General features: G+C 49.1%; 2 protein-coding genes and 1 long non-coding RNA gene across 5 annotated transcripts in view; all 3 read left to right on the forward strand.

The window, feature by feature from the left end:
* The first annotated feature begins 2,444 nt into the window (after positions 1–2,444).
* On the forward strand, positions 2,445–19,812 carry SLC22A4 (solute carrier family 22 member 4). Its single transcript, XM_062638141.1, has 10 exons — positions 2,445–2,914; positions 8,343–8,446; positions 9,358–9,512; positions 11,482–11,653; positions 12,873–12,999; positions 14,891–14,991; positions 15,953–16,167; positions 16,879–17,061; positions 18,652–18,787; positions 19,594–19,812. Exons 1-10 carry the CDS (start codon positions 2,522–2,524, stop codon positions 19,667–19,669), a joined length of 1,662 nt encoding a protein of 553 aa, XP_062494125.1. The 5' UTR covers positions 2,445–2,521; the 3' UTR covers positions 19,670–19,812.
* Positions 19,813–23,066: 3,254 nt separating this feature from the next.
* LOC134173764 (organic cation/carnitine transporter 2-like) lies at positions 23,067–46,190 on the forward strand. 2 transcript variants are annotated; one of them, XM_062638144.1, is made up of 10 exons: positions 23,067–23,587; positions 29,857–29,960; positions 32,166–32,320; positions 33,159–33,330; positions 34,248–34,374; positions 39,435–39,535; positions 42,141–42,355; positions 43,560–43,742; positions 44,103–44,238; positions 44,769–46,190. In XM_062638144.1, the coding sequence occupies exons 1-10, from the start codon at positions 23,195–23,197 to the stop codon at positions 44,785–44,787; spliced, it is 1,605 nt and encodes a 534-aa protein (XP_062494128.1). In that variant the 5' UTR covers positions 23,067–23,194; the 3' UTR covers positions 44,788–46,190. The 2 variants fall into 2 exon arrangements, with proteins under 2 accessions (XP_062494128.1, XP_062494127.1); XM_062638143.1 differs by having other exon boundaries at positions 23,069–23,587; positions 44,764–46,190.
* A 4,929-nt stretch (positions 46,191–51,119) lies between these two features.
* LOC134173765 (uncharacterized) overlaps positions 51,120–55,739 on the forward strand; it is a 15,216-nt gene continuing 10,596 nt past the window's right edge. The window contains exon 1 of one of the 2 annotated variants that reach the window (XR_009968393.1): positions 51,120–51,139. This is a non-coding gene — a long non-coding RNA (uncharacterized LOC134173765). The other variant, XR_009968392.1, reaches the window with a different exon arrangement.

Here is a 55,739-nt window from a genome sequence, read left to right on the forward strand (position 1 = left end):
CCCAGCTCCTGAGATGGCTACTGGGAGGGTGGCATATCAGTCCCACCAAGGCAGAGGGTCCCTTGAGAGGGGCCTTGCCCAGGCAGAAGAGAAAGAGCCACTGCAGGCAGCAGCCCAGGAGCCCTGGTGATGGCCGTGCTGTGTGGCAGTGGCACACAGGGTGAGGTGATGCGCCTGCACACACACAGGATGGGGCTGCTCCTCCATGGCTGGGCAGCCTGCAGCAGCGCAGCATCCCGTCGGTGCTGCTTCCTCCTCCAGCCCCTCCTGCCTGGTTTGGGCCAGGTTAGACAATGTGTTTGCAGAAGAACAAGACACTTGCACAAGAGGAGCCTCCTCAGCTCTTCAAGGTCCTCTCCATCCCCCCTGTGACAGAGCTGCTCCTCCTCAGCATCTGATTTCACTTTACAGGAATCTCTCTGACCTCGCTTCCCGCACACTGCTCGTCATCTAACAGCCAAAGCATGGCTTAGGAGGCTGCACTGAAATGCACCGACTGCTTTCAGAGGGGTCACTGGGGAGAACCGGGACCAGCCCTTCCTCCACAGTGAATTTGCTCCTCGCCTGCCCCAGCCAGCTCCCGGATGCTAACTCCATGTGGTCTTCACAATCTCCATGCCTGGGCTGAAGCATCCCTGAGGTTGAATCCCCCCTCTGGGTCTGAAATGATGGTCTGCAGGAGCTGGTGGTGCTGTGGCAGAGCTGGCTGGAGCACGAGGTGTTGATAGGGCTGCTAATTCATGTAGATTCACAATGTAAGAGAAAACCTCACAGTGTTTTCATTTTAAAGACATGAAAGATTCATCCGCAAACCAGCTAATCCTGAGCACGCCCTGCTCACGAAATGTGCAGTCTAACCACAGTCACTTAGGACTGCAAATTATTCCTCTGTAAACTCTTACTGTTGACTGAATAATTATTAAGATTGCATTAGCATTAATACTTAAGACAATACCCTCCCGATTCCTTATTTCCTGGTGGAGCAGGCATGCATTGCCTGGTGTTAGGTGGTTCCTGCATAGCCTCAGGGCAGGGCAGGCTGAGAGCTGCTGCCTGCGAGGCCCTGATCACCCAAATCAGCCCCTGCCTTGCTCTTATCACTGGGGCCAGCTTCAGCTCTGGGCTGGAGCGGCTGGGCTGGAAAAGACCTTTAGTTTCATCCAGTCCAACCGTTCCCCAGCACTGCCGAGGCCACCACTAACCACGGCACTGAGGCCTCATCTACACAGTTTGTGAGCACTTCCAGGGATGGTGATGCCTGGGCAGCCTGTTCCAATGCCTGAGCACCCTCTGGGGAAGGAATTGCTCCTCAGCTCCATCTAAATCTCCCCTGGTGCAGCTTGAGGCCGTTTCCTCTTGTCCCATCCCTTGTTCCTTGGGAGCAGAGCCCAGCCCCTCCTGGCTCCCTCTTCCTGTCAGGCACTTGTAGGGAGCAATCAGGTCCCCCCTGAGCCTTCTCCAGACTGAACCCCCAGGTCCCTCAGCCCTTCCCCATCACGCTTGGGCTCCAGGCCCTGCACCAGTTCCATTGCCCTTCTCTGGCCCCGCTCCAGCACCTCTAGTGAGGGGCCAGAGCTGAACACAGGATTCGAGGTCCCCAGCACGGGTGAGCATCTGCCACTTCCGGCCTCTCTCCAAGTTGGAGGTATCCAGACCTTCCCCATTTACTGCATGACGTGGTCTCTCCATCCCTTATCCCAAGCAGCAGCAGATCTCCGCATGGCTCGGATAAATGCTGCCATCTGCTTCTGCTTCCCAGGCATTGCCGCAGCCACCGCTTCACGGTCTGCTCCTCCACCTTCCATACACACACACAGCCCTGCATCACCTCTGCTGCAGAGACGCTTCCCGGCCTGCCCTCATCCTCAGCTCTGCACACCCGAACTACCCCATTCCCGAGCAGGCACCGTGGGCAATGACACTGCTCCACGGAGCCGCACCTTCCAAGTAATTGAGGACCAGCGTGCGTTTGGAACAGCCGCGCGTGTCTGAGTGCCCCTTGAGTTATTTCAGAAGATGACAGCGTTGTCTCATGTCTGAGATGTCTCCGAGTCCGTGCAAAGCCCGGAGTCATGTGCAAAGCAGTAACCGTTAACAGACAGGGAACCGGAACAGAAAAAGCTCCTCTCCCGAGGCCGGCGCTGCCGCAGCCGCCGCTGACCTTGTCTGCAGTGTAAACACGGCTGGGAAACACCGGGCGAGGATAACGCCGGCTTCCAACGCTGTGCCCGGTGCTCCCCGTGCCCGCGGGCGCTCATCTCCCACCGCCCGCAGCACCGCGGGGCCGGGCACGGTGCGGAGCTTCCGGTACCGGCCGCGGGTCCTGGAGCCGCCGGCAATAAATCTGTGCAACGTTCTCACGGCCCGAGCAGCCGCGGGGTAACCGGGGACCTGCGGGGCCGGGGCCGGGGCTCCCCCACAGCACAAGCGGGACGCCCCGCCCCGCGGGGCCGGTCCGGGGCGGAGCAAGGAGCGGGGGTGTCCGTGGGCGCGCAGAGCCGCGGAGGGTCCGCGCTGTGCCATGCGTGACTACGACGCGGCCACCGCCTTCCTGGGCGAATGGGGCCGCTTCCAGCGCCTCGTCTTCTTCCTGCTCAGCGCCAGCACCATTCCCAATGGCTTCAATGGGATGTCGGTCGTGTTCCTGGCCGGCACCCCCGAGCACCGCTGCGTCGTGCCCAGCGGGGCCAACCTGAGCGCGGAGTGGCTGAACGCCAGCATCCCGCTGGAGCTGCGGGGCGGGCGGGCCGTGCCGAGCCGCTGCCGCCGCTACCGCCTGGCCGCGCTCACCAACTTGTCTGCGCTGGGGCTGCGGCCCGGCTCCGACGTGGAGCTGGGGTCGCTGGAGCAGGAGCCGTGCCGGGACGGCTGGGAGTACAGCCGAGACGTCTACCGCTCCACCATCGTCACCGAGGTGCGCGGCCGCGGACACCCCCAAACCCCGGTACCCCCCGCCCCAACCCCCGGTGCTCGCCACCCTTATCCCGGTACCCTCCGTCCACCCCCTGTTGCCCCCGGCTATGCCCTGCCGAGCACTGCCGGGGCTTTTGGGGGGGAAGTCGTTCTGCCTTGGGAGGGGTCCAGCGGGTGAAGTGCCTGTGGGAGAGGGTCCGGGTGGACGCGATGCAGCGGCGTGAAGGGGGGGACATGGGGTGCAGGGCCCCAGGAGGAGCCACCGGTCTCTACTCTCGTGCTGTACTGTCCATTGAAACCGCAGCTTGTTTGTCTGGGGAGGGCTTTTTTTGCATAGAGGGAGGCCAAGGCTTTAAATAGAAGCCCAGTCATTTCCTTTGCTGGCATGCTGACTGCCCCGGTAAACTTTCCACCTGATGGAATCCCTGGTTCCCAGCGGCACTTTGCAAGGGGACATCCAGGCTTTTCCATCATCACAGCAGCAGCCTGGCTGGGTCCGGGGCAGCAATGGGCTCTTGCTGGCCCCAGCACCCTGTGCCAGCGCTGCCAGCCCTGGTGACACAGTCACCAGGAGCTGGGTGAGACGAGATGTGCAAGGCAGGCGCTGTGGTCGCTGTCTGCAGCACACGTGGCTTGTTGTGAGCCTGGTCCTGGCTGTGGCCAAGCCATCAGCTTGGTGTGCAAGTCTGTGCGGTGGCCTCAATTGTACCGAGCATCTATGGGATGGTGATGGGTCAGGTTTGGCTTGTTTGGGTTTCCTGGCTGTGCAGCAGCAGGGATGTGTGTGTGTCTCTGCCTGTGCTGGTGAGGAGCCTGGAGCTCTGGTAGAGAAGGAAAACAGGGCTCCAGTAAAGCTGCTGCTCCTTAGTGTTGTGTGAAAGGGTTTAAAAATAAAGCAGCTCATCCTCATGCCGGCCAGCGTTTGGGTTTGGTGGCTGACAGGCACGAGCAGCGTGCTGCAGGTAGCTGATGGACGTGCTGATGGCTCGCTCTTGGGGAGCAGTTGTGTGGCTTCTCTGGGATCCCTGTAAATCAGCACCAACATCTGCCACCAGAACACATTGCATAGGGGCACAGGTCCTGGCTGGGGGGTGTGTGGCTGCAGGTGTGTGCCCTGGGGACGTGGTCAGGGTCTCTACTGCGGTGTGTGGACATGGACTGGGCTGCATTGAAGCTTGCAGGGAAGGGAGGCAGCAGGGGACAGCTGCAGGGTAGGGGAGGGCAGGGATGCAGCCTCCTCTCACGTGCCCAAAGCGATGCCACAGGCATGTGTGACACTTAGGTGTGCCTATCTCCTGACATTTGTGCTGGCCACCGGGGAGCCCTCACAACACCAAATCAAGGCTTGGGAAGCTCACCGTGCTCCTGGCCTTGGGTGAACCATAGCACCAGCGCACTGCTGCACATGGACATGCCCGGCTGTATCCAGGCAGTGCCGTGGTGCTCGGTGCCAGAGCGCAGCCAGGTTATCCCATGGTGGCTGTGAACTCGGAATCTCTGGTTTGGAGTCAGTTGCTCTGAGGGAGGCTGCAAATGAAGGAAAGGAGGAGAAACGCTTTTCCTTCTTACCAAGCAGCAAACAGTTCAGTTGGCAGATGCCAAACAAGAGCCGTTCACGCCAGGCTGATGGGATGCAGCAGTGAGGTTTGCCATGGGACCTGGGGCATGCCGTAGAGCAAATAGGGATGGAAACCAAGTGCCAGGTTCCCATCTGTGAGCCAGATGGAAAAGAAGGGTACTTGTTTTGTTTTCAGATCGTCATGGACGTTTGGAAAACATGCAGAATTTGGTTTCAATAGCAGGAAAAAAAGGCGCCAATGAAACCCTGTGGAGAAGCAGTTCAGTAAAACTTGAGCTGATTATTTCTGTAGCCAACATTTTTCTCTGCATTAGGGCAAACAGGCCAGGACATGCTGTCAGAAAAGCTCAGTGAAAAAGCATCTTCAGTTGAAGAACTCAATGGAGGGGCAAAACCTGATGGCACAAGATTAAGCTCTGGCAGTTTTGATCTGTGCAGTTGTGTCAAATCCTGTTATTACGGCTGCTTGAGGGGAACAGGCTGGGAGATGCCAGATCCATGGTGTTTGGTGTGCAGGGACCCTGGGAACGAAGGATCCCAGACTCAGTCATCTGCTTGGTCTTAAAAATGCAGATGGGGGCTGAAAAGAGCTATGGCAGAAGGTGACAGAGCTGCTGCGAGGGCTGGAGCAGCTCTGCTCTGGAGCCAGGCTGAGAGAGCTGGGCTGGGTCAGCCTGGAGAAGAGGAGGCTCCTGAAGGGGAGACCTGAGAGCAGCTCCAGTGCCTAAAGGGGCTGCAGGAAACCTGGAGAGGGGCTTGGGACAAGGGCCTGTAGGGACAGGCCAAGGGGAATGGCTTTAACCTGCCCGAGGGGAGACTGAGATGAGCTCTTAGGCAGAAGCTCTTCCCTGGGAGGGTGCTGAGGCGCTGGCACAGGGTGCCCAGAGAAGCTGTGGCTGCCCCATCCCTGGCAGTGCTCAAGGCCAGGTTGGCCACAGGGGCTTGGAGCAAGCTGCTCTAGTGGAAGGGGTCCCTGCCCGTGGCAGGAGTTGAAGCTGGAGGAGCTTTAAGGTTGAGCAGGTCCACATCCCTCTTGTGGTGGTGGCCCCAGAGCTGAGCATGGAACTGCAGGGCGTACAAGTCTCACAATGCCTTAATAGTGCTGCTCTTGAGCAGCTCTTATTCCTGGTGTTCAGAGCACTTCCTTGGAAGCTTACACTGCACTTTGCTCCCCTGTATGCTTAGCCAGGGACATGACAGAATTACTTATTTTCTGGTTAATGAGTAATTAGTCCAGTACAGACAGTTTGGAGGTTGTAGCTATAGATGGTGTAGCTGTGGCTGGGCTGCAGCTCCGGGGCCATGGTGTGCTCAGCACCGGCTGTGATGGATACAGCTCTAAGGGAGAGAGAAGTTAAATATCTCTTTCCCCCACGTACTGCTGGCAAGGAGTCAGCGTGCAATGAGTAACTGAAAGCCCTGTACATGGAAGCGCAAGTGAAGTCTTCGCATGTTGACACATGCTCCATCGCCGTGCAGTGCTAGGGCATGAGCCTTCGTGACAGCAAGTGCCTCTGGAGTGGGAGGCTGGTACTTTGGGAGAAGACAAGGTGTACCTATGCAGTAGGGCTGGATATGTCCCTGTGTGCTGTGTGTAGCATTGGATCTAACACAGGAGGTGTGGTTTCTTCGCTCAGCAGATTTAGGTATATGTGGAATCAGCTGGATTTGATGTGTTTGTGTGTTTTCTGGTCAAAGACAGCGAGTTCCTGCACACAGCTCTTCCTTTGTCCTGGGAAAAGACAAAGGGAACGGCTGGGTGGGAGGCATTTGGCACCAAGGGAGCACAGAGCAGTTATTATTTAGCTGGGTTTACTTTGCAGCCAAAGTGCCTTTGGCACAGTGGAGGCATTTTAAAATGCTGACCCTTCACCATGAGCGACTGAAGCCTGAGGGTCCAGACGCAGGCACTGCGCTGGCAGCCCTAGAGCAAGGTGCTCAGCGCCCCAATAATGGTCTGTATTGGTTCCAAATTCTGCCACCACCTTGTCACCAGCTTTCCCAGAGCAGGGAAAGGGAAGTGCAGCGGGATGGGTTTTCTTTGCCATGTGAAGCGGATCCCTGTGTGTGTTTTTCACTGTGAGCATCCTTGACCATATCGAATGTTCCTGACACGTGCTCCCATCCATCCAAGCAAATACAGTGGAGATGAGCGCTGGTGTGCACCCAGGCGGGCTCATGGCAGCATCTCTTCCTTCCCAGCAGGGATGAGAAACCATCTTCCAGAAACGGCTGCCATAGGTCTTAATGATGATGTTATTATTAACACTATATCAATAATGTTTTGTTATTGATAGAATCACAGAATGGTTTGGGTCGGAAGGGAGCTTCCTAAGCTCTCATCTGTATCTCCCGTGCGGCAGCTTAAAGCCATGATTAATCAGATTTAATTCTTGGAGGCACATTTTAGTCCTCAAATCTCCATGTTCCCAAATTAAAGCCCCTGTGTGTGTTTCCCAGGAGGAGGCATGGGCTATGTGCTTAAACCCGGTTCATCTCTCTGTCATGTAGCTGGTGCTACTCTGCAAGCCGGGCACAGGTACCCAGCTTCCCTCCGCTGTCAGGGTACATTCATTCTGCCCGAAAACAGGCACTGATTGCAGCTCGTTCCTGAATTATAGCCCAGAGCAAACTGGAGGAGCGACCGCATCCCTCCCTGCTTGGGGGTTTCCTTCTCCTTGTTCTGCAGCAGAAGCAAAGCCCAGCCATCACCCCATTGATGGTTTGGTTCTGGCAGGACCCACAGTGCTGTCAGATGGCACCTGGATCTCTTTGGAGCCCAAAAGCTTCTCATTCTTGATGCCTGTTGCTGAGCTAAGGATCCTGAGCAGCCCTGAGGGGAGGTTTCTGCTCCATTGCCCCTGCCTTACCCAGGCTTGCTGCGATGGCTCAGCCCATCCATGCCCCCAGCACTGGTGCGTGCTATGTCCCGCTCTCTGATAGCATGGCTAATTATTAAAATGATGCTATACTTTGGTCTGTGATCTGATTAGCTTCCTTCTGTGGTAGAACTATCTAATCCCCCACTAACATGTTTGAAGTCTATCCATGCGTGCTCCCGGCAGGCATGCCTTGGCTGGCAGATTAGTCACTGGGATGGAGCAAGCCACAGCTCCAGCTTCAGCGGGCAGAGACTCATGATGCTGCTTTTATTCGTCTTGTCTGGGGTTAGGAGCAGCCTGGGGTGGAAGTTTCCATGTTGGCTCCTGTCCTAAACCTCCAGCCGCAGCCAGGGCCAGTCGTGAGGCTGTGAGGGAGCCCTGCGGTTTATGGGGATGGGGATGGAAAGGAAGTTGGAAACACGTTAGTGCAGGAAGAGAAATTTCATTCTGTGCATTGTCTGCGTATGGTTTGTCGACCCCTGAAGTTACAGGATTGCAGCAGGTGATCTGTAAACTGTCCCTAGCCAGGGATAGGGCAGTCCTTCACCCCTTTCCATCTCTCTGCTTTCCTGAGGGGGAGCATCTCGGGACATGAGGAGCTATGTCCTAGGTGTTGGGGGTCTGATGTGGCAGTTGGGGTGTGTGGTGGGGAGATGGTGCTGGAAATGGGGCCAGGACAGCCCCCGGGCTGCAACCACCAACTGCCCATTGGGTTTGGCATTAAGAGGTGGTGGGGTCCCATCAGATGGCTGCCAGCGTTTTGGCCTGATGGGGCTTGCCTGTGCTTTAACAGGGCATTGGGCAGTGACCTTCACTGTGGAAATGAATGCTGGTGCCAGGGATGGGCGGAAATGTGGGTGTGGAGAAATGGAATTAAATTATGTGGAAAAATGCCTGTCTCCAGCCCGTAACCCCTGTGCCTGGATGAGCATTATGGCTGTGTCTGAACACAGCCTCTTCTCTTGCAGTGGAACCTGGTGTGTGAGGATGACTGGAAAGCCCCGCTGACCACGTCCCTCTTCTTCGTGGGAGTCCTCATCGGCTCCTTCATCTCAGGGCAGCTCTCAGACAGGTAACACCGCAGCTGCCTGTCGGTGAGGAAGCCGTAAAAGCCACTGTGCTCCCCTGGGTATTCAGCAAAGAGGCTTCCAAACTCGATGGGAATCTTAATCCTAAAGCCACCAGCATTAAGTTCCATGTGATCTGAATTTAGTCTCCTGACTCCTGCCCCGGTGCCGAAGTCAGTCGGTGTTACTGTTTGAAAGGGAGACGAGATAATCACTAAATCCCACTGGTGCCATGTGCCCGCTGGGAGCATCAGACAAGGCTGTGTGCCCCGTCGGCCTCCCCCAGAGCCCAGCACCTTCTCTGCGAGCTATTCACTGAGTTGCTTTGGAAGTGTTTTGTCAGTGAAGGGGATGCTCTGAGCCTGCAGCTGAGGGGTTCCCTCTGTTGCTGCAGAAACCTCTGCTAAGTCAAGGGCTGCTGCTGGTGGGGTGGCCTGGGCAGCATCCATGCACAGGATGGATGTGCCAACCTGAACATAACCCTGCTTTTGCTCTTACCTTCCCATAAGGCAATGCTATGGAATCCTAATGCAGAGGGGCAGGTGAGAGAAAGGGTACAATGACTACTCAGACCGAAACCCATTGGTAAAGCCATTTAATACATCCAGAGCATAATGGTGTTGCAATGTATAGATGCCAGTAGCCTAAAAGCCTTCGCTTCCTAACTTTCAGCTGTGTGGCTTGACATCTTCACTGAAGTTTCCTTTTTCTTCTGGTGAATTTCCTGCATCTTGGAAGTGAAAACATTTTTAGTGCTTATGAAACTAATAACCAGACTTCTTCAAGAGGAACCAAACCTCAGGTTGTGCCGAGCTGCATTGCTTGAGGTTGGCTGTTTGTGCTCCCTCCTGCTCTCTTACGCAGCCCCTCTCCACCAATGCATGCTGTTTCAGTAGCAATCTCTCTTTTGCAACAGGTTTGGCAGGAAGAACATCCTCTTTTTGACCATGGCCGTGCAGACTGCCTTCAGCTTCCTGCAGATGTTCTCCATCAGCTGGGAGATGTTCACAGTGCTCTTTCTCATAGTGGGAATGGGGCAGATCTCAAACTACGTGGTGGCCTTCATACTGGGTATGAACATGTCTGCATTGGATTCAGTACTTGTTTCATGTACTGCTATTTTCTTTTCCCCTCTGAGCATTTATTTAGACAGCAGTGAAGCCTCACTGGTACAATTCCTAGTTTAGACCAGTGTAAATTTTTTCCTCTTGGCTACATCAAGCCTATATTTCCTTTAGGTTTAGAGGAAAGGAAGAGAGCAAGAAGACTCTAAAGATGTATTTCCTTCTTCTTTGGAGAAGAAGTTCAAGGCAGTGTTCAGGGTTTGTTATCAGCAGAAGCAGGTCTGAGATAGAGAAGGCATTCAGGTTCCTCCCTGTCGGAGGGAATTATGGGGATGCCTGATGCAGGCCTTGGGTGGGAGCTGCGATTTGCAAGAGCTCTCTTGTGTGTACATATGTGTTTATGTCAGGTTTTGATATCACAGAACCCCAGCCTGGTTTGGGTTGGAAGGGACCTTAAAGCTCCTCCAGCTCCAACCCCTGCCACGGGCAGGGACCCCTTCCACTGGAGCAGCTTGCTCCAAGCCCCTGTGTCCAACCAGGCCTTGAGCACTGCCAGGGATGGGGCAGCCACAGCTTCTCTGGGCACCCTGTGCCAGCGCCTCAGCACCCTCACAGGGAAGAGCTTCTGCCTAAGAGCTCATCTCAGTCTCCCCTCGGGCAGGTTAAAGCCATTCCCCTTGGCCTGTCCCTACAGGCCCTTGTCCAAAGCCCCTCTCCAGGTTTCTTGTTGGCCCCTTTACATATTGGTAACCAATTTAGGTATTTTAAATGTAGGTATTTTAAACCAGTTGCATTAGTATTACAATTTGTACTTCTTAATATGAGCTAGTCTAAATTAAAACCTAATAGTTAATGCTGTTCTTTCCTACCCCATGAGGCTTTAATGCTGGGGGAGGGAAACAGAGCAGAAGAACATGATGTGAAATCAGTGCTGTGGAGGGGATGCACCGTCATGTCCCCGGGCAGCAGTGAGTCACCGCTGCCGGTGGTGGAGGGAGGATTAAGTAGGTCAGGCTGTCAGCAGGGAGATCGCTTGCCATTGCTGTTGCCATCCCAGTGCCACTGCTCCCCCTGTCCTGGGAGTTAACTCCTGTGTGGAGCTGATGGAGCCAGAGCGAGTGCCTGCCATGGGAAAGCAGTGACATGGGCACATACAAAGCCCCCATTGATGCTGGCTGTGCTGCAGCCCTGGCACCCCCCCATCCCCAAGTGTTTGTCTTTTCAAGGGGCCACCTTAACACAGGTTTCTCCTGTCGTTCCAGCTTCCAACGTCCAAACCTGCCTTGCTGCCCTATGCATAACACAGACCCTGCTCCAGCCTCCGGGGCTCTTCCTGCCCTTAGCACTATTGCTTCCATCTTCATGAGAATAGTTTCCTCCCAGAGATGGTGGCAAAAGTCTATAGAGATGTTTTTTAACCACATCCTGTACATGACACAGTGGCTGTAGGATGCTTTCATGGGCTGCTACCCGGCTACTGCAGCAGTAGCATTGTTAGATGATGGCATCTTCCCTGGTGGTATCCTACAGCCTGTGATGTGCTGGTCCACCATTCAGCCTTCTGTTCCAAATAAACATTGTTTGTTTCCACCTCACTGTAATTCACATCCTTTCATCCCATGTCAGACCTGAAGTGCTCAGCAGTGAACTTAACATCTTAGATCCCAATGGGTTCAGTGCAGGAGCAGGTTACATCCTAGACAAGCATGCAGGAAAGGCTCCCGAAAGGCTGCTGGCCATTCCCTGCCTGCTCCTGTCCATCTCTGACAATGCCTTAACCAAAGCAAACAGAAGTCACTCCTTCATCTGAAGGTCCCCAATACTCCCAAGCAGCTTTTCTGTACTGGGTGGGTTGTGTTGTGCTGCTCCTTCCTAAGACTGTTTAGCTTAACCTTCTCCTAAACGCAGTAAAGTATTGAGTGATGCTTGGAAAGAAAGCGTTGAGATGCTAATCCACCCTCCCTTGTTTTGAACAGGAACAGAAATCCTGGGCAAATCAGTTCGTATTATATTCTCTACATTAGGAATTTGCATATTTTTTGCAATTGGCTACATGTTGCTGCCACTGTTTGCTTACTTCATCAGAGACTGGCGGATGCTGCTGCTGGCACTCACGATCCCGGGGCTGTTCTGCATCCCGCTCTGGTGGTGAGTACCACTTTTCAGTCACGTTAACTACCCACAGAGCCCTGCTGGTGCTGGCCCTGTGCTTGAAGCCACTTGTGCATTGGTTTTCCAGAGCACTTGGGAATGCTGGATTTGATTTGTAGCTCTGGACACTGTTAACCACCTTTAGGTTTACCCCTGTAGTACCACTGCGTGATTCGTTCTAACTTTGCTTCCTTCCTTGTTTAATTTAAGCTGTTTTTTGATGTGGATTCACTTGCTGATTGGTACTAAAATCCCAGACTGGTTTGGGTTGAAGGGACCTTAAAGCTCATCCAGTCCCAACCCCTGCCACGGGCAGGGACCCCTTCCACTAGAGCAGCTTGCTCCAAGCCCCTGTGTCCAACCCGGCCTTGGCATCCACAGCTTCTCAGGTACCCCAGTGCCAGGCTGAGCCCATTCTCTCGCACGCAGCAGTTTATTGCACTTCCTATCATTAAGCAGTTCATTGCTCTCCATGTCATTAAGTTGCAGGCAAGCCCCCTCCCAGAGGCTCCGTGTGCCAGGAGCCCTGCGTCCTCCCAGCCTTGGCTTTGGCTGCTGGAGCAGGACCTTGCTTTGTGAGCTCTTTCAGCGTGTATAAGCGTCTGGTAAAGCCAAAGGTTGGCTCTTCCTTCCCCTGCTCCTCTCAGCCACCCCACTCTGTCCTCTTGGTAGCTGAGTCCATGTTTTCTTTCCTCTTCCCACTGCACACACCCATCCCAGCTCTGGAGCACTGGTGACGTGTAGGTGCACCCTCACTCAGCCATCGCTGCTATGTGAGGTTTGTATAGAAGGTTCCTATGACACAGAGCCTTTAAATGTACCCTGTGCATAGCTCGAGCATTTCCACGTTGTGTGTGGTTCCCTAACAACATTTTTGCTCACCACTGCCTAAGTCACCCCCACCTTTGCTCTCTGTCTGGTGACATCTGGGGTTTGTCCGCTGGGCATCAATTACCCCTTAAAAACCAACCACCCAGGACAAGGGTAAGCTTGCATCTACTTCAGCGTGGGGATAAACACCTCCCATAGACTGGAATTCTCCTATTGATCCCGGTGGGACAAATCCATGGATTACATTGCCCACGTGCTTCTGTGCTGGCTGCCTTCTGCTGCAAGCAATCTGTCAGCTGAGAGTGGAACTCGTAGAGACGATACATGTGGTTTTAATAACTGTATGTGAGAAACGTTGAGCTGTTTATTGTGAAACCCATTGCAGGATCATTCCTGAATCCCCTCGGTGGCTCATCTCCCAGGGAAGGTACAAGGAGGCAGAAGTTATTATCCGAAAGGCTGCGAAGATAAATGGTGTGCCAGCCCCAGAGGTGCTTTTTGACACCGCAGAGGTATGTTGCATGTGTCCTGGTGCTTTACCTCACCAGAACGCTCCCCCTTTGGCCAGTTGACTTGTGGGGAAATGCCAGCACAGAACTGGTTCGCACCAGCAGCTCTTCAGGTGACTGTTGGTGCGAGGTAAGTGCTGGGTTAGGGAGTTCAAAATGAGAAGCCAGAGGGGCTTTCATGTGTTTGGTTTTCACAGTGGAATTCTCCTCCTCAGCAGTGCTTGGTTGTGGTTTTCAGAGCAAGGCTGACCCAGATTGCTTCAGCCCTTGCCGCTGAGAAGGCCCGAGGAGGATGTGGTTGTTCCCCTTTCAGCTTGGTTGTGGTGTTAGGGATTTGCAGCTTGACAGCCACCCTTTGTAGGCTGCGCAGGGGACCCTAAATCGGCAGCCGCATGTGCTGGGGCTGGGTGGCACAAACCAAAGCACCCCAGTGCTACACGGGCACACGAAAACCACAAGCAGCGATGGTGGTGAAGAATATCAAGCTCTTCAGGTCTGTTTTTCTGCTGTGTTTCACATGTATTGGTTAAGAGGAGAAAGCCCAGCACAACCCCAGCAAGCCAGGGAGCTCCTCAGCAGCAGCACGATGGCTGGTTCTTGGGCTCATCTCCCCCTCTAGTGGCTCTGCCCTGGCTGGAGCTCCTGAAGAAGCACAAACCGTTCTCCTGTGCAAAGAAACCAGCCACGCATCAGTAATACCCGTGTGTCTGTATGTGAGATCTCACTTCACTGCATTTTGGGCCTCCTGATGTCACCCGATGGAGCAGAAAACAAAGCACTGTGTGCTCCTTTGCAAGGAAGATGCTGCGTGCTGCACCTCCCATGGGCTGGATCCATCCCTTTGATGTCATGTTCACACTTTGGATGAGCTGCTGAAGATCTCTTTTCCAAGTGTATGTTCTAGTGTAAACCGAAGTGCATGTTGCAGTGATGGGAAGCTCATCCTACAGAAACCATGGGAAAGCATTTTCCTTACTTCACAGCCAGAGGGTCAGATGTCTTTCGTGCTGGACATGACTTTTCAGGCTCCAGTAAGTGTTTTGCTTTCCATCACTCCTGTGTATTTGTGAGACCAAGCAGCAGCTTCGCTGTCCGTTACTGCATGGGAATCTTGTGTGCCAAAGCATCTGTCCACCAAAGCCTGAGGATGATGTTTGCACATGAAGTCCTCCATTGGAAGTATTTCTCAAACATTGCTATAAAGCCATTCCTTGGAAACCATCCTCTCTTCCTGGGAAAGGAAATCCACTGGGTAGCCCCATAGGGAGGACCATGGTGGTTCCCTCTTTGGGCTCGGGGGGAAGCCTGGCCACGGGCGCTGGCTTTGTCCCAGCAAGGACTCTCCATGCAGGCAGAAGAGCTCCCTAATGCCAGCCAGAAGATTCCAGCTTCAAGCCTTAAACTGGACCCTCTGTCTCCAATGATGCCACCATGCTGAGCTCTGGCATCCGTCCTGCCCACAGCCAGCAGAGCTGGGTGGGTTTCTGCATTGATTTCCCATTGTTTGTGAAGGTTGAATGGAAGAGTCGAGTGGACAGTGCACAGACAGTGCCTTTGGTACTGAGGTGACTCCTGGAAGCTCTATGTTAGATCCGTAAGGAAATGTTGATGTGTCTGCCTTGTCAGCTGGCACCCTTTTCCTTAGTCAGCAGGAGCAGTGGTCTCAGTGCTACCTTTCTTATAACAAAACCCTGGAAACTACCACGAGTACAGTGGGTGCACACAAGCTTTACCTAAGGACTGCCCTCCCTGGTGCAGAAGCGGCCCTTGGGCTCACTGGTTATCCCCTGATAGAGTCATAACATCGTAACTGCCCAGACCTGTTGGGGGGCAGAGGTTGCTTTGCTCGCAGGTGTGTGGGAATGTTTTGGTTTTGTTTTCCTCTTTCCTTCAGATGCAGGATTGGAAGCCTCAGCAGCAGCAGAAGGCTATCCTTCTGGACCTATTTCGAACCCGAAACATTGCAACTATTACTATTATGTCATTACTTTTGTGGTAAGGAAATGTGTATTCCTACAGTACCCAGGCAATAGAACGGTTTCTGATCTGAGGGCACATGCCACAGGTTTAGATAATAAGTCTAAGCCTCAGAGCCCATCCACATGGTCCTTGGCCCTCTGTGTCCTTGCACCCACACTGCACTAATCCACAAGAGCATGGAGAGAACAGCATCGACTTAGATGTAAAATAGTTAGGAAATTATAGGTAACAGCTCGTGTATTGCAAATTCTGTTGCTTTGGTTTCTTTAAAGAAGCTCCCAACTCTGTAATCACTGTTTGAAGAGAAATGTCCTCCTTGAAGCAAAGGCAGCAACTCAGTAGCATAACAAGAAGCAGACCCATGGCCGGTGGTTTTGTTTGGTTTCTGTACACTGCCCATCTCAGTGAGATCCTGGTCCCTGTCTGGGCAGCCACAAGGAATGAGGACCCAATAATACCATATAGACAAACGAGGACCCTTTCCTGTACATACTTCCCCCAGCAGAAAGGAACTGGCTAGCACACTTGGCATGCCAGAGTAAGGCATTCCTGAGATTTGAAACCCGAACATCCAGCTCTCTCATGAAGATTAAATAAGATGTAACGGAACTGCTGAGGGTGGGAGATCCTGTCACTGGAGTTGGCTACAAGTAGGAATGTAGTTGGCATGGGAAGCTTTCCAGAGTTTCTTCACTGTGCCATTAATGACTCCATTGTAGTGAAAAGCCTTTGTGAGCGACCTACACAAAGCCTTTTACTTGATATAGTGTATGCAGGAAGGACAGAGAAATCAGAGGTCTCTTCCAGCCGCTGTGGACATGGTCACTGGAAGGGATGACAGAATTAGAAAGATGGGGATGCCACGATGCCCATGGCTTAATGGCACATCCTTTTTTTGTCACAACATCTGAGGCAACACTGGAGGCATTCAGAGACTGATGTTTCTGGAATCATTTGGGTTTACTGCTTTCCTCAGGTTCTTCACGTCAGTTGGTTACTTTGGCCTGTCCCTCAGCACTCCAAACTGGCATGGAAATGCCTACATCAACTGTTTCCTCTCGGCTGTGATCGAAGTTCCAGCTTATGTGATTGCCTGGCTCCTCCTCCGCTGCCTCCCCCGGCGCTACTCCTTAGCTGGCATCTTCTTTTTAGGGGGAGGCGTTGTCCTCTTCATTCAGCTGGTTCCTGCAGGTACAAGGTTCAATACACAACTTGAGCATTTAAAATGCTAGAAATAGTTTATGGTCCTAATAGTTCTGTGAAATTGCTGGAAACCGTGATCACATTTAGGATTTGAAGCCAAGTTTGTGCTCATCACTTGCAGCCATGATGTGGTTTTATGAAGATGCTGAGTCATGCACGGCTGTCATTTATTGTGTCAAGTTACTGAGCTTTTTATAGCCCAGGGGAACCTGGAATTGTAAAATGAGAGCCAAAAGTGTCCTGTGATTTATCTGGTTGTGCATAGAGGCTAAAAAACCCTGCAAGTCTTCCAGATTTCACTGTGTGTAAATCTCTGCAGGATTTGATGAAAAAAGGGTGGATTTAAGCTTGTCTTTTATTGCTGTGTAATCCAGTTTTGTTCCATTTCAAGAATGCTGTTTTACTTGGAAACAACCAAAATCTGAACAGTACAAAATAACCTGAGCATCTACATTGTGTTCAGTGGGAAGTTTGCAGCCAAGTCATCTAGGGATGGGGCTAATACAGTGTATAATTTTATATATACACACATATATATACATATGTATATATATGCAAAATGTATCATGCATTCTATAATTAAACAAAAAACACAACCACTAGGAAAAACCAGTGATCTGATCTTTGGGATATAGAAGAAATACAAGTAGTAAGTGCAGGATGTTGTTATTCACCTTGGTTTTATTTTATCTCCTCCAGATTTTAATGTCCTGTCTGTGGGCCTCGTGATGCTTGGGAAATTTGGCATCACAGCTGCGTTTTCAATGCTTTATGTCTACAACGTGGAGCTGTACCCAACGCTAGTGCGAAACATGGCAGTCGGAGCTACTTCCACCGCTTCCAGGCTGGGCAGCATCATTGCTCCTTACTTTGTTTACCTGGGTGAGACATTTTGTGTTCCTTGCTTTGTGCTGCACAACTGCCCAGAGAAATTATCTGAGCTTCTTTAGTGCAGGTTCAGCTTTAAGTCCCTTCACTTGTTGTCTCTTAAGTCCCTTCTCTCACCTTGGGTCTGTACATGGAAACGATCCGCATGTTGCAGGCAGGAAAAGGTAACAGAGATTAGGGGATTAAGGGTGGAAGTATCTGCTGACTCTAGCAGAACATTGCTGGTGTCCTGCTAGGGGGGCTTTGCTGGTTCACCATGGCAGGAAAGGGAAGAGAAGACTACTTCTTTTTGCTGTCTGTAACTCACCTATGTTGTCGCACATCCACATCCCAGTATGAGTGTAACAAACTGCACCAAAAATAATGAAAATACGCAGTCTTTATTTCATACTTGTACAGTGCAAATACAAAGCAAAAGGGACAGCAGGACTGTGATGCGCCTTAGGGTCTTCAGTCTCTATTGCAGCACAGGTAACGATAACAGTTTTTAAACCAAACTGTTGGTTGGGTTTTTGAGGTTATTTTTATCCCAGGTTTCCATAGGCTCAGCCTTTCAAAGAACTCTTGTTCCAAAGCCCTCTTGTTCCAGTCATCAGAATAGTTTCCTAAACCTCAGGAGGTTTTAGGAGAAATTCGTCAGCTGCTGATCTTTGCTACAGCTAAATTAGGACCTTGCAGTTCATCCAGCTCATGAACACAGAAGAGATCAAATCACAAACTTTGACTCTGTGTGCGATACCCAGAGGTCTTCACTTTACTGCTAGTTTATTCCATACATCATAAAGCATGTTGCTCTAAACCAACTTAAAGCTGGCAAGTCCAGTTTGGTATTTTCTGCACCATAAATACTTTAACTCCTAGCAAATCCTTTTTCCTTGCTGTGCTATTGTGACGTGAAGATCTTGCATCCTGCCCAAACACTTGTGCGCTGGCTTCAGGCTGCTGGCAGGGGCCGCTGCCTTCTAGTCCAAAATAATATTCTGGGTAGAGCAAGGTCAGAGCCTCTTGTCTGTCATGGGAGGCCTGATGCTCTCTCCGTGTGCGGTCAGGAAGGTAACTAAGGATTCCCCTGTTAGCTGCCTGTTAGTCTGTAATTGGCCTGTTCTTTTGCACAAGCCCAGCAGGAAGCACAATCCCAGGCAGCTGATGAGTGCTGGGCTGTTTGAGCACTTCTCCTCCCTCATGTTGAATTATTTAACAGAGGATTTGGTTCCTGATGACAGAGTAGGATTGAAGGCTCCAGCAAGGATCCCAGCAGAGCTGTTACCTTGCAGAGATGTTGGCTATCCCAGCTGGAAGTATACAAAAATCCTATTAGCTGCTACACAGACATGGGGGATGGCATGAAACCAATGGTAGGTGTTGACTATCCTCGAGTGCACACTGTAGTTTTAAAACTGAAAACACCTCCGGATAGATAACAGAAGTATATTGGTTTTGGATTTGCCTTTGATATTTATGAAGAGTTCAGCTAACAATTCTCAATTAATTCTGCATTCCAGCAATATTTGGAATATAAATTTTACCCATGGGGTAGTTGGTTGGGCACGTTAAGTACTACTGTTGTGTCCTATGTTCTTACAGATGCCTACGACAAACACCTCCCATATATCCTGATGGGAAGCCTGACTGTGCTGATTGGAATTCTTACCCTGTTTCTCCCGGAGAGCTATGGCAATTCCCTGCCTGAGAGCTTTGAGCAGATGCTGAAGGTGAAGTGGTAAGGTGGTTTTCCTTCATCCCATCATCACAAGAATTCAGCACCTCTTTCTACATAGTCCCTCTTCACAATCAGTAAAGATGTAAATCGGTAAAGAAGGCCAGGTTGGGCACAGGGGCTTGGAGCAAGCTACTCTAGTGGAAGGTGTCCCTGCCCGTGGCAGGGGGTTGGAACTGGATGAGCTTTAAGGTCCCTTCTAACCTGAAGCATTCCATGAGTCTATGATTCCATTTCATCAGATCCACTGCAAATACATCAGATCTTTCAAAGTGAACCTGAGAGCTGCTGTGCTTGAAAGTGGGCACCCAGAAAGCAAGGCTGACCCTCACATCACCTTCAGGCTGCTGCTTTCTATCATCTCCCAACACTTTCAATCCTTTTCTAGCACTCGCTCTCCTTTTCATTTAAGCTTCATTTAGTGGGATGTCATACATTCCAAAGCACTTCACTCTTTCAGCGTAAGTTCATTAGGTACCACTCCAAATTAAACACAGGATTGCAGTTCTCTAGCCTCTTTCATTTGGGAGGCTACCAGTTCACCAGTTACCATCGGGGAGGGAAATACTTGGGAGCAGCAGGCTTCTTGCATAAACAGATGGAAGCAGCTGAATGACAGTGAATTATGTTCAAGTTCCCAGTGTTGTTTTGCTGCACTACTTCTGCCATCCGTAAAGGATGGCATTTTCCCTAACACTTCTGTTGGTGGTGTAACATGGTTATTTTAGTGGTGGTAATCAGGAGGGGGAAGTGTCTGATGACACCCTGTAAAATGTTCCCTGGCTTCTCAGTCTTTTACTTGATTTCAGTTTCAGAAATGGGCAACAAACCAATGGCATTAGGAATGGAAAGGAGAGTCCTAAGGTTCTGGTAACGCCCTTGTGAAGGACACACGCTCAGAGGGGCTGAAAGAAGAACAACATCTCGGAATGCATCTTCTGCCAGAGGAAAACCCAACAGTCAATGCTACTGCACCATAGTTGTTATCCCTTGTGCTACTCTGCCCAAATACATAGTTTACTAACAGATGCTGTCTAGCCCTGTAGGACTCTCAGTCTGTAATTCAGTGTCCTGACACCTGGGGCTTCTCCCTTGCTGAGAAATGGGGGCCTGCCTGTGCTAAACACAATTCAAGGAATAAGCTAGAAATGAGTGTTAGGAATAGTACAGCAATGACTCCAGTCAGTCGGGTACTCAATGAAAGCTGCTCAAAGGAAAGAAAGGGTAGTGAACAAAATGCTCATGGTTTTTCTCACTGTGCCTGTTGACTGGATGAAGGGGAGCTGCGCTCTGTCTCTGAAAACCCCAGCACGTGCCCCTAAAGGGAAGATCTTCCTTTGAAATCTGGGACCAAAGCCTAATAGACTAAGTAGGATCAGGATTTCGTTGTAGCAAAGCAGACATGCACTTCAGTGTAAGGATGTGGGATTCGTACAAGACAGCAGAGTATCTTTTGATGTCGCTTGCTTTTCCCAGGAGCTGGGATCCACTTGTCCCTGTAAAAGCTGATGCTTGTTCATAAAGCCTGAGCCCACTGAAATCCTTGGGCTTCATGAACATTTGGTACCCTTGGGGATGGAGGGGGAATCTTTAACACTGAGTAAGGACTACAGCTTGCTGACCACCTGAGGGGCTGTGCCTTCTTTCAGAAGACACATGGGCTTAAGCAAGTCAACGACCCCATCCAAACAGCTTTTAGCTTTCAGGTGTTTTGTGGTATATGGGCATAAGCAGGGTTTTTAGATCTTTTGGGGTTGTGTTTTTTCAAAGCATTTCATTTGAAGATATACCGCATCATTCTGTACCTTCAGAGGAAGTACAGAGAAGAGAGTTTTAAAAGCCTCTGTGTAGTCTTTGTACCATTTACAGATTTAAAGGGGATTTGATGCTCACAGAAATCTGTTCTGGAGATGTTCACCCGCAGCTATGAAAAACCACAAAAGGGCTAATTTGGGACCATAGGTTTTTTTCAGAGCAAAAAAAACCCACCAAACCACCACCAAATCCAGTGATTTGTTCTTCAGATCCTACAGGTTATGGATGTATTTAAGTTCAGCAACACTAGATTGGATGAAAACAAATGCAGAGTTTAGAGTTGTGCTACTACTGTTTAATGGACACTACATAGCAGAATACCTTTTATTTTCCTATTTATTGGCAGTGCATACAGTTCTTGGGCACATAAAGTCGATCAGACCTGGTAGACTGATTTTTATCCTCTGTAAGTATCAATTAGCCATGATTTGACTTCTCTAAGGGCCAACAAAAGCATTCTGTCTTGCCTCTAAAGGGGGAGTTTGTGGCAAGCTGGTCTTGTGCTGGCACTGGGCATAGGAAGGAGGCTCTCCCTCCCAAGTTCAAGCACAAATATAAAGCTTTATAACATGTACAAGGAACTTGTGCAGTTACTTTAACCTGCCCTTTGGGATGCAGAAATACCATTTACTTTCACATTAGTTTGCTGCAGTTAGGCTTTTGCCATGAATGTAACACAAGGCAACCATTATCCTGTGATCCTTGATGTTCTCATCCTTTCTCAAGCTGGAATTTCTCTGATATCAGCACTATTTAATCTTGGGTTTACTTACTATAAAGTTAATCTATAGAATAGCAGTTTAGACATAACTACATTTGTCAGCAAAGCCTTTGTATCAGCATGGGGCAGGGTTTGACTTGATTAAATAGAGGTGGCTGTATCTTTATGAAGATTTTTATATCAAGTTGATACTTTGTGTGATTGTGGGCTTGGGTGTTTCTAAAAATTAAATATTTTTGTACTCTTGAACTGCGTGGTAACTTAAAAAAAATTATTTTTCCTTTTTTAAATAAGAAAAAGGGTTGTGCTGGGTTTTGGTTTAAATACCTTGTTTTAATCGGTCTCATTTTTTGTACTCGAGCTCAAGCTGGGGTCACATTTTAGTGTTTTCAATGGCACATTTAAACAAAGGCAAATCTTTCCCAGCTGTGGAATAACTTTCTGAAAAGCACACGGTGTTGTTCCAAGGCCTCATGGTGCCTGAGGATGGTGAAAAACAAGAAAAGGGGATTGCTTCAGCTCATGAAGCATTTGCACTCTGGCAGTGGCTTCCCCAGGCTCGCAAGCCCCAAAGAGCAATGGTCTGTGGAAGAACCCAACAGGGATGAATCTGCAGTGCTGGGTTCTGGCCAGTTACTATTCTCTTAGTTGTAAAGCTGAAGCAAACAGCACTGGTTTAGTAGCCGCTGGCACAAGTTAAATGTGTTGCTATGAGCTATTTAAGCCTCTCCCTGCGATCCTCAGCGGGAAGGGCAGGAGGGAAGCACCAGCGGGATCGTTCTCACTGACTGCAGGGGCTGTTGCGCTGTGCCTCAGCTGTCACCGCTGTCACCTTTACCTGGGTCTCTCTGTGCAACCTTTGCTCCTGGGCTGTTTCACTGGATGTGCTAAAGCATATATGAAACTGTAGCAATTGCCACTCATTCACTTATGTCTTCATGGTAATAAAATGTGTGCTGGCATTGTATAACCTGCTTTCTGTGTGGAGTGCAATTGAAGAGGAAGTGTCCTCGCTTTAACGCTTTGGGCAAAGAGGTGTAAAAAGGTAGTTTAAAATGTACTTAGCGTGGATAACGGATGAAAATATAACCCTAAAACAAGCTCTTCCACAAATAAGCTATTCTACACAGGCTGTTACGGTGTAGTACAGTTATTCTGGCTTTCAGATGGGTCTGTCCTGACTCCGCAATCCCACAAGGGCATGGACACAGACCCTGCCCAACCTCAAGGCTGATTTTGAGGTTTAACTTCTTCTTTGTCCATTTTACGCATGGGTTTTTTTTCACATCTTTGCAATTCCCACACGGAACAGGAGATCTTTTCAAACAAAGGCATTCAAAAGCGCTGTAAAAGCTGTACATTTGGTGGTGAAGAGATGAAGATACCATGCACAGCAGGCTGGTCGGAAACGTGGATAGCCCGATGTTGGCAGGCAGGGAGCAGCGTGCGAACCGGCAGCGCTCCTGCGCGCAGGGCTCTGTGCCTCACCCGCACACCGCGGCCGCCTCTTCGGCCCTTGCTGTCAATACAAGCCGAGGCGCTGCCCGCAGCCAGGCCCGCGCCCTCCCTCGGGCCGCTGCCCGGCGCTGAGCTGCACCGGAGCCGGAACCGGAGCCAAGCCCCCGCCGCGCCTCCGTGCGGGCGCAGGGCACGCCGGGAGCCGCCTGCCCCAGCTGGGCCGGGCCGGGCCGGGCCGGGCGGCGGTGCCGGCAGTGACCGGCCCCACCTGAGGGGCCTCCGCCTGCAAACCCCACCCCCGGCCGCTCCCCCGCCGGCGAGGCCCGGCCCATGGCGAGGCGCTCCGCGGCGGCTCGGGGTGGCCGCTTCCTGCCCCCGCCAGACCGGCCCGCAGGTAGCGGCGGCCGCAGCTCGCCATGCGCGACTACGACGAGGTGGCCGCTTTCCTGGGGGAGTGGGGCCGCTTCCAGCGCCTCGTCTTCTTCCTGCTCAGCGCCAGCATCATCCCCAATGGCTTCAACGGCCTCTCCATCGTGTTCCTGGCCGGCACCCCCGAGCACCGGTGCGTCGTGCCCAGCGGGGCCAACCTGAGCGCGGAGTGGCTGAACGCCAGCATCCCGCTGGAGCTGCGGGGCGGGCGGGCCGTGCCGAGCCGCTGCCGCCGCTACCGCCTGGCCGCGCTCACCAACTTGTCTGCGCTGGGGCTGCGGCCCGGCTCCGACGTGGAGCTGGGGTCGCTGGAGCAGGAGCCGTGCCGGGACGGCTGGGAGTACAGCCGAGACGTCTACCGCTCCACCATCGTCACCGAGGTGCGCGGGGCGCAGGACCGGGGCTGCGGGGGGAAGCGCGGGGTTATCCTAATGCCGGGTCTGGGTCTGTTCGCTTTCCCTTGTAAAAGTAGCATCTAAGCGCAGCGCGGTTAGTGCATGTGCGGCGGCTGCTCAATGGGCTTCATGCGGTACCTGTGTAGCGGCTTGGAGCAGGGGTCAGTGCAGGGATAGTGTGGGTGCGCCCGCCTCGTGGTTCGGAGAGGGCTCATTGGGCTCGGGAGATCAAAAGGGTCTCGTTTTGTTGTGTACGATGCAGCAGTCGGGAAGCCCTGGCGTGATGCTGTGTCCGGGACGCTGAACTTCACCTGTTCAGCCCGCGATGCCGCTGCTTTGACCGTGCCCGCTGCTTTGATGTCCCCATTCACCTGCAGGGGCAGGTCATGTTCTCCTCTGCTCGTAAGCACCCCATGAGCTAAGCCTGTGGTCAGGGCAGGCAATACAGCTGAAACTGTGCCAATGGTCCCTCTTGTTTTAGGTGAAAGCTGAAGTGATCTGCAGGCGCTGATCGACTTAAAGTGCAAGGAAATAGATTTTGAGGAACACTTGAGTTTCCAAACATGTATAGTTTGTTGGGGTTTGTTTCAAAAGGCTTATAAAGCGTTTGTACGGTCCCATTGCCTGTTTGTGCCCGTGGACAAGTTTTACAGAGCTGGAACTATGATTGCTGTTATTCTTTGCTGTGCAAAATGGGGTGTTTGGATAGTGATGGGTGTGAGCATCTAATGAACATATAAGCATTAAGTACAGAGCACGGAAGTCTTCCTCAGGAGGACTGGGATGAGGAAGGGAGTGTGGGAGAGGAGCCGTGGCAGCATAGGGACTCATGGAACGGTGGCACTGGAGTTGTTGGAAACTTGCCTCAAACATACACAGCAGCAGGGCCTTGAGTGATGCACAAGGCATCACCTCACCTATTTCTAAAGAGCTGCTAGAGAGGATAGCTGCTCTGAATCTCTAGGCCTTGCTCCTTGCTGAAATGCACTGTTGTGTGAGGCTGAGCTGCGCTCAGGGCAGCGTAAGGCAGTTGGCATCTTCTCACAGCAGTCCCATTCAGGGCTGAAACGCAGGTTTTGTTCCAGTGCCTTGCTGTAATGTTCCACTTGGCTTAGACATGGTTTCAGCTTTGTCTCTGGAGCTTCTTCACTGAGCTTTGCCTTGATGTAAATTAAAACATCCTGAGCTATCAGGGTATTGTCCAGGAGTCCTATAATCTATGAGAAACAGGAGCTAACATCTTGCTGCGCCTCCCCAGCAGCTCTGGTTTTGGCAGATGTTGTGTGCCTGTGGGAGGTAATGTCTGTCTGCCCAGACATCGTGCACCGAGGCAGGGTTGGTTTTTTTTCTCCCTTTATTAATGCCTCCGAGGGAGTTTTGCAAGAGCTGTGGCCTTTCACATACTCACAGGTTTTTGGTGTTAAACTCGTTGCATTTCTTGGCTTGCTGCTGCTGCTTTCATGATTGACCAATCTTGTGTTTCGTTGCATATCTCGCACTCATTGAATAATCATGGAGACCTTTGTCCCAGATTTGTGCAGCCAAGGGAGGGGGAAGGGAGAATTGTTTTAAAGCAAGCTTTTTGCTGAATCTCTCCTGCCTCTGGATAAAGTCCTTGTTTATAGTTCTGCTTTTCAGGGGTTTAAAGCATTCAGTTCCCCCTCACTTGGGGAGACACTTCCTTTTCTCCCACAGACTAACAACAGAAGGTTGTTATTAGCCGGTCTGCAGTACTTAACCAGTTCCCATGTAACAAAATCCCTTTCTTTTACTTCTTGAAATGCTGTAGCTTGGGGGATGAGAAAAGCTTTGCCTTGGCTCAAGAAGCCGTCCGTGTCACGCTTACTCCTCCGTAAGTCCCATAAAAAAAAGAATGTAGGAGTAATAAAAGTACCTGTGAGGTAATAAACAGAATAAAACCCGGGGTAATTAGGGGAAAAGGCTAACTTCTGCCAGTCTGACCTGTTATGGGGTTATACTGAATAACTGGGAATAGAATTGAGCAATGGAGTTAAGAGCATGAGTGAACTAGAAATATGATATAAGGAGAAGGTGTTAGATGATACAGCAGTCAAAGCAGTTTAGTCCACATGGGAGTAATTCTAGTGTACTGAAACATAAACAGGCACATTTGGTATACATGTGTTCATCCTCTGCTTCTAAGATGTGTTGTGTTGTTCATCGGTTTGAAACCGGTTCAGGGCAGGAGGTGTGCTCAAGGGCTGTGTGGTTTATGCCTGTTGTGCTCTTACAAGCTTCAGGAACTGGCTTTGGCGAAGGAAGGATGCGCGTGGTGAGTACTGCCAAGAGTCCTGAGGCTTGGCGCAGGGCTGGTGCTCTGTCCTGTATGGACATGAAGGGAGAGAAGGTTCTGGGCAGATCTGAGGGCCCAGAGGTTTATATTCCCTGCCCACCAGGGATTCAAGTGCCCCGCTGTGCTGCGAGACCTGCTGGAGATCAACAGGTTATGCCAGACCTTCAGGAAGGAAGCGGAGACGGCAGTGGTGACATCTGGAATGACAGAAATGGGCGCTGTGGTACAGCTGTGGACCCAGAGGTTTCCATGTTCACCCTTTGGAAGGCAGAGGGATGTATTGTTTTGCTTTACCAAAATAACCCCGGGTCATGGTAGACATTGCCCTTTTTCTCCAGCCCTCTCAAAAATGTGATGTGTGAGGGGTAGTTCAGTTTCTGCACTGGAGTTGTAAGATATTTGTCACTTCCCTTCCTGTTCTATGCAGGTTTTCTCTCTGTAACAATTGAAAACAACAAGGGGAGAAGTTGAGCAGCATGTATGTTTTGTACATACAGACTTCTGTTTGTGTATGGATAATGACCTTTAATGTCACATTTAGAGCTTCGAAGTATTTGAAATACACAAAGGTATTGTCAGAGGAAAGGGTGTTTAATAGCACTCATAGCTCTCGAGTAAGCAGAGTATGTTTATATGGGTATAAACAAGACCAGATTCTGAATCAGAGCTTGGGAGTACCCGGTTGTGAGGCTGTGAGATTGTTTTTGAAGAGCCTGCCTCTACTTGCAGGCAGAAGCAAGTGGTAGGAGAGAGAGTACAGGAGATTGGATTGGCTTCAAAAACTTGCTAACATGTTGACTTTATAAAGAAAACATTGGCACATGGGCCCATCCCTCTTTGGTTTTCAACTGTGCGTTATTCTCTGCTAGAGGAAGACAGCTTAAAAAGAAATAAATAAAGGAGTGGGAGGACACCAGGTATTGTTCCTGTAAAAGTTCCTGTTCCTATTGAGCTTTTCCTTCTATAACAGGGAGTGAGGCTCTTGAAGTTGTTGTATTTGTCACAGTTCGTCTTTGTTCAGGGTTGTAGTAACGCTGTTGGGGAAGTGGGAGTGTTTCTGTGGTGGAACAGTTCTCTCTCATCTGAGAAACACCCTTTTGTCAAATGAAGCCCTAAATTCTACTGGTGGTGGCCTTGCAACTACTTGTAACTTTCACAATGTATTTGGTATATATTTGTTTGCTGTGATGCTATTGCAAGGCCTGACAATGTTTTGAGAACTCCTCTATAATTAGCCTTGCAATTTCCATGTTATGATGGATTGAAAATATCAGGCAAATTTTATCCTTACGTAGGGTGGCATCTTGTTATTAGCAGCTAGAATTCTGTTATTTCCTCTTTTGCCATCTCTTACAAGGTGATAGAATTGCAGTGAAAGGGAAGCAGGATGAGGGAGCTGCATTGGGTGTCTGGATGAGAGCCACTGTGGGATTTAGTGTTAGTAATTCATGAGGTGCCGGCTCTCCTTTCAAGGCATGGGGTGCTTTGCAAGTGCAGTGGACGCAGAGCCTGCACACAGGAAATTACCCCTTCAGGTTTGGAAGTGTCTGGAGAACACAGAGGAACAGTGGTTTTCACCTGTGGTACAGCAGTATCTTCAGCTGGACTTGGGGCATCCTGTCTGCCTGACCTTGCCTTGTGGTTTTAATGTGATGCTGTTATTTGGGGCTGTGAATGCTGTTCACAGTTTGCAGTTTAAAGAACTCAAAATATTTCATCTTGGAGTCTCCATTTTGATTGTGGCTTGTGTGAAAACTGCAGGGAAGTTTCCTTTTTTGATAGAAGCTATATTAGTGTTCAGTTGCATGTTGGAAAGGTGCAGGAAATGCTAGTCTAGCAAGACTGATGCAGTTCTACAGCCGCTGCTTAGTGTAATCCTAGCTGAACCTGCCATAATACTTCTTGTTCAGGTCTTCTACCAGTCTCCTCTTCCCACCCACCCTCACCAGCAGGTGGTATCAGCCAGGAGTCTTATGGAGGTGGATATCCCACCACACATCTCTGCTCCAATGCATAAGTATTTCTTGCTGGTTAGGTGTGAGGATACTGACAGGCATCACCCCAGCCTGATCATTGTTCAGGAAGAAGCTACAGCTCAAGCTGCCAGAGTAAGAAGATAAGTTTAAACCTCAGCAGAGGGTGTCCCCTTCTAAAGTTGTAATAAAATGGAGTGAGGATGCTCTGTGCCATGCCTAAAGCATTGAGTACCAGTGTTCAGCAGCTCAGTGCTTTGCAACAGCAGCAGCTGGTCTTTGAAACAAAGCTGGAGTGGTTTTCTCCTGTTTGGAGTCCCCCATACGTTGCTGGGGTTAATCTTATCTCATTCACTGGGGCAAAGGCCGTTAGAGCTGGCAGGCCAACTCAAAGGATACTAAGAAGTGAAAAACGCACATGATTTTAGATCACTGGGTCATGCTAGACCATGTCCAAACAGCACTGCCAGCAGCAGGATTCAGTCAGTAAGTACTGGGACACTCGGTGTTTGTGATGCTGGTCTTCTATCAGTGATGCTCCAGGGACTTCTTGGGCAACGTACAGCTGAGGGAAGGGTACGGTTGTGGAATGGTTCTGGAAGGCTGATGCCACCATCATTGACAAACAATAATGTAGACCTTGTTGGCCAGTTATTAAAAAGTTGAAGACTTCAACATTCATTTACTGGGTCAAGAAGTAACAGACCTTAAAATCCCTTTGGTCTGATGGTTGTGCATCTGTGGAGTCTGTAAATAACTGGTATTGCGCAACCAAGGCAGTTTTTTCCTTGGAAATTTGGTGTTGAAGTTCACTTTGGTGCCTTGTTGAAGTGATCTTCAGCATAACAGCTCCTAACATTGCTTTAGTAGAGTGGAGAGAAAAACAAGCTGGTAATCATTGCCACATTTAAAGAACCACTATGGTCCCAGCTGCCAATGCAAGGAGCTTTTGGCAGAACAGTGCAAAACATTTTACTACCATGAGCTCTTCCAGGCAGGTCTGTCCTCTGTGGTCTGAAGAAGTTGTTTGTTAATGGGCACAAACACATCAGTGTCTGGAAAGCCAAGTGGGCCACAGCCTCATGTCAAAGTACAGGGGGATGCCAACTCACAAGTACAAGCTGGTCAGCTGGAACATAATGACTTATTTAATAATGACTGTAAATCACTGAGCTAGAGTAGCTTTTAGTTCTGTGATTGAAGATGACTAGCTCCAGTAGCTGGTGCAGAGATGGTTCTTTGTGAGTAGGCAAGCCTTTAGTAATGCAGGACTTGTATTCGTGGTGTTTGATTTCCTGGTAAGTGTCATCATGTGTAGGCTTGTGATAACCACTGGGACCTGTGGCCTGCATGAATTTGGTAATGATCATTCACTGCGTAGTTCCAGCCAGGAAGCTTCAGTAAAATGGATCTGGCAACTTGGATTAGCCTGTGGGGTCATCACAGAACTGCTCAAATGTTCTTTAATCTGTAATGAAGTACAGCTTTTATGGAATAAATGCAGAGTTAATTATAAATGTTAATTGCAGGCTTTAATCCACATGATATTGATAACTATAGCAAGTTAAATCCCTTACGTGAGTGCTATGAATTTGTTATTAGAAAGCCAGTTCTGACAGGAGCTTCTGTAATGATGTATAATTGATGGTGTTGCAGGGTTTATTGAAGCAGTGCTTGGAGGGTTGGTGCCTGTGCCTCAGGTGGTGGGAGGCTGGAATGGTTTGGGGAGTAAGTGCAAGAATAATTGAGAGTTCTGAAGTCTGACATAAGGAGAGGTTTTTCAGACACAGCATCCCAGCATCCCTTCCCATTGCTTTCGCGGAGCTGCATCTCTGCAGCAGGTTACTCATCCTCCTGTGGAGGTGTTGTGTCCAAAGAGCACATTGTCATCCAGGCTCAGCCGAGGCTTTTTGAAGGGAGGGGAAGCCTTGTTCACCAGGAGACTTTCATGTTCTCTCTCTCTGCAGTGGAACCTTGTGTGTGACAACGACTGGAAGGGACCCCTCAGCACCTCCCTGTTCTTTGTGGGCGTCCTGCTTGGATCTTTCATATCGGGACAGCTCTCAGACAAGTAAAGTATATACACCGGAGCTGCTGGCTCTGTTTGATGCTGTTTCGTAAACAGTTCTGTATGTGAAGGGTCCTGTATCTGTCTGCAACTGCTAACACATCTTTGTTCCGTGACTGTCTAATCTGAATGTACGCAGTGCGTAGGGAACACGTCCTGAACTAGAACAGAATGGTACGAAGATTGTTAGTGGGGGTTATCTTTATCTCTTTATTTTTTTTCAGCAAAAGCACTTCTGCAGCAAACTGGTTTTATGCCAGGCGCAGGTGTAGGAGATAAGTTTTGTCTGGAAACATCAGATAAGGGATATTCGAATTACTTTGGACCATGATCAGAGGGATTCCTGAGGCTTGTTTTCCCTTTTTTGAGGTCAAATTTGGAACTCTGTGTGTAAACACCCATAGCTTCTTTCCTCATCATCAGATGCAGCATTCAGATCCGATGATCTGCATGTGTGGAAGCTCAAAGCTTGAGTGCTGCTCAGCTGTACTCCAGGGAAGCGAGGCTTTCTTGTCAGTCAATACAAACCTTAATGAACTGGAAGAAACCATTAGTTTTTGTGGTTTCAAGAGTCATCTGGTTTGTTTTTCAAAGCTCGGTTTTCCCAATTCTCTCCCTGGGATTTGCTGTGCAGAACAATGCGTGCTGTCTTCCTGATTGTCAGAGAACAGTATGTGGTCCTCTAACTTGCTGATTCGCTTGCAGGGGTTATATTTCTTTGAAACACAGTCCCTGTGCCATGAATCTTGTAGCATCGTTCAGGGCCCTTGCGTGGTTGCCTGCTCATCGGGTTGGACCAACCTTGACCTTGGAGGCAGTGATCCTTGAAAACCAAGCAGCTCTCCTGGACTTCTCTCCAGAGCAATATGGCATGGATTTTCCCCAGCGGATCCCTGATGAGGCCAGTGTTTGCTCTCCCAGTGATCCTCCCTTCTGCCTGGTTTCTCCCCTCATGATCCTGCACTTCACCGTGGTACAGCCAGCAGCCTTCAGCCCTTCCATCTGCAAACAGCTCTCCTTGTTTGCAAGCTTGAGGTCCAGCAGTGTCTCCTTTTCTCAGCTCCTAAGTCATCTGCATTGGGAAGTTACCATGAATGCATGCCAGAAACTTCCTGGGTTTTGTCCTTCAAATCCCCCATGATGGCCAGTGCCTTTGAACACAAAGCTTCCCGTGGTTGTCTGAAGTTGGCCTCCTTCTTGCTGACCAGGTGGACTGCAGTGGACACCCACAGCAATGCCAGTGTTGGTCTACTTGCTGATCCTGACCCATAAGAAGCTCTCGCCTGGCTCTTCATCCATCCCCAGACAGAGTTCCGTGCCTTCTGGCTGCTCTCCCATTTCCACTTTTCACTATGAGGTGTCTCCCACCATTTCATCCTGGTGCTGCTGCAGGACTTGGGTGTTTCGTTCAAAAGGGCTGCCAGCCCTTTGTCTGCTACAAGGATGCCACGTGTTTTGCATGGTAACTGCCCAACAGGTGAAGCAGGAGCAGTTCTGGTGGCAAAAGCCATGAGCTTCCTACTTTCAGAGTCACAGGAGTCTCCTCCTGCAGGTCCTTCACGTGGTGATACAGGCACTGTCAAGGAGACCAGGGGTGCAGCTCGTCCAGTTACTCTCACAGGACATTGGCACTGACTCCTACAACAGCTTGATGGGTTGGGTTGAGTTTAATTCCTTTTCTTCTTTAATACTTCTTCAGTAGAACTGCTGGAGCCCCTTAAATTGGCTCATTTTTTACCAAGAGGAACGGAGATTGCAGCATGGGATCACTCTACTGATAACATCTTACACACCTCAGGTTTACCTCTCCTTCAGAAGCTTTCCTTCTTTGTGTTTTACCATGCTCCTCTATGTCATGAAGTGTGCGCTCCTTAGAAAAGGAGCATCTCATACTCCTGCATTTTAAATAATTTGATGGTTTTATTCCTTATTCATACTGTCAGTAAATAGAAAATAGTGTCCCAGCATATACTTAAAGGCAACTTAAGTAGCAGCCCTTGGAATGTTACTTTCTCTTTGCCAGTGGATGTTTTAATGTATTTAGAATAGTTGTGCCTGTGTCGTGTTTTCTGATCCTCTGCTTTCTGCAGATGTTTTGTATCTCCCTGAGAATTCATATGAGTAATCTTATTTTTCTGTGTCTCAAGATTTCATTTGTGCTGTTGTGTAATAATCTCTTTTCTTCTTTCTTTAATCTGTCCATGGAAGGTTTGGCAGGAAGAAAGTGCTGTTTGCAACTCTGGCGATGCAGACTGGCTTCAGCTTCATACAGGTCTTCTCTACCAGCTGGGAGATGTTTTCAGTGTTATTCATGCTGGTCGGCATGGGGCAGATCTCCAACTACGTGGCAGCGTTTGTTCTTGGTATGAAAGTCCTGCTGGGCACAGTATGTGTTCTCTCATCTTGTCCTTTTCCTGCTCCTTTTCAGTACTGGCTTAGGGTTGATTTGTTTGCCAGGCAGCACTGTTAAGAGTGCCCTCACCACATGTGGATAACTTGTTCTCTCCTTGGAAGTTTCCAGTCGATAGAAGTGTAATCTGCATTAATTCTGTGGCTTACCATCCTAAAAAGGCAAAAAATCTATTATTTGGAGCAAAGTCCATCTTCTCATTGGAGAGATAAGACACGTAAGACATGAATTCTCAGGCATTTCTGTTGTCCATTTTGGGGCCTGAATGCCCTTTTGATTTAAAATGTGTACATCAAAAAAGCTTGCAATGCTTTTGGGGCTAATAACAAAATAGTCTTTCAGAAGGTGGTACAGGTCAGGGACCTAATTCAGGCATCTCTGAATTATTCCATAAAGAAGCTGTTTTCTCTCCATGAGCTGGAGAGGACCCTGTAGAGATCAAGCTGAGGTTAACTGCTGTGAATGTTTTGCAGTATGTCAGGTGGGTTTAGTTCCTCAAGTAAAATGTGAGATTCTGAGAAGATAAAAACAGAGAAGTATTAGCTACTGTGAGCCACAGAAATACTTCATGGCCCAGCTCTCTTCCTGTTTTATATATAATTACCTTGGTTGATGAAGGATCACTGCATGGAGCAGATCTGTGGTGCCTCTAAAATCAGACAGCACACTGCACTAAATGCTGTAGCTATCCTATATAGTGTATTTCAGAGCCAGTTATTAGAGGTGGGTTTGGTACGTGATGTGGTCGCTGTTAAGTTAAATACTGCCCTTCCCTCTGCTGTTTTGTCCAGGCACAGAAATCCTTGGCAAGTCAATCCGGGTGCTGTTCTGCACGCTGGGCGTCTGCATATTTTATGCATTTGGCTACATGTTGCTGCCACTGTTTGCTTACTTCATCAGGGACTGGCGGATGCTGCTGCTGGCACTCACTTTACCTGGGCTGCTCTGCATCCCGCTCTGGTGGTGAGTATAAGCTAAAAGACTTCAGTCTTTAACAGGTCCTGTCTGCAGGTTTTTAAGGTCCAGACTCCAACCGGCCTTCACCAGTGAAATTCAGGAATGGGCAGGTGAAGAATGGACATTGTGTCCTTTACTCTTCCCAGCTGCCAGTCCATAGCTTTGCGGGTGATGTGGCTCATGCCCGAGAAGCCTACTCTTCATTTCTGTAGGCTTCTATAAAATGAAGCGATGCACATATATAGAAAATAAAGAAAAATCAGTAATGCTCATCCTTCTGCACCAGCTGAAATCCATGAGTAAGCCTGCACTAAGGGCAGAAGGAGAAGCCGGTTGTTCTGGGAAGCTGGGCGATGCTCGGGTGATGTAGATACGGCAAGGTACTTGCACACCTGAGACTTCCGTGTTTTTCCTCCATAGTCAACTGCTACTTTTAGGTGGCGTGTAACGTTCAAATAGTCCACACGGTGGTGGTGTTTCCTCACCGTGTAGCATTTGTAGCTCCCTCCAGTTTCTCATGGAGTTGAATGACTGGTGATTTCTGCTTTCTGACTTGCCTTTATGTGACAGTATTTACAGTTGCTAATTGTACATGTGTTATCTTTCAAGGATGCACCTCTTCACGTACGAAATGCTACTTGTGTAGTCACGCTTCTGAATTCCTTTAGCTGTTTCCCATACTCTGAAGGTTTTGATTGCTCTTTTTTTTCTCTGAGTCATTGCTAATTTCTTTAGTCCTTCTCAAACCCACAAACACATTTTGGTCTGTTCTTGTCCAGCGTGCTAGTCTGCTCTTGTAAACCTGATTTCTGTTGTCATTGCTCGAATTTCTGCAAGATGTGGCAGGTTTTGAGATCTTCATACCTGGAACAATGTGGGCTGGTGCCTGCAGCAGTGCTTGTTACTCTCAACCTTTTATACAGGGTCATTCCGGAGTCTCCTCGGTGGCTGATATCCCAGGGAAGGTTTCAGGAGGCAGAAGACATCATCCGAAAGGCTGCAAAAACAAATGGCATTACAGCCCCGGACGTGGTACTTCACCCAAGTGATGTAAGATTGATTTAGCATCCATTGGACCTATTAATGACCATGTAAAGTGACTGATTTCCAGACATATGAATTGAGTTCTGCCTGCAGTGTTATTATGTACTTCTCAGATGGGTAAAAGGTCATCCTTCTCCTGAAAAGCAGAATACCCTTTCCTGCTTCATGAAGATTGCCAAGCCCTTGCTGTCCCATTCCCATGGGAATGCCAGCATGCATTCTTTTTGATCCAGTTTACAGCCACCTTTTCCTTTTTAAACTGCAGCTTTTGGGGGCAGGTAATGAATTTGAGGTACCAATTACTTTGTGATCTGAATACCAGGGCTGAACAGATTTGGTGCTTGCACATTCTAGTATAGTTCTGTAAGTCTTAACACAAGACTAATCCTGATGAGTGGCACTGGAATTAATGTCATTAGTTCATATTCAATTCCAATTACTCCATGCTAAGGAAAGCAAAACTTGAGCCCTGTTAAAATGGAGTAGGTAGCAGTATCTTTTCTTCCCACCTATTTCTTGGGACACATTCTTGTTTCCTGACAGTATCTCCCCTTTGTCTGCTCTGTTTGGTGACCTTAAGGTGTAAAAGTGGATCCACACTCATTCAGACATGACCTCTAAAGGTCAGACAGACAGAGTGTTTGCATAATCCAGGAGAATGGTGCCTTTCTAGGCAGATGTGTAGAACCTGTCTGGGCAGTTACCCAGTTGTGTTCTGGTTGACAACTGGTATTATCTTGTAATTTACAGGACAATCCCTTGTATGCTCACTTGCTTTTCAAGGCCTCTGTCCCAGGCTAAGGCAGATGGTTACACATTAAGTTTCTGAGTGTTTGCTGTTAACATTGAAAAGGCTTTGCTTGGGTTGAAGTTAGCTGAGGAGCAAACAAACTGCTTGTCCAGACTTATTTGTAGATAGTAGGAGAGACATCCTGGCCTTGCTGAGACAGAGAGAGAATGCCAGGAGGACTCAGACCTTCTGAGGAGAGCTTTTTACCTGGATAGTCATCAGGACATGGGTTTTTTCTCCTTCTTTATTCCTCTTTTCATGCTGTAGCCAGGAAAAGTCACCCATTGTGAGCGGCAGGAGAACAGAAAATCAGCTCTGGCTGCAACATCTGCTTAAGGTATAGGAGGAGTCCCTGGAATCCTCTATCTCCTGTTCTTAGAAAGAAACATTGATTTGTTTGCCATCTGAGAATGGGGTTAGATTACAAAGCAGCAGAAGGCAGGGGCAACGAAACACTGGACAAGGGGAAATGCTGACTTCTGCTGCAGGATGGGCTGGCATTCAGGGTGCTTGTTTACAGATAAATCATTGCACATTAACTTTAGGAAATGCGGATTAGCGTTCTGGCATGCAAAGGGAAATGAGCTTGATGAACAGGCGCTGTTTAAATGCAAAACTCCTGCCCATCTTCTTACTTTTCAAGGTCAAAGTAATGGCCTGGCTAAAAAAAATCAGTGCAGAGCTTCTCACCATCAGTGGGCTGTTTGCCCTGTTCCCATGTCTGCTCTCTGCAGAGCTGTGAAGCAGGAGGCTCACCGCCTCTTGGGTTTTCAGGAAGCTGATTGACACTGCAGAGAGGTTCTTGGGAATCTGGCTGGCTCTCAGCCCTCCTGCCTTTGGAATGTGAGTTCTTTGGAACTCTCCTCCTTTGGAGGAGCAAGGCCAGCTCGTGTTTGGAGTATTCCTCAGCCCCGGGCAGCTGGGGAGCAGCACCTGCAGCATTCAGGCTCTGGAGATTTCAAAAGCAGTTAGGATCCTGCAGGTGACTGGTTGCAAACAAGCTGCAGAGCACACATATAGAGCCTGCTTGATTGAGTTATCCCATATGAGGGGAGTAGAAATGCTTGGGTTACAGGCTTCATTTCGAGCCATCGTTTTGCCCTTCCTGCTCTTCTCTTATCTTCTTGTTCTAGCCTGTCCTGTCAGGGATTATGTTGTCCATTTATCCAGCTCCTAAAAGCCATGTTCATTTTTTTTCTCATCAGCTGTGGCTGAATTTTGCTGTTCCTGGTTTTGTTTTGTGGTTGGTTTGGTTGGGGGGTTTTTTTCCCTCCTTTTTTTGTTTCCTGTTTGCTGGTTTCTTGGCAGCAAATAGTGGCAAAACTGGAGTGCTTAGGAAAGAGCATGTGATTTATGAGAAAGGCTGGGAGCTGCAGAGCTGACTGAAGCTGACTCGTGGGAGGTTTGGCTTCAGGCAGAGGGAAAGCTATCAAACATGAAGAACTTTGCTTTTCTTAGACGACAAAGATTTATGAAGGCAAATACACTGCAGCTGGGCATGCACAAGCATCAGACCCTCCAGGTCAGAGCAAAATAGCACTCAAAGAATTTTCACCTGACTGCAGGGATTACCTCAACTTCATGTTCCCATTAGCTCAGATACAGTTTACAAGATGTGGAGAAGATAACGTATGTTTTGAGTTGAGGGACAGGAGATAAGGGCCACAAATCAGTGTCCAGCAACTACCCTGCCAAAAGAAACATCACTAACTGAATATGGAAGAGAGGTTGATGAGGAATTAAGTTAAACTAATGGTTACTTTTGTCTCTTTATTGGTGTGTGGTGTCCTGCAATACATCCAGCTACTTCTGCTGAACCAGCCTGATGTTTTAGGGGAAAAAAGCATAGTAAGCTGAACTAATAGAGTAGAGGATGGTATGTTAGACCAGGTGGAAAGAGTTGAGTAAAGGTTAAAGTCAAGAGTAGTTGCACTCTACTTTAGCTACAACCGTAGTTCGTTTCTGTAGGTAATTTATTTGTACATACCATGGAGTACCCGGTGCCAACAAAAGGCAATTCAGTCTTTAAGCATACTGGAATTTAATTTGAATCATAGAATAGTTAGGGTTGGAAAGGTCCTTAAGATCATCCAGTTCCACCCCCCCTGCCATGGGCAGGGACACCTCACACTAAACCATGGCACCCAAGGCTTTGTCCAACCTGGTCTTGAACACTGCCAGGGATGGAGCATTCACAACCTCCCTGGGCAACCCATTCCAGTGCCTCACCACCCTCACAGGAAAGAATTTCCTCCTTATCTCCAATCTAAACTTCCCCTGTTTAAGTTTGAACCCGTTACCCCTTGTCCTGTCACCACAGTCCCTAATGAAGAGTCCCTCTCCAGCATCCCTATAGGCCCCTTCAGATACAGGAAGGCTGCTGTGAGGTCTCTACACAGCTTCTCTTCTCCAGGCTGAACAGCCCCAACTTTCTCAGCCTGTCTCCATACAGGAGGTGCTCCAGTCCCTGATCATCCTCGTGGCCTCCTCTGGACTTGTTCCAACAGTTCCATGTCCTTTTTATGTTGAGGACACCAGAACTGCACGCAGTGCTCCAGGTGAGGTCTCACAAGAGCAGAGTAGAGGGGCAGGATCACCTCCTTCGCCCTGCTGGTCACGCTCCTTTTGATGCAGCCCAGGATACGGTTGCTTTCTGGGCTGCAAGTGCACACTGCTGGCTCATGTTCATTTTCTCATCAACCAACACCCCCAGGTCCTTCTCCACAGGGCTGCTCTGAATCTCTTCTCTGCCCAACCTGTAGCTGTGCCTGGGATTGCTCCGACCCAGGTGTAGGACCTTGCACTTGGCATGGTTAAACTTCATGAGGTTGGCATCAGCCCGCCTCACAAGCGTGTCAAGGTCCCTCTGGATGGCATTCCTTCCCTCCAGCGTATCAACCGAACCACACAGCTTGGTGTCAACATCCTCAGGTCATCCTCAGATCAAGGGAGGACGTGATCTCTATATACAGTTTATTGTGCTTGCACCTCATAGAGGTCTGTCAGGCGAGAGTGAATCTTCTAGTTGTGGAAAGAGAAGTCTTCAGTATTGTGAGGTGTTGGCTTGGCAGCTTACAATTCAAAAGGTGCTAAAATACTTCAGTATTGCCTTTCTTCATTTCAGTTCTGAGGTGGATAAAGTGCTAAGGATGCTCAGGTGGATACATGGGTTTTTTCTTGTTAATGTTCTTGCTGTGAGACTGTTAAAGATACCATTAAGCTGATGAGTGAGCAGCTGCGATAAATCCTGAAAACATACCGTCTTTTGTGATAGCTAAATATGACCTGGCTAGAAAACTGTGATTCTTCTCCTGCTGTATCGGAGTTGATAGTTTAAATCAATGGAACTTGTCTTCTTAAATCACCTTTTATATATTCTGAAAAGCCTGTCCCTGTTACTTCTAATTAAGAGTCTGAATCTGAGGAGTATAAAAGAGCCTTAAATTCTTCATTTCTACAGTCTTATTGAGCACCAAACTTGTACATGTGCTTCATGCACAAGCATCTTTGCATTGTTTCCATGGAAGTGGTTTTATATTGAGGAGCTGGAAAGTTACATGGGGAAAGGAGAAGTTTGTTGCCTTTCTTTGCCTATATTCTTAGAAGATCTTCTCAAAACCAGGCTAGGTAATGGTGAGGGCTCTTCAACTCATTAGCCAGTTTGTCTCGGTTTAAATGCATTACTGTTAATGCAGCATGAGGAGTCATGTACTGAATCTGCCCTGCTGCACTTTAATCTTGTTATTTCTTGCCTGGTCCTCCAGGTCCACTGCAGGCAGTTTATCACTTCGTTTGCTGGTTTTTTTTCTTGGTCTTTGGTCTTCTGGCCCTAAACAAACCCTGTGCTTTTACAGATCATGTGTTTCAAGTGTCTTCTCATCCTTGTTGCTCTCTTCTTGTCAGGGTGCAGTGATTTGCATGATCCTCAAGGTGCAGTGCTCAAAACTGGATGTAAGACCCTACCAGCAGTGACATATAAATCATGAATTAATGCTGTCACTTTATACTTCACGTATAAAAGTAACAATAAGCAGTTGCTTTGTGGAGCCTCAGGCAGAAGAAATCATTACTAATTTCAACCTAAATTTTAAGTGTCTTTACATGAGGGAGGAGCAAGTATTTTCACAGGTAGTTGGCTCTTATGGCTTATATGAGTTTGGGTAAAAGTGAGGCACCTGTTTTGGCCCTGCAGCGTATGCTATGGGGGGGAGTTACTTTCACAGTAATTCTGCTTGCAGGAAGTTAATGTTCCCATGTTTGTTGTTGTTATTTCCAGCTGCAAGACCTGGATTCCCAGAAGCAGCAGACATACACCATTTTGGATCTAGTGAGAACCCGAAACATCCTCACTATCACGATTATGTCAGTGATTATTTGGTAAGCAAGCGTGGTTCAAGAGTATGTAAGCACAAAAGCAGCAAACCAGTTCATACCTGCTCTTTGAACTCAAAGGTGTTCTGAAGAGATTCATACCAAACCAGCTCAAAAGCCAACAACCTGCTGGCTGAAGCAACAGAAATCTGGTTATGTAGGTTCTTAATCTCAGTAACAGTCTAGAAACACATCTGGATTGTTATTCCTTTCTGAAGCAGTCAGGCATATCCTGAACTGAGCCAGAATCAGATCAGCTGGTGATGATGTGTGGGAATCCTGCCTTATATTGGGCCTTGGGGAATGCTTTTCTGACTGTAACAAAGTCTTCAAAGAGGAGTAATTCATGCCCTGTCTTCCGGTCAGAGAACTAGAGGGGTCTGAACACATCCATGCTTGACTTAGGGTGGGGAGAATCTTCCTATCACTTTTGTGTTGTCTCTTAAAGGGATAAAGCTGCCTTTGAAGTTTTAATCTGAGATTTCCCTAGACTTTCCTGCTGGCTGCTCTGTCTCCCTGCCGTCTTTAGCTGGGTTTTGCACTAGCTGAAGCCATACTTTGATTGAACAGTTGTCATTCGCCTTTACTGGAAATCTCAGTGAAGCTGTAATTGCTCAGAGAGGGAACTTACAGCCTGCCAGAGGCTATAAAAGTGAGGTTTAATTAGTGCATGTACCTGCAGTGTCCTAACCAAGAAGGTCTCTCAAGTGCCTCGGGGCTAACTAAGTCTGTTTGCTGCCTTTTTGAACAGTGTTCCTGTGCTTTAGTGGGGCAAAGCTTTGGAGGTCAGTTCACATTGCTGCCAGCACGTACAAGCTGATGTGGCTTTTGGGGTCAAAGGATGACTTGGCTAATATTTAAACCAGATTCCATTGCCCATCACCAAGAATATCAATTCAGTTTCCATATATTCTGCATTACGAACCAAAAGAGCTCATAAAAGAAGCTCTGTAAAAGAGGGTAGTTGCAGGTAGCAGTATCACCTTTACATATTGCCAAGTGTTTTGTTCATTTTGAGTAAGTAGCGGCCTTTACACTAATCCCATTGCTGGGTTTGCATCAGGGAGGAGGAAGTTTGGCTTCTCACCCTGGGGTGTGTAAATACCTCTAGAGGTTTTCTGCAAAATGTAGAACTGTGTCGAGATCTGCCAATGTGATAAAGTGAGACAAACTGCTGCTGCAAGTGAGTTCCAGCAAGCACAGCTTATTGTGTATAGAAATAACTCCTAGGAGTACAGTGTTGTGGAAAACACCGAGTAACTACTTCTGAGAAGAATAGCTGTAGCTGGCAGGGCACGCTCGGCTGTATGACTTCATACTTTCCCAGGTACAATGCAACTTATTTTAAGCAATTGGACCATGAAGGCTCTTCCATGTGAAGTGAGGCAGAGGAAGAGCTTACCTTTTGTCAGTGATGCACGTTGTGCTGTGCAGTGATTTTGCTCCAGTTCTGTTCAAACACAGATGCTGAAGGAGATGAAGTGCTGAGTGCTTTGTACCCACCATTGCACCTGGCCATGTCCTGAGCCAGTGCCCATTATTTCCTTGTTTATTGTGTGTTGCTGGTGAAGCATGACCTTCTCTTCCCAGCATCTCCCAGGACATGACAGGATTTGTCTCTCAGGCCACTTGTGTGTTTCCCTTGATCGTGTGGGAGCCAGCTCTCATCTGGCAGCAGCACAATTAAGGTGGCAGTGTTCCTGGCCCCCAGGCTCTGTCCTGCTGCACTGACCAGCCCAGGCACTGAGCCATGCAGACGTGGCTTGGATGCTGCCCAGCCAGCCTGGGGCATGGCAGAGAGAATCCCCGATTGTTTGGGTGTGCTGTGCTGGTGTATTCCTTCTCTCTGACTTTATACACAAAGCATGGAGGGTAACGACCCAGAAACCATGTTCTTCACCCAGAGCTCCCTGGTAAACATAATGAAGAGCTATGGTACACCACAGCAGCAGTCAAATTTGGTAGTAAAGACTTGCAGTTTAAGACTGTAACTACTAGTAATAGGAACTGCTGTATCCCCACATTAGGAATGATCATCACCTATCTCCCAAGGTATGGGATATATGATACTGATACATGGAGGAATACATGAGAATTAGTCAGCCCCTCTCCATTGGCACAGTAAGCAGAGACAAATGAGGTATCTAAAAGTGACAAGTGCCCAGAGCTTCCTTGCAGGCTCTGAACAAGAGTGGGATGGACAGTTGCACAGTCATGCAGCGGCATCAGAAAAGATGTATGACCTCCCTAGCTGAAGGACCATGCAGCACCTATGACCATGGGCTCATAGACCTGTGCCTCAGCAAGGCTAGCAACAGCTCTGGAGTTACCTCATTGTGGTAATGCTGAATAGGATATTTTTAATCTTTTCAAGGAATAAAATATACTTAAATTCAAGAGCAACTTGGAAGATAAAAAGCATCAGCATTGTTAAATTGCTGTCTTGCTCTTTCTGAAGTTGGCACTTCAGCTGCTTCAGAGGTGAAAGAATCTGGCATATGCTGAATTTGCCTTCCGGAGTGGTTTTTGTGCTTAACAGATGTAACAGAGGTTCACAGCAGCCTCAGGAAGAAGAGAAATGAGTCTGATCCTGTTTTTCTGCTTCTTTCAGGATGATCATCTCTGTTGGTTATTTTGGACTGTCTCTTGACACACCTAACCTGCATGGAGATGTCTATGTGAACTGCTTCCTCTCGGCAGTGACTGAAGTTCCAGCCTACATTATTTCCTGGCTGCTGCTTCGAAATCTCCCGCGACGGTACTCAATGGCTGCTGCGTTATTCTTGGGAGGCTGTGTTCTTCTCTTCATTCAGCTCGTGCCTTCACGTATGGAATCGTTAGTTGATCTCAAATATGTATGATAGGGGAAGTGCAGTACCCTGCGCTAGGCAGATGTGGAGGAAAAGTGTGCTGAGGGGGACTAAATACAGATGTTCATTTCCTGTCTTTGTCCCTTGGCTCTCCGTGCTGCTGCACAAGGAGCTCACGCAACATGTCAATTCAAATGCATTTTGAAAGGTGGGTCATTGGCTTTGTGGTCTGTTGGGATTAGCATTGTAGTCCAGATTTGCCTTTCGTGCAGATCCCTCACAAGGTGCCCTGGTGTGGTCCAAGTGTAAAACCGGGACTAGACAAACCAGACTTTGATAGGAGATTACCAAGAAGCTGCAGAACTTACTTCCCAAGCAGCTGTCAATGACTGTCTCTTTATGGCTTGTTTCAAGAGTTATATTCAAGGGAGCCATTGTGGAAGCATTTTTGCTTGGCAGAGATGCTTGTACTGAATTGGTGTCAATAATTAAGATAATGTTTGGCAACTGGAAAGAAGGACAAAATAACATGTACTGGATATCAAACCATATGTATCTTCAGGACAGTCACATTAATTAGGGTTATGGACTCATTACTGATAACAATATGGAATATGATGGGGGTTGTTGTTGCTTAGCACTTGTTTATGCTTTGATTTGTAAACAAAAGAATGCACAAGAGCTGCCTTGCTTATGTTATACTGGTAATAGACGTGTTGTGAATCAATTGCACACTGATGCGATCTGTTTTCATTTTCAACTCTGTCCCAGTTAAAGTCAACCCAGCTTCCTATAATTAAATTATTGACTTGCAGCTAGGAATGTTAATGAGAAAGGAGAGCAGGAAACCAAAAATAACTTCTTTCAAATGTTTAACTTGGTTCACATTATTAAAAAGGGATAGAGAAAATCTAGATAGGGATAGAGATTATTAAAAAGGGATAGAGAAATCTGAGAGGACCTCTCCCATTCTTGCTCTGTTCTCTTTATTCTTTGCTTGGCAGGAAGCCCCATGCCCAAGAGGAAATTAAAACGTTGAGTCCTATAATAATTAAGAATTAAAACATAAAAACGTTGCCCATGCTTGTAGAGATCTACAGGGGAAAAAAGATGCCAGACGCTGGGATGAATTAGGCAGGAGTTACACAAACACAATGGAGCTGAGAGATGCCATGAATCATCAGAGCTCTATTGAAGTCTTTACTGCGTTTTGATTTCAGATATTCGTGCACTGTCTATTCTGCTGGTGATGTTGGGGAAATTTGGGATCACGTCTGCCTTTTCAATAGTTTATGTTTACACGGCTGAGCTCTACCCAACAGTAGTGAGAAACATGGGAGTTGGAGCGAGTTCCATGGCCTCTAGGCTGGGCAGCATCCTCTCGCCTTACTTCGTTTACCTGGGTAAGTAATCTCCTGTGTGTGGGGGGATGCTGGTGGATGGAAGGCAATACTTTCTGCCCCCATCAGTGTCCTGCCTCTGCAGGTCATTGGGCTTTTCTGCTGTTTAAGAGATGCTTTGAAGACTCACAATCTGATTGACTGAACGGGGACAGCTCTTACAGCTGTTGTTTCCTGGTCTCTTGAGTTCCTTAACCTTATAGCAACAATGCTTTGAACATCAGACTGTGAGGGGGGTTGGTTGGGTTGTTTTCTGCTGAAGGCATAAGTCTTGCATGGATAAAGCCCCGTACCTAGGTACAAACATCACCAGCGACTTGGAACTGATACTAGCTTGCTTGTTTGTTTAATGTATTCTGCTAGGTGCCTATGACCGATTCCTGCCTTACATCTTGATGGGGAGCCTTACTGTGCTGTCAGGAATTCTGACTTTATTTCTGCCAGAAAGCTACGGAATGCCTCTTCCAGACACCATTGATCAAATGCTGTTGGTGAAAGGGTAAGTGCCACTGTGTCACCTTCTGATCTTAACACATCTGTTCTCTATATGGAGAAGGGGAATGGACTTCCCCAAGTATTGCCATATTCCTCTTCCCAAGCGTGTATGTTTTGGACATCTCAGCTCCAAATCTATCATTTTACTCTGAAGGCTGAATAGAAGTCCATGAATGCATTTAAGTGTGTTGCTTTATAAAGGTATAGGGACACTCTGTGGGTTATAATCTATCTTCCTAGGTTCTAAAAATACTGGGGAGCAGCTGAACTCTTCCAGTTTAGTTAAACTGACCTAAAAATGCATTGAGAGCCTTTGGCCTTTTGCCACTGCTCTGAAGGTGGCACATGAGCATAGGCCTGGTGTTGGAAAGGGACCTGTCCGACTGAAGCCAACAGCATGGTGAAATCAGGAGGCTGTAATATCAGATAGGGCTCAGGGTATCAAAGACTTTTTTCCTCTGTTCCCCATCTGTTTTTCTAAGTGATTTTTCTTTCTTTTGTTCTGTATTTCGTTTTCTTTTTTCCCCAGATTAGAATACAGACCTGCCTCTAGAAGCAAAAGGGATTCCAAGGAGGAAGAAGAAAATCCAGAGATCTTTAAAAGCACAGCTTTTTGATGGAACTCCTGTGTACTTCCCTGGTGAACTGGAAGTTAAATGGACTTTTTCCTCTAAAATGCGTTCTAGAAAGGGCTAGTGGCAACACTTCCTGTAATTTTAACCTTATTTATTAATTTAAACACTGTGTTCCATACATTCTCTTTTTATATGAGGAGAAATAGTGTATAGCCATCAGTGAGGTTTGTCAGCCACAGCTGGTTTAATAGAGCAGTACCATGAACAGTACCTGAGCAATCCTGTGTAACTTTTAAGTGTGTACTTCAGCTGAAAGATGCTTGAAGATGAGTTCAAGGGCTGGCAGATACCTGGATCCCTCAGTGAACCTTCCCCACAGCTAATGCACATCACAAAGTCAAAACTGCCAGACAAAGCTGCTAATTGGGTTTGAGTCCTGAACTTCTGTCTCTGGACAGGAAACTTATTTATTAAGTGGAGGTGATGGGAACATGCCCCTGATCTCACTCAAATGACTTTGCACATGCTGAGTTTGTTACCAAATTCAGAAAGATGCAAAGAAAGATTTTGAGGGTGAACTGGACCTTGGTGTGTTCTCACTCAACACAGTTGGAAAGGGCTGTCTTGCACAAACTCTTTGTAAGCACTGAAGCTTTGCTCACGAAATCCACTTGATTCCAATGCTGGTTTTTGACTCTACCTGCACAGTGAAGCTGTTTACATCTGGCCCTGTCTGTGGCCTGCTTCCAGGCCAGGCTTACTTTGAATGACGCAGAAGGTTTTGTCTGTGTGCGGAGGGAGCAGTGGTATTTGGGGTTGTTCCGCTTTGGTGGGTGGTGGACATTTTGTCCCTGTTGTTTTAACGTCTCGTGTGCAATTTGGATGATGGAAACAATTCTCCTGTCCTTTCTCTGTGCTTTTCACACACGTGCACATTCACACACGCACAATCAATATGTTCAGAGCTATGTTTTGTGTTAATCTATGGCACTGTGTTCGCCTCATGGTGGAACGTACTGAGAACAAACCTCAGAACGTGGTTCTGAGCACTCGCTCGCTCTCAGGTGCCAGCACTGCAACTACTGTGAGGTCTGTTGTTTCACTCAGCTCTCATGTAATCACTCAATTGTTCTCAACCTCTTTAAAGAAAGAGATCTTGTTGACAATCTGCCAAGAAATTGTTCATTGAGTTGTGGGAGCACCCTTGGCATTACCTGTGTTTCTTTAAATACATGCAGTATATCTGTGCACCCTGTCTTGTTTGTGCTGTTCTGATTATACTTTGACAGATGTGAATGGTGAAAGATTTCTCTCTTATGGCACTTGTCTGTATTTTGTTCTGTCTTGTTGAGACTTAATAAACAGAACCTAAACCTTTGTAGCCAAAGCTTTTAAGGGCCTTACTTTGCTGCGGGACCTGGCTGTGGGAGTTGTCATAGAATCTCAGACTGGTTTGGGGTGGAAGGGACCTTAAAGCTCCTCCAGCTCCAACCCCTGCCACAGGCAAGGACACCTTCCACTGGAGCGGGTTGCTCCAAGCCCCTGTGTCCAACCTGGCCTCAGCACCCTCACAGGTCACAGACACGACCAGACTGGTTCTGTCTTCTGAACACAGCAGACATCGGCCGATTCCCATCTCTCATTAACCAAGACTTTGATTCCAGCAGTCAGACTGATGTGCGCCCTTGGGATTGTTTGTTGCAGAAACAAGAAAGCAGAAAACGCTGTATAGACTATAGTGGTTTGTTTGCTTAACTTCCTGCCAGTGTCTTGAGCTACAGCGTTTGCTCCCCTTTCCCTGTGTTTTCTCCCCTACTTGTTCAGTACTTTGGCTTCTGGATGCAGCAGGAAGTTGCCCGGTGGTACCAGCTCATACCCTCAGCTCTTCCAAGGAGAGAAATCCAAATGCTTGGGCAGGTTCAGTGTCACTTGTGTTTAAGTTGACAGGTTTAAGATGCAGTGTGGGGTTTGGAGCCAGCGCAGAAACAAGAGGATGGATTTTGTAAGCCTTGCTGCACATCATACAGTTGCCCTGACATGAGCGGATGCATGGCAGGAGAGCGCATTAACAGCCGGTCTCCCCTGCCCAAAAGACATGATGCAATTTCTCAGGCCTGTCCCCTTGTTTGAAATACTCATTGCAAACCTGAAAGAGCCTGTTCTGAAACCTAAAATAAGGTTCTCTTCTTAAACCTGATTTCTAGGGGCAGGAGCGTTAAGAAGCTGCTGCTTTTCTGTGTGTTGCAGGAGAGTTATCTGATAACTGCAGGAATCTGAGGCAAAGCACACTGAGCTCCAGCTTCCTTGTCATGAGCTTGCCAGTATAAACAACTGTGGCCCGTGAGTCTCTTCCTGTAAACTGCTTCAGAAAACAGCCCTGAAATGGAAGATCCCTGCGTCCCTGAGACAGGAGCGAGCATGGGAATTCCTGTCCGAAAGCACAGAGCCCATTTAAGGTCCAGTTTAGCTCTTGATTCTAATCCACTGTTCTCTCCAGGTATGTGCCTGACAGAGGGACTTTTGTTCTTGCATATTTGTTGTGATGTTTACTAAAGAGGGAGAGGGGAAGGAACTGGGTTTTTTTCTGGCAAAAAGGGGAATTTCCTGGTTATGACTAATGCCACAAGCACAATGGCAGCCTCTGTGTCAAAAAATATTGGGGGTTTTTCCTTGCTGATGTTTTGAAAAGTATGAGTCGGAAACATGGGCTATATTTAATGTGGCGTCATGGATACCTTTGTAACTCCTTTTCTATCCTGCTCTTTTCATGTTTAAAACAAGGGTCTTGTTCTGGTTAGGCACAATCCAGCTCATAGGTACTGCCAAAAGAAGCTGAGGGAATATCTTAGTGCAGGTGGGTGATCAGTGTGCAGATGAAAGGTCCTGATCTTGTCCCTGGCGAATGTGAGTGGCATCAGTGCTGGCGAGAGGTAAGGCTTGTAGCACTAAGCATGGCAGTACCTGCAGAATAAAGTCCTGGTGCTGCACTGTGCCTTGAATCCCAATGGCAGTCACACACATTGTCCCTTTGGTAGAGAGCTGATGGGGTTTAGTACCAGTATCTGATTGCTCCTGAGCACTGGTCTTGGCTGTGGCAGAGGGGCTGCTCTCTGGGGAAGTCAATGCTTTTGCTGCTGTTATCCTCAAAGAAGCAGCGAGTGATGCCTTGTAAGGGGAAAGGGACAGGATTTACCTTTGCAAGAGGTGTTGGGATAAATCTATGAGCTGCTGGTACCATGGAGGAAGGGAGTTCTGCTTCATAGACCCACCACAGAGACTTCCCTTTAATGCTCTCCAGGGCCCTGAGCACAGTAAGCACGTGAGGACACTGATGCTCTGTGCAAATAAACACCCCTTTCAGGATTTGTAGAACAGAACCTTGATCCTGGCAGTTGTCAATGGTTTATTAAAGCCTAGAATGGGCTCGGGCATCACAATGCCTTACTTACAAATGCCCTTGGGGTACTTTAAACTAGTGGCAGCCACAGCCTTGTGTATAGAAAGATGTAGAAGTGTCTTTAAGAATGTAAAAGTTCCTACCTGTAACTAGACTGATTCTTGAGGGTTTTGTAGAAAAATTATTGTTATTTGTAAAACTCAGAATAAAATCTGGAATTATCTTAAAATGGAGCATTCTCATATGGGGTTTTTTACACCTTCATTTTTTGGGGTGCTTTACATCTTTATGGTTTAGGACATTCTGTATAGCAGAGCTGCTTCATTTTTGGTGATCTTACAGGCCTTACCTTCCTTGATCTTGTATGATTTATAATGACTGTTTTCCATGATTCTTTTGTTGAATACTTCTCTAAGCAAAGCGATGGCCTGAGACAACCCGGCTGGTGACAAAGTCCCACATGGCCGCTGCCTCGTTGCCCCCACAGTGGGATGGGGAGAGGAATCGGGGAAAAGGTAAAACCTGTGGGTTGAGATAACATCAGTTTAATAATTCAAATAACATCATCTAGTGCGGGATAACCCCTTTGGCTGGCTCAGGTCAGGGGTCCCAGCTCTGCTTCCTCCTGGCTTCTTGTGCCCCTCGTCACTGGCAGTGTTCAAGGCCAGGTGGGACAGAGACTTGGGTGCCATGGTTTGGTGTGAGGTGTCCTTGCCCGTGGCAGGGGGTTGGAACTGGATGATCTTAAGGTCCTTTCCAACCCGAACCATTCTGTGGAGGACTGGAAGTGCTTGATCAGGGTAAAAGCTACTTAGCAACAACTAAACCATGGGAGCGTTATCAGCATTGTTCTCAGACTAGAGCCAAAACACAGCACTGCACCAGCTACTGGGAAGAAAATTTACTCTATCTGAAGGTCCTTTCCAGCCCTAACCGTGCTATGATTCTGTGTTCCCACATGAAACAAGCACACAAGCTGTGCAAACGTTGCTGCTCCATTCAGTCTGGGGGGTTCCCCTCCATGTGCAACATTCAGCTGTGTGCCTGTGGAGAAGCAGAAGTACCACCAGCACAGCATTGTACTTCTATAGAACCATAGAATAGTTTGGGTTGGAAAGGACCTTAAGATCATCCAGTTCCAACCCCCTGCCATGGGCAGGGACACCTCACTCTAAACCATGGCACCCAAGGCTCTGTCCAACCTGGCCTTGAACACTGCCAGGGATGGAGCATTCACAACCTCCCTGGGCAACCCATTCCAGTGCCTCAGCACCCTCACAGGAAAGAATTTCCTCCTTAGATCCAATCTAAACTTCCCCTGTTTCAGTTTGAACCCGTTACCCCTTGTCCTGTCACTACAGTCCCTAATGAAGAGTCCCTCCCCAGCATCCCTATAGGTCAGCTCAGTTTGGTTCATTGCAGGTTTAAGAAACAAGTTGGGGATTCTCCCCCTCTGCTGCACTCTGTGAGGCCACCCCCCACCCCCCCCCCCCCCCCCCCCCGCAGTCCTGATCCAGCGCTGGGGCAGCAGCACAAGAGGGACGTGGAGCTGCTGGAGCGAGGCCAGAGGAGGCCATGGAGCTGCTGCAAGGGCTGGAGCAGCTCTGCTCTGGAGCCAGGCTGAGAGAGCTGGGCTGGGGCAGCCTGGAGAAGAGCAGCCCCATGGAGAGCGGGCAGCAGCGCTTGTGTAATCCCTGCCGGCCACTGGGATCCAGGGCTGAGCCCCCGCCTTGCTCTTCCCCTTGCAAACCAACCCAGGAACGTGACATCCCCGTGGCCTCCAGCAGCCTGTGTGCTGCAGGGCTGCTTGGATTTGGGGTCTTTCTTCTGGGGGGGTGGCTGTGAGGTGCATTCTGCACAGCCCTGTGCAGAAACGAGTGCTCCTGTGAAGAGAACCATGGAATCCCAGGTTGGAAGGGACAATAGGGATCATCTGGTCCAAACTTTCTAGGCAAAGCACAACCTAGATGAGACGTCCCAGCGCCATGTCCAGCCAAATCTTAACAGTGTCCAACGCTGGGGAATCCACCACTTCCCTGAGGGGATTGTTCCCATGGCTGATTGTTCTCATTGTGAAGAATTTCCCTCTTGTGTCCAGTGGGAAAACACCCCAAAACAGGCGCTGTGCTCAGAACCCCCTGCGCTACCTGCTGCTCGCTGCTCTGGTACAGCTTTACTTCGAGGCAAGGTAAATAACAGGAGTGATAAGCAGGAAATGCCAAGATGAGGGATTACATCCCTGGAGAAACCAGCTCTGAAGCATGCAGTCCTTCCCTGGAGCGTGCAGAAGGACTAGGGCAGAACATCTGGGGAGGAGGCTCCTTGTTCCTGCTGATTGCTCCTCTCCCCCAGCTGTGTTGGATGGGGATGCTCTTCCACTGTTGACTCGTGCTTCTGAGGCATCTTTAATTGTGACCATCTGGAGGGTTCTTTGGCCCTGGGGCAAATTAACTTGATTCCCTTTTGATTTATCCATGAATTGTCCTCAGCCATCAGAAATCTTATGGCTCGGGTGTTCTTACAGCTCCTGCTGACACACACAGGGCTGGTTAGAAGGAGTTCTCCTGTTGGGAGGCCGCTGTTTTCCCATGAAGGAAGTTGCTCCCGCATCCCAAGCACCCCATCTCCAGGTCCCAAATCAACCCCCGTCACCCTCGGGGTCGGCTCTTTCGCACCTCGAGGGGTGCAGGGCTGCGGTCCCTCTGCCTGCTGCGGGTCATGGCGAGCACCGGGAAGCACCGGCCTCGGTCGGTGCCATGCGGACCAGGGCAGGCTCTGCCCCAGCGCCCATCGCGGTGCCGCCGCTCCGGGTTCCGCCCCGGCCCGAGCCGAGCCTCCCGCAGCCCCTTCCCCTGAGGGCGGCCGCGGCCGGGCCCGGCCCCTCTGCGCAGGGAAAGGGAAAGCGAAAGGAGCGCGGGGCCGGGCAGCGGGAGGTGAGCGGCGGACCCCGCGCAAGCCGCGCTGCGGGGAGCGGCGGGACCGGGGGAGCATCGCGGACGGAGCTGGATGCGTGAGCGGGCTGCGGGGTCAGGGGAGATGCGGCCCCGGTTCCCGTCGTGGCTCCGCGGTTCCCTCCTCCTCCTCCCCCGCCGCGGGTGAGTGTGAGCGCGGCTGAAATCAGCGCTGTTTCTGACGCTTCCTCCATCCCTGCCCGCTGCTCTGCCCGGGGATGCCGGCGCTCCTCGGCTCTGGAGTTGTCCTTCATGTACGTGCCCCCGGAGCGAGCAGGGCTGCAGGGAGGTGCGGTTTATCCCATTCCAGGTGCCTGGGTTTGAGTTTCCAGTTGTTTTTAACTCTGCCGTTGTCAGTTGTTTGAGCTGAAAACGTTCCGTCCTGGATGCGCGCCTCAGCTTGGTATTTACTGATTCTAGTCCAGCCAAGAGGGAGGCAAGGACTGACCCTTGTGTCCCAGGTGGCCCTGGTGGTGGTGATCTCTCCTTGGAGCAGCACAGCCTGCCCAGCTTCCCTCTGCTCCGAGCAAGGAATGTGCCTTTGGGAAGGGAGAATAGATTCTGTTGCCCAAGTATAAGATGATTTGCACATCCTATGAGCTTTATTTCCCCTGTTTTATGTCAGGTCAAGTCATGATTGTAGCTCTGGTGCCTTCCTCTGGGGACTGCAGAGGGCAGTGGCACCCGCAAGACACCTGTGGCTCCGGGTGCTGCTGCAGGAGCTGCCCCAGAGCAGCGCCCATCGGCGGGGGAGAGCCCTGGGGAGCAGCGTGTGGGTCACTGCGGCCCTCACTGGGGCTGCCTTGCTCTAAGGGAGGTCTCTGCAGGTTATTGTGTGTGCTGGTGGCTGTCGGGGGCTGTCCTGGTGTCCTCTGTGCTGGCACTGCCTGGCCATGGCATTGGGAATGTCCGTTCCAGACAAGACACAAATGAGGGTGCTGAGGCGCTGGCACAGGGTGCCCAGAGAAGCTGTGGCTGCCCCATCCCTGGCAGTGCTCAAGGCCAGGTTGGACACAGGGGCTTGGAGCAAGCTGCTCCAGTGGAAGGGGTCCCTGCCCGTGGCAGGGGCTGGAGCTGGAGGAGCTTTAAGGTCTCTTCCAACACAAACCAGGCTGGGGTTCTGTGATTCTGATACCCACTGTGAGGCTTCCCTTACACTACCCTGATGGCGAACACCATCAGCTGTCCAGCAATGCAAAACAGCCTCGGTCAGGCTCAGCACTGCTCAAAAGATGATGTGAGCCAAGCGCAGTGCGCTTCTGCCTTTAAAAAGGCTGTAGAGCACCCTGCAGGGGCACTTGGGCACTCTGAAGAGCTTCCAGGTCCTGAGCAGTCCTGGAAGAAGAACAGCAGCTCTGAGAGGTCTTGGAGGAGCAGCTCAGGTTGAGGATATGGGGCTGCTGGTGCTATTGCAGCGGTCAGGAAGAAATGAATGCACTGAGTTCAGCTTTACGAGTCTGATCAAAGTCTTGTGCCAGAGCATTGCCTTGAGCACTTGGAAGCATGCGTGGTTTATGTCCAGCCTCTTTGCCTTCCTCCGCACTCAGCATCTTTTCCCTTGCCTGCTGGAAGTGCAGCTTGCACTTGTCCCTTTTCCTCAATGGGCTGTTCCTCTGTTCTTGTTTAAGCCCAGTGCTGGCTGTACCCAATAGCTGTGCTGTGTGACACATAGCCCATGTCAAGCTTGTGCCCGTAGTGACTGCCTTACCCTTGGGGCCCAGACCCCCAGTGCCAGCCCTCAGCTCACAAAGCCTGGGCACGGATCCGTGTTGTTTCTGCCCATTTCTTTTCCCTCTGGAAGCCAAAGCCAGCCTCAGGCAGTGGCTTTGAGATGTCACTCATGGGTGGGAGCCACATCTCTTCCTCGTCCTGGGACCCTTGCACAGAGCCCATTGACTTCACCCCTGTGTTGGGTTTATCCCCAGGGCTAGAGGTCAAGCTCAGGTTGAGGAAAGGAAGAGCAGGTTCTTCCCTTTAGAGCTCAGGTACGCCAACCCTGCAGTCATTCTTCAGCAGATTAATGATTAGTCCAGCTTGATACCGTGCTGTTACTTGCCAGGTCTGCTGTGATGTGACAGCAAAGAGCTTTAACATAGGCTGCAGCATGGAAACACATGAAAACACAACTGGCTTTGGTTCTGTGCCACTCCTGGCCCCATAATGTATGTCGGCAGCATCGTGGGGCTTCCTCTCCTTGGTGACCCAGGGGGTCTGTGGTCACCTTTTCATCACGTGTGGTAGGTCAGGAGTTTCAGCCTCCTGCCCCATGTTTGTCACGGCTTGTTCAAGAGCTGACACCCATCCCACCCTTTCCTGTCTCATCTTGATGCTGCCGTAGCAGCCACACTTATCGCTGCACAGCAGCCGTGGACATGTGCCAAATACAACCCCAGCCTGGGCCAGCTCCGCTACAACAGCTTAAAATAAACCAAACAGAGTTTTTCCTATTAAATGCTCCAGGCTTTTCAGCTGAAGGTGCTGTGGAGCACTGCTGGGAATCGCTGGGTGCCAAATGCAGAGCTGCGAGACAGGAGGAAGCCTGGAAGGGCGGTTGTGTGTATAGGAGATGGAGAACAGAGGTTTGCAGAAGTGAGCCAGGTCGGGTGGGGAAAGCACGGCTGGGTTTGATTGAAGAAACAAGCAGAGATGGTGTCAGAGCACTCTGCCCTCGCTAGGCTGTGGTTGAGGGAGGGAAGAGCAGGTTCTTCCCTCCTGAGCTCAGATCTGCTCCCCCTGCAGTCATTCTTTAGCAGATTAGTAAAGCTCAGCCCGGTTTCATACCGTGCTATTACTTGCCTGGCGCTGTTGTGCCTTGCGGAGGTCCAGCGGAGCCAGCGCCTGCTGTTGTGGGATCACCTCCTCCTGTGTCTCCCCCTTGGGTCAGTATCTGAGGGCACCCAAGGGAACCTGTGTTTACACGTGAGATGAGTTTATCACGATACACAACTCCTGTAACCACGTTTTGCCACCCAGTTTGTGCTGTGCAGGACAGAAGTTGTGTTCATGAGCACAGTAACTTGCTCTGCTCATGAGCCCATCCATCCCCACTAATCCATCCATGTATCATCTATTCCTCCTCCAGTAATGCCAGCCTTGCGCAGATCCCTTCCAACCCAAACCATTCTAGGACTTTAGCAAAGTATATAGAATCATAGAATCACAGAATAGTTCAGGTTGGAAAGGACCTTAAGATCATCCAGTTCCAACCCCCCTGCATGGGCAGGGACACCTCACACTAAACCATCTCCCCCAAGGCTCTGTCCAACCTGGCCTTGAACACCGCCAGGGATGGAGCATTCACAACCTCCCTGGGCAACCCATTCCAGTGCCTCAGCACCCTAACAATATCCACAACTTATCCTTGTGCTGCTAAATTTAAGAGCCCAAATAACACTGTGCCCCTGGAGGAAGGGGAATGCCTTGTGTGACTTTACTGACCTCAGTGGTCTAGAGAAAAGCCTCAGGGCAGCTTCTCCTCTCTTCTTTACCAGCTCTTGGGAGCATCAGTCTCCTGCTGTTGGAGGCGATGGTTTCATGGGTGAGATGCTGTTGTTTCAAGTGAACCCTACCGAAGGAGGTTTTATACAAGTTATGCAACTTCAGTGGTGTTCCTCTGGTGCACAGTTCATTAACCCAGTGATTAAGCTGAATCAAGCTCACTCGCTTTCCCTTATAAGCACCTTGTTTTCTATCAGCAAATTGGCAAGGGCTGCAAAACCAGTTCTGCCACTCGTTTACAGGAAAGGGTGCATCTTATTTACGGTAGATCTTAACTTCACTGGGTGAACCAGAGGTGCCTGCTGGCACCTCCATGTGAATCAGCAGCTTTGCTCCTGACTCTACAGATGAAACAGCATTTGCCTCATCCCATGGTGCAGAGCGGGGAAATCCGGCTGCCCTTGTGTGTCTGGACCAAACCCCTGGTGGATGCTGCAGGAATGTGTCCCAGTCCCACTGTGTCCACAGGCAGGTCCCACAGTTTAGGAGTTACCAATGGATGAAAGGCAACCGCACCATCGGGTCTCTGAGAGTGAGAGCACACCAGGAGCCTGAAAACAGAATTCAGTTTTAATCTGGAGAAAACTGAGTTTTATCAGTCTCCATTTATCACATTTCTGTCTGTGTAGCCTCTTGGAGTTAATGATTTCCAGAGGATATTGGTCCCCAGACGGGCTGCGCAGTGGAAAGGTTGCATTAGGGACTATTTATTGTCACTAGGGCAGCAGCGTGTGTGCGGGCTCCTTTATGCAGCCGCTGCTTTCTGCTCCCCCGACTTTCTGCTGCTGAGGAAGTGGCTTTGCAGAGCATCCCCGTTGCAGGTTGACTGATGTGATTTTGCTTCTAGTGATGTGTTATTATGGATGTGTTAGATCAAGTAGATGTGCAGCAGCAAGATGGAACTGGAAGTGTTCAGGGTTGGACATGGCAGGGGTTGGAACCGGGTGAGCTTTAAGGTCCCTTCCAAAACAAACCAGTCCATAACTCTGTTACCCATCTGCTTTTAATGCACATTGATAAGTTGCTGTTTATCACCTATATCTGGTTTTGTCAATGTATTATGTTGTGGTTTAAGTCTTTTTGT

Source organism: Pezoporus occidentalis, unplaced genomic scaffold (assembly GCF_034315485.1).
Source record: "Pezoporus occidentalis ecotype Australia unplaced genomic scaffold, CSIRO_AGI_Poc_V1 ctg55, whole genome shotgun sequence".
In the NCBI taxonomy this organism is placed as follows: domain Eukaryota; kingdom Metazoa; phylum Chordata; class Aves; order Psittaciformes; family Psittacidae; genus Pezoporus; species Pezoporus occidentalis.

What these genes read in the sequence shown, in the direction of transcription:
- SLC22A4 (XM_062638141.1), top strand. Translation starts at nt 2,522, where the DNA reads ATGCGTGACTACGACGCGGCCACCGCCTTCCTGGGCGAATGGGGCCGC. An exon ending in TGCTTTTTGACACCGCAGAG is followed by an intron (nt 13,000 to 14,890) that starts GTATGTTGCATG and finishes TCTTTCCTTCAG; the next exon opens with ATGCAGGATTGGAAGCCTCA. An exon ending in CAGATGCTGAAGGTGAAGTG is followed by an intron (nt 18,788 to 19,593) that starts GTAAGGTGGTTT and finishes ACTTGATTTCAG; the next exon opens with TTTCAGAAATGGGCAACAAA.
- LOC134173764 (XM_062638143.1), top strand. Translation starts at nt 23,195, where the DNA reads ATGCGCGACTACGACGAGGTGGCCGCTTTCCTGGGGGAGTGGGGCCGC. An exon ending in ATTATGTCAGTGATTATTTG is followed by an intron (nt 39,536 to 42,140) that starts GTAAGCAAGCGT and finishes TGCTTCTTTCAG; the next exon opens with GATGATCATCTCTGTTGGTT. An exon ending in GCCTTACTTCGTTTACCTGG is followed by an intron (nt 43,743 to 44,102) that starts GTAAGTAATCTC and finishes GTATTCTGCTAG; the next exon opens with GTGCCTATGACCGATTCCTG.